The sequence below is a fragment of the Abrus precatorius genome, unplaced genomic scaffold (assembly GCF_003935025.1).
Source record: "Abrus precatorius isolate BTA unplaced genomic scaffold, Abrus_2018 Scaffold10, whole genome shotgun sequence".
NCBI lineage: Eukaryota > Viridiplantae > Streptophyta > Magnoliopsida > Fabales > Fabaceae > Abrus > Abrus precatorius.
This window is the reverse complement of record NW_020874292.1, coordinates 21,266,922-21,339,010: the sequence shown is the minus strand read 5'-3', so window position 1 is coordinate 21,339,010 and position 72,089 is coordinate 21,266,922. Positions and strand designations below refer to the sequence as shown.

Sequence of the window (72,089 nt, the reverse complement as noted above, 5' to 3'; positions counted from 1 at the left end):
GAGTTCTTAGTAAAATTTGAAAACGTAGAAGACTATAAGACTGCTTTGTTTGAAGGTCTTTGGCTGATTTTGGACCATTATCTCTTGGTGGAGGCCTCTTTTTAGACCTAAGGACTATAATCTTAGGAAGTTAGCAATATGGGTTCGCATCCCAAACCTTTCCTTAGAACTATACAATGAAAAATTTCTTTAGTAGGTGGGAGCTTGCTTCGGAACAATGTTAAAAGTAGATACCCATACTTCTCTGTTGTCCAGGGGTAGGTTTGCTAGGATTTGTATTGAAATAGATTTAAGGAAGAAATTAATACCCTGTTTTAAAGTTTTAGGCCAAGAATTCAAAATAGAATATGAGGGCTTGCACCTTATTTGTTTTAACTGTGGAAAATATGAGCATAGGCAAGAAGCTTGTAGTGAAACTGTCAGACTTAGTCAAGAGCAGCTAGATCAAAGATCTAAACCAATGGAAGGTAAGGAGAATAATCAAAGTGAGCATTCTGAAGGAGAGATTCTAGTAGATAAGGAGATAAAGGATAATCAGGACCAGGGTCATTTTGGTCCTTGGATGCTAGTCAAAAAGCCTTTTAGGAAAAAGCCTACCCAACCCCAATCCAATAGTATGACCAACCTAAATATGAAAAGTAGTGAACCTTCTTCAGGTTCTAGGTTTAATATTTTGGGTAATAATCTTCAAGATTTGAGTGAGGATACAAATCTTAACGTTGACCAAAACATAGATAAATACAATGAATCTGAAATAATTCATGAGGAATCTAAGTCTTTGAGGAAAACAGATAAGAATCTGAATAGGGTTAATCAAACAAATGGACCAAAGAAAACTTTTAAAGCTAAATTGATCCTAAATCTACATTGGATGTTTAATTTATACAATGTATGTAACACCCTATTTTTTGTTATTTATTAATTTTGTATTTTGTATGAATTGTTAATGCTTGTTACTTGAAATTAAGAGAGTTTTAAGTGTGTGAGTTGCAGGATTTCTAATTGTAGCGAGATGTATCTCGCTGTAGCGAGAAATGAGCATACAAAATTAGGCTCTCTAACGCTCTCTCATTGTAGCGAAGAGCTTTTGCTGTAGCTAGAATAATAGATAGGAAAGTAAAAATTTGTATGCTTTTTTCGCTGCAGCGAGAGAAGGTTTTGCTTGGGCAAGAATTGGCTCGCTGTAGCGAGAATGTCACGAGTTGAGGAGAACATAAGAGTTTCCAAGTTGAGAAGCTTAGATTATAATCCAAGTTACGACCCTTTTTCATTCTCTCTGACTTCTCTCCTCATTTCCTTGAAAAATCTCAACCTTTCTCCGATCAAAGCTTGGGAGTTTACTTTCCTTGCTCTTTGGTAAGTTTTTGAAGCTTGGTTCTCTATTTCTTTAGTTATTTTCTTATTTTTCCTCCTCTAAATAGGATCTTTTGTGATATTTAGAAAGAACCTAACTTTTTGAGCAAGATCCCTTACAAACCCTTCATTAAACTTCCATTTCAAGGTAAAGAGAGCTTTATCTTGTTACTAAGAAAGTTATATGTTTGTGTTCATGAAAACGCTGTGATGAAATGCAAGATTTTGTGTATATGTTAGATGAGAACAAGTTTTTGTTATGTTTGAAGTATGTTTAGTGATGTTTGATGATGTGTATGATCCTTAATTTGAATGTATATGCATATATGTTGTGGACTGAGTCCGAGGGTAACTAACCTTCGGCAATGATTGATTGATCTATGATGTAATAAGGAGTTAGAGCAAAATAGAGAGATAAAAGGATGAATAACATGTGAGCAAAAAATAATGAGTTTGGGGCATAATGAGTAGAGTAAATCCATAATGAGAAATATAGAAATGAGATGGAAAATATGGAAAGGAGAATGAAACGAGGAAAGAATATAATAAGGACAAGTATGGATAGTTCAACAATACACTAGAGTGTGAAAGATAGAGGTAATTGAGAAATCTTGAGGAAATGAGGGTGGTGGATGCTCTTCTTGAATTGCACATAACAAATGAAAGCAAGAGCACCACAGGTCTTACACTTGTTTTCTGACTTAAACTCCTGACTATGCTTTTGCTAAAAAAGGCTGGGTCGGCATACGTTATATCCGTGTAGCTGCAGTTATCCAGCAACTATCTATGCTAAGTAAGGCCTCGAGGGATGTCAGGGGCAGTGAAAGTGTGAAATGAGAACTCTGAGTATTCAGAGAAATGAAGAGTAATAAGCTGAATAGGAAAGGATTGTTACATGTATATGAACATGATTTCGTGACATGATTGATTGTTGTATTATGTGACTTAAATGTGAATGTGTGCTTGGTAATCGGATTAGAGACTATCCTTACATAACCTTTCATGAAACTAGGATGACAACACCCAGAGAGAGCATTAGGCTTATAGATAGTTTTGTACAGTGTAAGTTAAACTATGTATTTAACGATTACCATAGATTTTGCTATTTTAAGTTAGCCTTACATGTCGATAATATACCTCGTAATATTATTATGCTAGAAATGGAACTATCTTATAGTGTACCTTTTGATTTTTCCGTAAATAATAGATTCCACTATACCCTGTGTATGTACCTTTACCAAGGCACAGTTAGAACTCCAGCAACTGTGACCTACCTATTCGCATATCACGATCACGACCACCTCGAAAGACCAACCCAATGGACTTTTGAGTGAATTACTGGCAAGCAGGCCACTACAAATTCAGGAGATCTTTATTTTGGGTTAGATGAGGACCTTGATTCTAAGGATTTTGTAGAGATAGAGGTAGCATGAGGACGACTAGTATCTTTTTCAGTCTTTTGGTGGAAAAACTACTCATTAGGACTTGTTATATTTTGTAAATTTTGTAAATGAGTCCTAATGTATTTCTTTATGTATATTTTGCTAATGATAACCTTCTTGTAAACTCTTTAGAACAATATATATATATATATATATATATATATATATATATAATGTTATTTCATTGCTTCCTATTAAATTTGTTTAATTTCTATTACTTTGTTGTTTGATTAAAACAATGTTTTATAATTCTACGTGTTATATTGATTTAACTAAATTATTCCTTTTCAACTTTGAAATTATTTTCATATTGTTTTGAATAAAATGAGAATGTTACAATTTGGTATCAGAGCAGTTCTTCCAAACTAGACTTGTATAGGACTAGTTTGTCTATCCTAAGTACTCTTATATTCTTGCTTAACAAGAATATGGGTTGATTGATTGTTAGAATAGCCTGTTTGGTTCTCCAAATAGGAATGTGTGTGATTTGTTTGCCTTGATCGTTTATGAATGCTTTAGCGTGAATAATAGTTGCTGATAAGCTTGATTGGTCTCTTTCAATATAGAATTATGGCTGGTAGAGGTAGACCTGCGAGAGTTATGAATGAAATTCTGAACCGTATGACTCAGGTACTAAAAGCTCTAGTACAGAATTAGGAAGTTGAGTCAGTGGAGTACCGGAGACTATCTTCCTTTACAAAACACAACCCTCCAAGGTTTGAAAAAAAAGTTTAATCCTGAAAGAGTCCAAAGGTAGATCACCGATATAGAGAAGATTTTTAACACGATGGGCTGTCGTGAAGAGCACAAAGTGGGTTATGTCACTTACATGCTATGTTACAATGTACATAGTATATGACCCATAAATATATCCTTACTTTCTATATTGAATCTTCAAAACTCCATGTTGTTTTTCACTTTAACCTTACTTTATTAATCTGATGTAGATATGTTTACCACGAGATAATTGTAAAGGGTGACCGTTTCTTGACATTACTTTATCACACAATCTATGTAGATGTTTGTGACACATTTGTTACATCGTGGCCACAATTTAACATATGTTAAGTACTGAAATGTTGTAGAAACTATCCATATTTCAATATAGTGCATGCGCAATATGTAAAAGTTAGTCATTTTATGACAGCAGTTTAGCACACAATCGATGCAAATGTCTGCTACACATTTGTTACACCGCGGCCACAATTTTACATCTGTTAAGTAATAAACTGTTGTAAAAACTGTCCATTTTTCATTGTTTTTACATTGGTGACCTACATGACTGATTTAATTGTGTTACATATTATATTATTTTACACTGGTTTAATTGTATTTACCAAAATAATTCATTCAGCAAGACGATCAAAAGACAATGCCTTCCTTGACTATAAGGCCATTATGGTCAACTCTACTGCTAAAATATAGGGTATAAAATATGTGAGAATACAAAAAAATTCATTCAGTAGAAAACGAAACCTTGGTCAGAATAGGTGAAATACTTAGTTAGAGATGAAGGCTAACAGGAATTTGCAGTACAAAGATAAATAAGAATAAGACGATGGAGGGATCGAAAAATACCCATTACAAGAGAAAGTTGAACATGGATTTGCCTAAAAATGAGGATGGAAACAAAGAGGTTTGTGTAAGCTTTCTGTATTTCAGGGAATAACCATAGTTGTTATAATCCAAGTAACTTGTATATTATTCATATACTCTTCCCAATATTTTCCATCCATGGCTAAGCCACAATTTTGTTTCAGCTTTCATTATATCTATTCTTATAGTTGTACCAATTAGGTCATGCAAAGAAATGATTTGAGGAATTTCATCAAACCATGATTTGGAAAAAATGGCTGAAATTTCTGGCATATGCTGTAACCAAAATTTACATTGCAAACTAGTCAAATACCTTTATTTCCACATTGTATATTTAAAATCTACACCATTCATTACTTTTACCTAATTAACCAACTAACCTCTTGCAGATGAAATAGCAAATAAAACCATGGTAATTTCGGTCTTGAGGTACCCTCACCAGCAGCAACATCCAATCTGCCAGCTAGTGCTCTAATGCTCCATTGGGCAGATACCATTAAAATACAGTGTACAAAGGTAAGTAAATTTTATTTCAATACACCTAATCAATAAAATTAAACATTCGCAATTAACAACCGGGACCTACCTAAATCAATGTGCATATATGTTCCCTGTCACTGCATAAACCAACAACCCTTATCCTACTTTTACACTTGTAATAAAGCCCACAAACATATGCATTCATTTTATACTAGGTTTAATCTCACCATTACATGAACTTAACAATTTTGGTCATAATTAGTACTTTGCCTGTACAACATATCTTACATTTCGCAAAGACCCCATCAAATAAACCCAAAAATATGTTAACTTATGTAACAAATCAATCTCAATGCTTATATGTACAATGAGTTATGTACAATACAAACCAACTTTATACAACATTTTACAAAAACATAGACTTTGGTCGTCCACGAAAGGAAGAACAAATTTACCTTTAGTTGTACTTTTCTTCAAATTATTCGGCGTTGATCTTTTTCACAGTTAAACCTCAAATATAGGGTCCAAAGGTTGGCTGCAAATGACCACGTTCAGTATTCCTCCTTCTGCTTTTTCTACACGACATGCAATAATTGACAAGGAAGGTGGATGGTTGTGGGCAATTTTTATGAACTGTATATCAGCTGAAACACCATGCACATATTAAACATAAAACAAATAAATCGAAATCCACTATAGCAACTTTGTATAAAATTACATTGATGTCCTTTATTATCAAAATTGGTTTGATGGACATCTGCTTTGGTTGTTGAAGTTGAAACATTATATTTTTTCACATCGGTCTTTACTTTCACCAAATGTGCAATTCACTATTTTTGAAATACCTCGCCACTTTCTGCATTGGCTTTCTATGGGATTGATGTTGCAACTTATTTCTTTCAAAACATTACAGTCTACATCAAATTTTTATTCTAACCGATATACATAGTATATGACCTATAAATATAAATATATCCCTAAATACCTCACCATTATCTACATCGCCTTTCTACTTAACCGATGTTCAAAATTAATTCTTCCAAAACATTACAGTCTATATCGAATGTTTAATCTAACCGATGTATATAGTATACGACCTATAAATATATCCCTACATTCTACATTGAATCTTCAGAACTCTATGCTGTTTTTCTCTTCAACCTTATTTTATTCATTTCTAATCTGAGATAGACTTGCATAAAGTACCTTTTTCAATTTCAGATAATGCAACCTGTAAACTCTCCACACCCATTCATCAAAAATTGTATACCAAAACCTTAACCAAAATCATAACGTATTAGTAATGTTTTTAAAGACAACAATTCTGTACATTTCAAATGATTTATGATGCTTAACTGCGTGATTGATGGAGTCTACAGTACACACTGAACAAATGGATACAAAATAATAAAAGGTAGAACTCAACATAGCACGAATACGAACATCTATATTAAATTACCAATTTCTCCTTTTATAATGTAACTTGTATGACCGATTACTGATAAATGTATAAATTGGGTAATTTTATGTGATGACTTGAACACTTTTCATATTAAATGTTTGAATTTTTTGGTTAAATTTTTTCTAAACTTGAAATGTTTACAATTACTTGTATATTTGAGGAGAAGAATGCAATTGTAAATATTTTGATTCCTTTTTGATATATTTTGTAGTTAGAATCAGAAAAGAAACATTACCCACAGTTCAAGAAATTTGGAAAAGTAAGCAAGAGGCACACAAAAGCATGAAGTTAAAGAAAAGAAAGATTCTGAAGGTTTCTCCTGTACAATCCATCCTCGTTGCAGCGAGAGGTGATGAGTTTAGAAGAGTGAATATGTGCTCCTCTCGCTACAACAATGAGAGTGCCTATCCTCGTTGTAGTGAGACCTGTGTCGCTGCAGTGAGAGACAAATAAAATGACCTAATTTTGCCTCAATTCCTCACTACAGCGAGAAGGTGTCGCTGTAGCGAGAGAAGCTTTGTCCAGATCAGTATAAAACCCGACTTTTGTGTTTCTAAAAGATTACTGTTTCATTCTTGTTCCTAGAGAGAGAGAGCGGCAGAGAGCTGAGAGAAAGGGTAGGAATACTTATTTTCTCATGTTCTATACCGTTTGTATCTCAATTTTTATTACTATGGTTTCAATGAGTAGCTAAAACTTTTGTGGGATTGAATGTAAATCTTCAAACTTGATATATTCTCAGTAATTTATATAAATATAGCTATTTCTTCTTTATTTCTATTGATTTGGAGATTTCAATCCAAGTTTAATGCTTGAATTTTTCTAACTAATAGCTTCTTGAGCCCAAAGCTGAGTTATATCTGGAAAGATATTACTAAGATCTAAATTTGATTGAGATTACTCAATAACTGGTTACTTTAGGAAAAAATTTCAAGTTATTGATTGTTTTTAAATCCTAATTATAGTGCTGGATAATTTGTTAATTGCTTGAGGGATCAACATTTAAGAAATTATCTTAAAAATATATTTTTAAGGAATTGAGATATATGACTTTTTTTTTTTGCATCAATATCATTAGAAAATTATTGCTATATTTATCACTGAATTACTGAAATACAGAGAGAAAGATAGATGAAATTCAATCTCAGTTTCTTTAATTTGAATTTTACATTTAACATTATTATTTTACATTATAATTGTCACTCAAATCTTATGAAAATCACAAGTCAATTTTATTGTATATAAGCTCAATTGATTTTTATCTTAACAATTATTACATTTTGAATTGTTGTCAGAGGACGATATTTTGGTACTTCACTAGTTATTACATGCAATAGACCTGATATACTTGTTGTGTTTTTTAAAGAAAAATCTCAAAGGTTACCAGTCTTCCATTTTGGATCATTGGATTTTTGTCAACGATTCACAATATTTTAACGCTTTTCAAAAAGACATATATCCTTTATTTTTTTACAAAAGATAGGAGAATAGTAGAATTCACCTACATTTATGTCATCAATCTTCATGACAGGGGAATCTTCTTTCTCACCATTTTGCTAACTTGATCAAAACTCAGGGGAACACTACAAGGTCCTTATAATATAATAAAAAGAATAATAATTAATGTGTCAAATTTTATATGGTTGTTGAAGAAAAGTTTTATTTTTTTGGAGTGACATGAAGTAAAGAGTAATCAAACCCAAATTAAAATGAAGATCTACATTTATCTACATTTTGGGGTTGGTCCTGTTTTTGTAACAAAAAGTCCAAAGTTTTGCTTGAAAGTTAAAAAAATAAATAAATGAAAGAATTTGAAGAGTAAAGAAATATGAATAAATAAATAAATGAGAGTTATTAATAAAAAAAATTCCAATTTTGAAAACTTAAAATATGAGATTACGACATTTTATTTATAAAACTCTCTTCTCTTGTCTAAAGACCCTCACACAAAAAAAAAAAAGAAAAGAAAAAGACTAACTTAATTAGAACCTAACCCACCAAAAGAAAAGTGACTAATAAACGTATGTTTGCCACTATTGTATCGTTCCAACTGTAGAAAATAAAAAAAAAATCTAGCTGAAAAATGTGTTTTTTAAATAATACAATAAATAAGGGGGATATAATAATTTTTATTATTATTTTTTCGTGTGTAAAATTATAAACTTAAACAAAACTCAGAAAAAGGTATTAATTACTAATCACTACTTTAAAAGCACTTTGTAAAAAAAAATAATAAATAATTAATTATTGTTAAAAATTATATTTAAATGTATTAAAAATATAATGATTTAGCATTTTTAATAAAATATATAATTATATTAAAATGTTAAAAATATATAAAAATTAATTATTTTTTGATAAAATATTTTCATTTTCAATTTTTTAATAATTGTTTTAGCATTTTTCATCTATAAATTACAAAACATCCTACTCCTCTATTTTTATTTATTTATTTTATCAGCAACGCGTACTTTAATCTTGCCATAACTCTAAAAAGTCAGCATACAATCTAACACTTTAATACAAAACTTACTACCTTGAAAACAGGTTTGACCAGCCAGAAAAAGAAACATTTATTGGTAAAAATCCTGTTGTTATCAACCACATCCAAGTTACTCCTCTGTATGTGAAAAAAATTTCTTTAGTTAGTCTTATTTTCTCAAAATAATAGTTATTTTATAATTTTAAAGTAATATATTATTTTAATTTTACCCTTAAGATAATTATTATCTCAATATTTTTTTATTTTTATTTATTTATTGCATAAATAAAACTTTAACTCTTTTAATGGTGTAATAACTGAGATAATATATGCTCTTAAAACATAATGTGGAAACAACTCTAACCAGCTTTAATGAGGATCAATCTTATACTCTTTTGTTTAGGACACTCGAATTCAAAATAATTGTCTAATTTTATACAGCTATTGATTTAAGTTATAAAAAATTGAATTTTTTTGTGAAAAATTATAATTAAAAAAACATTTTAAAAAAATTTGTTCTATCTATCTAATCAATTTTATTTAGACTAATAAAAAGCAAAGTGTTGCACCAAATCCTCGGTACAGCGGAATAGATCTTATCCGGTTAGAATTTCGTACGATAAAGTGACAACTCTTTTTTCATATTTAAATTTGAAAATGTTAATATTAATCTTGACTTTAAGTATTTAAAAATCATATAAATTTACTAAAACTAACAATTTGTGATATAAAAATTTAAAAATATAATTTATATTTTTAAAATAAAAATTTATTATTTTTAAAACATTTAAAATTAATCTTTAAAGGCTTATGTTTATAAAATTGTATAAACAAAAATAATAAATTTTAATAAATGGCTTGTTCGTTTACATTTTTTTAAAAAGTTCTCACTTTTTTTATAAAAACTTATAATTTATATTTATTTATATATGTATACAAATCATATTTAATAATTTAAATTTAATTTCACTTAATTTTAATGTAAAGAAACATTTAATAATCAATTCAAATCTAATTGTCGGGGCATCTTATGTTGCCTTAACAGGTGCAGGACCGAGCATTTGTAAATTTAAATTCAAATAAATTAATTTTATATAATTAATTATCTATAGAAAAATTAAAATAATATAACTTTACAAAAATTTACAGTAAAATTTAATCTAATTTTTTTAACTTAATATAAAAATAATAATTTATGTTTATAAAAAATAAATTGCTTTAAAATGATATTTACAAAATTATATTTATGAATAACAATTCCTATCTATTTTAGTCATTACAACTGACATTATAACGACAACTCATGTTCTAATTAGGTTAACACATAAGTATCTTTGAATGAGTATTCATAAATTTGAGTCAGAATAATTTTTTTTATTTAAAATTGAGTTTTAAATTGATGTAATTTATATTTAAAAATTCTCTCTTAAAAATAAATTTATAATAAATAATATAAATTTTTTAACTAAACATAAATATTATAACTAATCATGTCTATTTAAACATGAGATGAAAGTCAATCAATTTTAATTCATACTTACCAAATATGTTGACAAAATAATTAAAACACATTTACATCATGCAATGTGTCTTAAAGATGTAAATGTGCTACTAAACATACACTAAGTTACTCACATTTTCCCAATAAAATTCAGCTGGTACAACTCACCAGCAAGTTGTTTTCAAATACGAAAAATAACACTGATCTTGGCTGAGAGACACAATGGTGATGTAAATCTGTTCACTTCTCACATAGTCCTCTGAACCAAGTCAACAATTTTTGTTTTATTGAAATGCAGGCAACCTGCATAACACAGAGAAATTAAGGTAAACACAAGTGAGAATCTTCTAACAAGTTTGAAGTAACACAGGAAAACATCATGGTAGTTTTCCTCAAATTTTGTAATCTCTCCAAGTTTACAAGATATGAGATTAAGCATGTTGAGAAGTAATTTACAATTTATTATGAAAGACCTAAGTGTAAACTAATTACCCCAACTTGAGAGATGTATCAGAACTACCATAGTCTGGCGGATGATCAGATGAACTGCAAGTAATTGACTCGTATGATTGCCTTTGCTCTTGTACAAAGCTCTGTACCAAAAATTTAATTGTATTACACTAATACTAATTGTTGCTAAGTAAGTCCTAAAGTTCCTTCTATATAAAAGCTTGTAGACCACATGTAAATGAGCAAGATTTGGGAAAGCACAGTACCTGTTTCAATTTCTTGTTCTCTTCCTTAAGTTCGGCTTCCTTCATGAGCATCATTGCCAAACATTATCATAGAAAAAGGTTGTGAGACTTCTAGGTGAAAGAACTGCTAACAGGATGGATCTTCTTAATGTTCATTTTTATTAAAAAAAATTACTAATTTTTTGAATACTTCTTCAAGATAACGAATAAATAAAACCTTTAGCTTATTTCCTATCAAGTCTCCCTGTTTCTGAATTAGATAGATGGCTTCTTCATTAAATTATTTTAACCAGGACAAATTTTAATAATTTTCTAACTTGAAATTACATCTTTAAGGTTTCATTTTGATTCCCTATAATTTTGAGATATAATGTTTTCTTAACAATCTCTTACAAGGTCCAATCTAGTTCCTCACTTAATTTGTTCATATTAAACTAATTTCGCAAGGTGAATTAACAATTATAGAATCGATTATAAATTAATTTTCTTTTGCACTGTCTAATTGTATTTGAGGACAATGTATGCCACGCTATCCTCAAAACTAAATTGATTCCTCATACATCACAAAGGATGAAATTTATTTGACCAAAAATGCCCATTATAACACAAAAATCAAATGAGATTTGAAATGTAGCATAATTGTTTTTACCTTTGTCTTAAGGTGGTTGATCTCTTGTAAAATTTTTTCATCCTGAAAACACGGGAATTAATAATATCCTTTGTCAAAAGCACGAATACCATTTTGATTCAGCCACGTATAACATACAAGCACAAGATTGAATTTACATGTATAATCTAGTTATAGATTTCATCCCATAAGGGAAATCAACTAATGGACTGAGAGCATAATTCATTTGGGACAAACCTTGATTTTTGAAATAGTGGTCCAACGTCTTTGAAGGAGTTCCTCCAGTTTCTGCAGTTCTGCTATTGTCAACCCTTGCAATTCTTCTCCATTCAACCTACTGAAATAAAGGTGGAGACCATGCCTTTCAACGATACATATTTGTATGGTGCATACATCAAATATGGGTCCAAATTAAAGTAGTAGCTGTGCAGTATATACCTCAGTTCATGAGCCTTATCTTCTACTTCCTTGCGCAGCATGTCATAGGAGTCACTTCCAAGCTACAAATAGATTATTAGATTTTCAAAAATGAAAAATGTCTTTCATGATTTCCCATTTGTGCATAAGCAAGTGATGTCAAAGACAACTTAATATAAACCAATTAGGTACAGATATAGAATGAATGCTATAGAACTCTTGTAATATCATTCACTCGTTGCTAAAGTAGTTCAAGACCATTCATTTTATATATTTGACTGCATCAATTAATGACTAAGATCAGATAGTTGAGATTCAATTTCAGAATTGCCAAGTTAATCTTTAAATTGTAAAATTACATTGAATCTTAAGATTAAGAAACAATGAAAATAACTTTAAATGAATCATATAAATGATAGTGTTCAATGTAGTAATTTTAAACTAGACAGACATTGACAAAACAACTCAACCGTAAGTCATGCAAAACAAAATCATCAATCATATTTGAGCCTGAAGCTTTTATTTTGGAAGAATAAAAATGGAGCAATGGAAGAATCAAATAGAGTGCATGCGTGAATGAATGACAAATAGAGCAGTGAAGTAATCTAATAAGGTATTTTCACTAGTGGTCCTTTTATTCCTTTTCATTTAAAGCTTATATAACTGTTCAATTTCTTTTATGAGAATTGGTGAAAGAAAAGTAAAAAAATAAAAATAACGATCATTGAATCGTGTATTTTGTACTGATGATACAAAATCCCATAAATTCATCTTTGTATTGTAAGACTCAAGTTATTTAAGATCTATCCAATGAAACGAATAACTGGCTTCAAACCTTATTATTTAAACCATGAATTGAAAAATTTTAATTACCATGCAATTCTCAATGAGAAAATTGATAAAGAAGTGAGATTTTGATGTTAAATCCGTAGAATCATGAGATAACTGTTTCAAATGACCATGGGTCCATGAGGAGATCGCTTAGCTCACAACAACAATAAATCAATTCAACGACATTAGACTCTTCAAAACAAATTTAAGTTGGAACAAACCAGCTAAAAACCAAAATGCCAAAAAGAAAAGAAAAGAAAATCTAAACAGCTAGCTGGGGTCTGCTGAACTTGTTTCCTCATTGTAGTACTAACATATTCTAGCTCAGGAACAGATCCCTTTTTCCCGGGTTCCATTATAAAAAGGTGCATTATTAATTCATCATTCAAGGAATATTGGAAAGTAGATGTAATTATACCTGCTGCTGCTCAATACACTGGTTTTCTAGTCCTTGAATCATTGCATGCCGATTACGCTTTTCAATTGTTTGTTGAATGCTGCGAATAACAAAAACAGTGATATTAAATTAAGAATTTCACTTTATATTTTCCTTTGAATGAACGAAAAAAGCTCATGAAATCAGAAACTTTATCTTAGCATTGTATGATTAATGAGAATAGTCTCCACGACAACAATCTAAATGTATTACATCAATTTAATCAAATTTGAGAAGCAGCCAAAGTATTTAAATTCATATATAACAGGTTTGCATTAAGCTCAAGACCTTAATAATTGAGTACATTGATTTATGAGCTAGTACCTCAGTGCACTCCCCAGTCCCCAATGATATGTTGAGAAAAATAATTCAATTCTAAAACTGACTTAAATTCTTGGTATCAAAAGACTTGTTTATGTAAGGAGAAATCAAATGCAGATTAAAGAAAATTGAATCAATAAAATAAAATATTACAATATAAAATAATGGAAGGCTAAAGATAACTTTTAAGAGATGAAAAATTCTCACTAGTAAAATTATAAGATTAACCATTGGAGTCAAGGAATTGAGTGACTACATACGTTCTTTAACGAGATTTTGATGTTTTATGAATATGCAAAATGAATGGAGGAAGAAAGCTCTAGTCCATACATTTGAAAAACAAGAGTAATATTCAAAATTATGTAAACTATAGAAAAATTAAATTTATAAGTCTTACTATAAAGTTGTGGAAAAAGGTAATGGAACGTAGATTATAAGGTGAATCAGAATCGCAAAAAATCAATTTGATTTTATATCAGAAAATTTTACAATAAAAGCTATATATCTTTCACAAAAGTTAATAGAAAAGCATCGCTACAAAGAAATTGACTTATATATAACTTTTATTAACTTGAGAAAACTATATGACTGTGTACAGTGAAATGTTATAGAAAACTTTAGAAAAGAAAGGAGTTTGTATAACATATATTCAAGTTATACAAAACATGTATGTAAATGGAATAACTATATGTGTGAGAATTTCTAGAAATATATACAAGGATTTTCCTGTAGGAATAAACTTACATCAATGCTATGTTTTGAGCCTTTATTTATTAAGCTTAGTCTTAGATGTGCTTATGAGTGACATACAAAATATTATCGCTAAGTGCATAATCTTTGCGAACCATATCATGTTAGTTAAAGATTCAAAAAAAGAGGTTAATGTTAAACTTGAGTGATGGAGGAAAGCTTTATAATCTAAAGATTTTCACTTGAAAAGAAGTAAGATGTAGTATATGCATTGTAATTAATAAAACGGAAATAATGTGTTGCAAACTAAAATTGGAGATAATATATCATAAGTCTCCAAATTTACGTACTTAGAATCAATTCTACAGAATGATATAAAAATTAATAAAGATATTAGTCATAGAATACAAGTTGAATAGTTAAAGTGAAGAATGATATCAAAAGATATTTGTGACTATAAAATACCTATCAAGGTAAAAAAAAAAAATTATCATATGACCAGCTATCTTATATGGTAATAAATGTTAAGTTTTAAAAGAACAATGAAAAAAAAGTATAGGTAACAAAAATAAGAACGTTAAGGTGAACAAATAGTAAAAAAAATAATAGGATAAGAAATAATCATATACATAGACATGTTAGAGTATAAACAATAATGAAAAGGATGTCTAAAAACCATTTTAGATGATTTGGTCAATTACAAAGAAGATCTTTAAAAACACCAATAAAGAGAATAGATGTCATGGCTTCTAATTTGGTAAAAAGAAGCAGAAAAGACTTAAAAGAACCTTAGAAGAAATTATTAAAAGAAGCATTTTGATTAATAATAATTTTAAAAATTTAATTTTTTTTATCAAGTTCAATGGTTTTGTGTAATTCATAACAATCCACCTCACTTAACAATATAAAGCTTAGTTGTTATAATTTTTAGATAAAAATAATTATACATTTAAATTTCTGACTTTGTAGGTAAAATTTACCTTGGTCCAATCCCGGTCTAGTATGATCATGAGTTAATTAACACCATACTTTAAGTAGATTTATTATAATTTTGTTTTTGGTATAGTATAATTATGTCATTTGATTTCTTAATGACTCCATATTTGTTGGAAAATATGACTTGATTGTTATTGTTGCATACAAAATTCCTTTATGGAATAAAAAATTGCAAAATCATTGAAGTTACAGGCCCAGCGTAGTTAGTCAATCAATTTCTAAGAGAATCATCTTCTTACTAATATATTTTCTAAATATTTAAATTTTATTTATCCTCAGTACGAGATAATTAATATAGCATTGCCACTAAATTAGTTCCAGTTACTTCTCCCAAACTTTATTAGTGATAATTTAGAATTAGCGATTTTTAACTTCTGTTTCTTGAAATGTCCTAATACAAAGAGATTGAGTGTCATTAACACTTAATTCCAAACTGTAGAAATATTGTCCATTCCTAAATTGGTAAGTTAGCATTAATCTGGTACACTTAAAAAAATTAGAGAATTTCATATTCTCACTTTGTTACTTTGGACTCAAGGACCTAAATTTCAAATGGACACCAAATGCATGATTTTGCCTCCAACGCAAATTGATATTTCAGTCTTTCCTTTGATGTAGCCATGAAAATGTTGATTTTGCTACCTAAGTGAAGCTAAGAAAAACACATGAAAACACCCTAAAATCCTATTCCACCGTGGATTGCACCTTAAACCGAGGCGAGATGGGATAAGCACCATGTCTTATTAATGGAGTTCGGCGAGAACATACAAAAATTGCACTTACCAAGGCCCGAGAAAAGCAAGCTCTAACAAAATTTGGATGTCATATATAAGGATTTAAAACCAATTTGCACCTTATTCTCTTCCTTCAAGTCAAGTCGAGACACAACTTCCTCTTTCTCTCTTAGATTTGAATCACTTTCCTTTACATATACATCCTTTTGAAACAAAGACCCCAAAACCTCTAAACACTTCTACCCCAAAAATCGAGACCAGTATTCACGTTGATCATCCAAGTGGAGAGGGATCTTCTAGGACAAGAGAGAGTGTCAAATTCGCAGCCTTTTTGAAGAGAGAAAGAAACCAGAAAAACTGGTTTGCATAGTCACATATCAGCCACAGTAAAATAGCGATCTCCACTTTGTTCACCGTTGGATCAGACTGAAAATTTGACATCAGGTTAGTAATACTGTGTTCTTTGTTATGACCGTTGGGATCATGGATTGGAAGTCTGTGGTTGGAGAAATCAATTGTGCACAGATGCTCTATTTTTAGGATTCTTCTTCTTGGTTCTTCAAATTAAAAGCTTTATTGCCTTGATGTATTGACTGATTATAAGCACTTGTTTGTGCATTTGATTAGACTCTCTTATACCTCTTATTTGATAATAGCGGAACTTGATTTAGTGGCTTGTGCCTGTGAGTTTTTACTTCTCATAGAGTTTTCCTACGTTAAAAATATTTGTGTCTCTCTATGATTTCTATTATCCTTTTCTATTGTTGTTGCTTTTCATTAATTCTTGTAAGTTGGAGAAATACTTTGGTACTTTTGGTTATTGTGTTGTTGTTTCCCCATCAAAGTGGTGTCAGAGCCCCTTGGTTTGGAACTATATTTACTTACTTGAATGATAGAGGCAAATACAAATATGTTTACTTTGAATGGTACAAATTATCATTTGTGGAAGGGCAAGATGAAAGACTTGTTGTTTGTGAAGAAGTTGCATCTTCCAGTCTCTGCAACTCAGAAGCCGGTTTCTATGTCTAATGAAATATGGAACTTTGGGCACCAACAGGTGTATAGCTTTATTTGGCAATATGTAGAAGACAATGTTTATAATCACATTGCTAATGAGAGACACATGCTATAACTTTGTGGGAGAAATTGAGGTCTTGTATGCTTCTAAATCAGACAACAATAAGTTGTATTTGTTGAATTGCTTGATGAATTTGAGATACAGATAGAGTTCTTCCATTTCAGATTACTTAAATGAGTTTTAAGGACTTTTAGATCAACTGTTAGGAATGGGTATCAATTTTGATGATGAAGTTATGGGATTATGGCTACTGAATACTCTACCTGCGTCTTGGGAGATATTTAGGGTTTCAATTACAAACTCAGTCTCCAATGGCGTTATTTCTTTGCAAATGGCAAAGAGTAGTGCTCTTAATGAGGAGATGAGAAGGAAGACACAAGGTTCTTCATCTCAGTCTAAGGTGCTTGTCACAGAAAATAGGGGGAGAAGTCAGAAAAAGGAGCTGAAGGGTAGTAGAGAAGCAAGTCCAAGTCAAGATACAAAAATGTGGAGTGCTATTATTGTAATAAAATTGGGAACATCCAAAGGAATTATTTTCTATGGAAAGAGGAGAACAAAGGCAAGAAGGGCAAGTAGAAAGAGAAAGATCATGATGATGATCGTGTCACTACTACTACAGGTAGTGATCTTGTTCTTCTTCATGACTATGATTCTGTTAATCTCGTATCAGATGAGAGCATGTGGATAATTAATAGTGGTGCTACACTGCACGTTACACAGAGGAAGGAGTTCTTACATTTCTGGTGATTTTGGAGTATTGAAGATGGATAATGATGGTGTATTAAAGGTTGTTGGTGTTGGTGATATTTGCTTGCAAACTAACATGGTAGTGCAGTTGTTACTTAACGGAGTCAAACATGTTCCAGATGTTCATTTTAATCTTATCTTTATGCATTTGCTTGATGATAGTGGTTATAACAATCACTTTGATTCTGGTAAATGGAAGCTTACCAAAAGTAACTTGATTATGGCTAGTGAGGAGAAAAATTCTAAACTGTATTGGACTAAAACTTTGGTTGTTAAGGATAGTTGTGAATATTGTGTACATGAAGGCATCTTTGTGGCACCGAAGGCTTGGTCATATCAGTAAAAAGGGGCTTAATTGTTTAGCTAAAAAAGATATATTTTTGGGATTGAAGAGTGCAGAGTTGGAGAAATATTCTCATTGTATTGTTGGTAAACAAACTAGAGTATCCTTTAAGAAGCATCCTCCCTTAAGGAAGTCAGAGTTGCTTAAATTGGTGCATTCTAATGTTTGAGGCTCATTGAAGGTAAAGTCGTTTAATGGTGCACTTTACTTTGTTACTTTTATTGATGATTATTCCATGAAGCTATGGGTTTATGCACTACATAGAAAGGACCAAGTGCTTGAAAAGTTCAAAGAATTTCATACTTTGGTTGAGAGGCAGTCAGGCAAGAAGCTAAAATGCATTCATACTGATAATGGTGGCGAGTACCATGGACTCTTTGATGTTTATTGCAAGGAGTAGGGTATCAGACATGAAAAGACTCTTCCTAAAACTCCTTAGTTGAATAGTCTAGTAGAGAGGATGAACAAGACTTTGGTTGAAAGAGTTGGTGTATGCTTTTTGAAGCAAAGTTGCCTAAGCATTTTTGGGGAAAGACATTGCTTACAGTAGTGCATGACATTTCCTCTTCGGTTGTAAAGCATTTGTTCATGTAATAAAGGATGAAAAATCCAAGTTGGATGCGAAAACAAGGTAGTGTATCTTTATTGGTTATGGTCGGGATAAAGTTGGCTACAAGTTGTATAATCTTGTTGAGAAGAAACTTGTTAGAAATCGTGATGTGCAGTTCATGGAAGACCAAATCATTAAAGATATTAACAAGATGGAAAAAGCTACACCCGAGAAAGAAATTAATTTGACTGATAGTAATCTGATGCGGTTGCTTGTATGATGAGCAACATGGTGATGTTGATGATCAACAGGTTGGAGATGGATTAGATGTTTTGATTGATGATGTCTAAGAGGAACATGTTATGGTACATAATGATGATCTTGATGATGCACTTGAATTACCACAAGTCCTTCCCAGGAGGTCCAACAGGCTGAGACAACCGTCTTCCAAGTATTCTTATAATGAGTATGTGACCTTGACTGATGGTGGAGAACCTGAATGCTTTGAAAAGGCTTTGGAAAGTGAAGAAAAGTTATAGTGGCTGGATGCAATGCAAGATGAGATAAAATCTTTGCTTGATAATTACACTTATGACTTAGTAAAATTACCTAAGGACAAAAGGGCCTTAGAGAACAGGTAAATTTTCAGGGTGAAACAAGAAAGTAATTCTACATCTCCAAGGTACAAAGCCAAATTAGTGGTGAAAAGCTTCAGACAGAGAAAGGGTGTTGATATTTTCTCACCTGTAGTGAAGATGTCATCTATTAGAACTGTTCTCAATTTAGCTGCTACTCTTAATTTAGAGGTTGAATAGATGGATGAGAAGACAACTTTCCTTCATGGTAATTTGGAGAAAGAGATTTACATGAAGCAACCCGATGATTTTCTTGTTGAAGGCAAAGAAGACTATGTGTGTAGGTTGAGAAAAAGGCTATATGGTTTGAAGTAGGCTCTAAGATAATGATACAAGAAGTTTGAGTCTTTTATGTGTGACCAAGGCTATAAAAAGACTATTTCTGATCATTGTGTCTTTGTTAGAAAGTTTCTTGATGATGACTTTATTATCCTGTTGTTGTATGTTGATGACATGCTTATTGTTGGAAAAAATATTTTCAGGATTGACAGGTTAAAGAAGCAACTAGGTGAGTCATTTGCCATGAAAGACATGAAAATTACTAAAAAAATTCTTGGTATAAGTATCATGCGTGATAGAAAAGAGAAGAAGCTTTGGCTATCACAAGAGCACTACATTAAAAAGATGTTACAAAGATTCCAAATGGAAAATGTTAAAGCAGTGAGCACTCCTCTTGCGACTCATTTTAAACTGAGTGTTAAACAGAGTCCTTCAAATGAAGCTAAGAAGACAAATATGAGCAAAGTTCCTTATGCATCTGTAGTAGGCAGTTTGATGTATGCAATGGTATGTACAAGACAAGATATTGCATATGTTGTTGGTACAGTCAGTCGTTTTTTGTCGAACCCAGATAGAGAGCATTGGAATGTTGTGAAATGAATTTTGAGGTATCTTTGCAGTACTAGTGATTTGAGACTTTGTTTTGGAGGTGATAAGCCTACTTTGATGGGTTATTCAAACTTAGATATGGCTGGAGATATTGATTGCAGAAAGTCCACTTCAGGTTATTTGATTAAGTTTGTAGGGGGAGTTGTGGCTTGGCAATCAAGGCTACATCTTGGTAAGAATTCAACTTTTCATTCTAGATTCAAACATATTGAAGTGAGATATCATTGGATACGTGATGTCTTGAATGCAAAGTTGTTGGAATTGGATAAAATTCATACTAATGATAATGGAGCTGATATGATGACTAAGGTACTATCAAGGTGGAAGCTTGAAGCTTGTTGTGAGATGGCCGAATTGGCAGTCACCTCCACATAGTTGTGAGGGAGAAGATGTGTTGAGTTGGGCTCCCAACTATGTATCCAAAAAGTTCAAATTTTTCAAACCCATTTTATCTCACTTAACCAAAGTGAGAGGGATCTTCTAGGGCAAGAGAGAGTGTTAATTTTGCAGCCTTTTAGGAGAGAAAGAAGGCAGAAAAACTGATTTGCATATTCACATATCAGCTTCAGTCATTGGATCGGGCTGAAAATTTGACAGTAGGTTAGTAACACTGTGTTCTTTGTTCTTACCGTTGGGATCGTGGATTGGAAGTCTGTGGTTGGAGAAATCAATTTTGCACAGTTACTCTATTTTTAGGATTCTTCTTCTTGGTTCTTCAAATTAGAAGCTTTAGTGCTTTGATGTATTGACTGATTGTATGCACTTGTTTGTGCATTTGATTAGACTATCTTGTACCTCTTATTTAATCATAGTAGAAGTTTATTTTTGGGTTGTCCCACGTTAAAAATATTTGTGTCTTTTTGTGATTTCTATCATTTTCTATTGTTGTTGCTCCTCATTGATTTTTGCAAGTTAGAGAAATTATTTCCGCCGTGTACTTTAGTACTTTTAGTTATTGTGTTGTTGTTTCCTCATCATGCATTCTGTCCCAACCTTCTCAACCCCTAAACGTTGTTATTTTTTACATGCATTTACTTTTTATGGTATATGATCTAAGCTACGTATAGCATTTTTCAGAATCATGATCAGAGTTTGGATCATCAAAATACACAAAAAAATTGTAAGTACATTTTTAAGTTTGAATTTTTCTAGTACCTAGGAGAAAAAAATATGAATTTTCTAGACTTTATGACTGATCTGATGTAACATGCAACATTTTCTTCATATTTCTTATAGAATAACCTTTCTAACCTACTATCGTATGCCTAATTTGGAGTTCGTTTATTGCTCAATGACCTAATCCTGAGAGTATGACGCAAGCTAAATTATGCTAGCACAACAAACACTATTGTTTTGGGAATAATCCATCTTGTTTCACTTGATTATGATCATTTTTTATAAGTCACGATAACTTGTGCAAATATTCTGTTGGACAGAATTCTTTATTTTGTAATTCTCAATTTTTGAGCTTCTTAATTAATATTGCTACTTAAAAAAAAAACTAAACTCTCATTTTGATTTTTGAAATAGTAAGTGTCAGACATTTTAGTTCTTAAAGTTTAAAAAGTGTCATGTTAATCCTTTATTTTTATCTCTGTCAGGCATTTAAGTCCCTAAATCCTGACACTGTTAATAGACAATAACAAAATGTTGATATGTTATATTAAATGACACGTGTGATTGATTACGTGGCAAAAACAACATTTGGTATATATTTTTATTTTATTTTCGTCTTTGAGATTATCAGCAATGGACATTTTAGTCCCTGAAATTTTCAACGATAGGCATTTTAGTTCTTGTTCTTAAAACTTTTCAACTACTCATCCCTTTTCTTTATTCTCCTGGAAACTACCTTTTTCCGCAACAATTTGCATTCTTTGTTAGGGTTTAGAGGCATTGCTTTAGACACACTTTGGACAAGTTGCATTTTTGTTTGCCTCAAATGGTGGTAATATAAAGTTATGATTTTACTTTACAGTTGTTGATTAATCCTCATACAAATGTTGCTTTCATAAGTGTTCTAATTCAAACCACTGTATTGATACATTTTTCCATCTTCCTTAAACTTTGACGTTGATGGTGCTGCCCATCATTTGCTTTTGTGAGCTTGAAAATTATCCTCAAATACAATGAGTCAAGGTTGAAGAAACGATAATGAGTCGCTGAAAAGGTGATTTTACCCATTAGCCCCTAAACTAGCGTAGTGACACTAATGATATTCACAAGAACGTAAAGAACACATGAGTTGATGTAAAGAGCAAGGTGGAAGAGGGGGTCGAACTTTCGATTGATCCAGGTACTTGGAATCCTATGGATGAAGACATGGTCTCTCTGGATCCCATTGAATTATAAATTGTTGGAAAGCAAGCTTGTAAAAGATTGATATGAGTTTTTGTCAATCTATATGAGAATTATTTGAATAGTTAAAATTAAGTTGTAACTCTAAGATGAATGACACGTGTGTGCATAGATGTGAATAAGATGAACTATTCAGAGGGCTAATTGGTATGGATGTCTCTTCCCTATGAAAAATTGGCATGGATGTCTCTTCCATATATGAAAGGAAGTCACTATGTCATTGTTGTGATGCGAGTTGAATAGTATGGAGAGATGCCACAACGACTTAAGAGATTCCTAAAGTTTGATGCTCCACAATAGTCCTATAAGTGACCATGGCCAAGGCTTATGATTAGGAGTACTTTGCGTGGAGCTTTACTATCCCTACACACTCTTGAGACATACATATCCTGTTAGTGCAGAGACAAGTAGTTGGAGGTTCGAGTCTCCACCACTTATATGAATATTGTCAAGCTAGTGAAACTTTTAACAATGTTTGAATGCTAGGTGATTGGATCCAAGAGTTACATAAACATCAAGTTTTATGCCAAACCAATTTCTGCATTTACATTTATTATGCATCATAATTTTTGAAAAATTGCATTATTGGATGTGATATTATATATATGCGTAGATGATTACTATATTTTATTTATTTCTTTCCTAAATTTATGCTGATTGAAAATATATCTCACTCTTTCACATTTATGTGTTTGTTATGTTTGTGTCTCTATGTGTTCGGATGCTGATGCCCCATCCATTTCGGAACATCGAGATTGATTTTGAGATGATGGATACTGGAGGGACCACCCTTTGGGTTACTACAATACCTACGAGGGTTGTGTTATTATTTATTTCTATGAGGTGAACAATGATTTAATTCTCCAGCTTGTTACCCGTAAGATTCCTTTAGTCTTTACTATGCCTATACCCATGGAGTTTTATTGTCGTTGTACCGCTCTCATTGAAAATTTTCTTTTTCTATAGTTAGTTCCTATACATCTACCCCTTGTGAATTGGTTTCATAAAACTCTTGATACAATTTTTTAAAAATGCTATGATTCGAAGTACAAGCTAATTTTATTAATTATATAACGGCTTCTGACCATATAATCATTTTTATTAAAGATTCAATTAAGTTCAAAGTACATGTCATTTCAAAAGAGACCCATCAATCGAACAGTTAAATTAAACTGTTCTCTCGTATATATATATATATATATATATATATATATATATATATATATATATAGGAGCCCTTTCAGGCGTAAGCCAGATAACTACTGCAACAATTGCATACAAGTCAATGCTGCTGTATAGGTAATATATATGGCAAGGGAAGGTGGAGTGTTGGTTTAAAAGAGGGGGTTCAAGGGTGTGTTGCAGATGGTACCGAGGGAAAATTTTGGAAAAATAAATGGTGGGAGAGGAAAAGTTGTGTATTATGTTTAGCAGATTGTATATCTCTCTCCTAATAAAAATTGAGTATTTTTTAGGTGGTTGAATGGAGGATAACCAGTGGGTATGGAAGCTTAGTTGGAGAAGGAATTTTGTGATTGGGAAAAAGATATCACAGAGGGGCTGTTGTAGCAGTGAATACTGTGAGAATCAATTTCATCCAGATTCTGGAATTTGGAAACATAATTTTGCAGGTCCTTATGTAGTGAAAAGTGTAAATGGATTACTGCAACAAGGGTGACAGATTGATTACGGCTTCTTTGCAAAGTTTTGGACAAGGTTTGTTCCTAATGAAGTGACCGTTTGTACCATGAGAGCTCTTCTAGAGAGGGGATTTTGTTGGATGTCAAGATTTGGGTTTCTTTTGCAAAGAAAGTGTGGAATTTTTAGTTGTCATATTTTCTGTACTTGCTCAATTTCACTCTTTGTGGTGAAAATTTTATGTATGGTTTGGAATAAGCTCGGTGATGTCGTGAGACTGCAAAACGAACTTTTTCGTTTTTACGACGTATAGGGATTTGCATTAACAAAAATGCAAGAAAGGCACGATTTTTAGTATAATTTGCTACACTATGGACTGAAAAGGAATGGAATTATTTTTAGACAGAGAATTTGATGAATGCAAACTTGTGGACGTAATCGAGGTTAAATAAGAGCTAAATTTGATAGGGTTTACTTTCCATAGTATAAATGGTTTAGCAATCCTATCATTTGCCTATCAGTGATGTAACAAGTGGTTTATGTCCTGTTCGAATTTTTGTTCCTTTTTCGTATTGTTGGACTTGATTTTGCATATGGGTTGGGCACTCCGAGTGCTCCCCTGTACGTATTTTTGTTTTGCTGATCAGAAAACCAAAAAAATACAAGTCAACGTTGTCAAGTTTAAGCCTTTTACCCAAAACAAATAGAACATAGTAGTAGATTCTTCTACCGATGCTCTATATCTTTTTTTTTTCCTTAAAGTTAATCAATAGAGGTTGATTATACATCAAGTTTTAAATTTCAAGAATTAATGTTATTACAAGATGATGATCGGGCAAATGGAAAGTCATTGATAAGGTGTAACTTAAATGTTTAGTTGAAGAAAAATTGGAGGGGATCGGAGAAAACTTATTTTATAGTTTTTCATGTTTAATTTAATACTTTTTTTAGTCTATTCTATAAGAAATAATTATGAGTATTATTTTTGCCTTAATTATAAAAAATAAAGATCCATTATCAGATGCATTAATTGTTAGATTCATTTTGTATTATTATTAATTCTTTTTGGAAGGATGTGAGTTAAGATAAAGAAGACGTACAGTTTTTAACAGAGTTCACAATATCTCGCAAGATAGTTAATTAAGGATGATAAGATTGCAGACTAGGGAACTTGGATTAATAATGGTGGTGTGTGAATGGAGTTTTTCTTGGAATAATCTCTCTCTGCAGAAATTTCTCACTTGTTGTATTCAATTCTCTTGAAACATGATTAGGAAGATGTTTGGAAATTGTCAACGAAAAATTTGGGCTTGTATTCTTCAAAGACAGCATTAAAAATGGGATTGTAGGGGACGAAGCATTTTTCATGAAATTTTGGAATAATTAGGCTCTATTTTAGCAGGTGATACTAGATAGACTTTCAACAAGGTTCAATTTGCTGAGAAGGGTATGAAGTAATATAAACAATTTACTGCGTGAGTTTCACATCAAAGTGTAGAAACCTTTGATCATTTAAGTTTTCATCATTCACTTTATTAAAATATCTATGCAAATTATGATTGATTGCATTGTCATTGTGTTCTACTTCTAGACAGCAATAGCATTGCACATTTCTATCGACTTCGTGGGCTAGTGCGTGGGAGAAGATCAATAAAGGTTTGGTGTTTTTATGATTTACTGTTTTTTGGTCATCTAGAATCACTACATGCCACTATCTTTAGGAATGAAAGTTTCGAAATCCCATGCATTTTACACTTTGTTAAAATAAGATATCGGGGTGAAGGATGAAAATTAGACTCAAATCTAGTATGTACTTACAAAAAAAAAAATCTATGATGGGGAGAGAAATTTTATATTAAGAGTGAGTTTGGATAAATTAATTAAGTACTTATTTAATAATTTTTTCAATGCAAGATGACTGGTATGTTAAAAGAGTTTAATGAAAAATATAAATTATTTTTATAAACTATTTCAAATACTTGCTAAATGAGTCTAGATGTGAATGTCAACATTTATTCTTGAAAGTTTATGAGGATGAGAGTGAGTATGGATACTGTACTACACAACCTGCTCTATACTCACAGTTATTTAATGTATTATTAATTTTAAATTGAAAAACTAATAAAACTCTACTTACATCCTTACAACTTCAAAATATTATAACTCACAAATCTGCTAACATCCTTCGCCATTCCTTTAACCCGAATTCCTTAATTAATAACCTTATCTTTTGATGTTAAAATTGCAAATTCTAACACTTTATACTGTTATTATCTAACATATTTCTCTTTGTAATTAACTGTGCTCGAGTGTTGTTGCAAGGTCATTTAACAAGTTCTTTTTTTTTTTTTTTGCTATTATTTAACAAGTTCTTTGATCAACAAACATTGTTGATCGGCCATCTAACAATTTCATCTGCATCATTAGAGATGAAATAGCATTTTTTTTTTGTTCATTAAGCTAAGTATCAGTATTTAGATATCTACAAAGTATATATAGAAATGAATACTAATTTTACTACTCACACAAGTCCATGGAAATAAATATATCTTTAAAACGTGGATATAGAAATATTATATATAATAACCTCATCGTGGTCATAGTTTCGCTCCATGTATTTTTTTCAAACATGGTTGTTCTTTTCATATTAGCAGAATGCTCATACTATTGTTTGACACAAGCTTTGATTCTGTCATGTTAGTTTTTGTAAATGAATCTAAGTACTGTTTTTACTTTTTCTTAAGTATATTTCCTCTTCTGGTTATTATTGATTCTAAAAAATTAAAGTGGTATTTACATGTTTTGCTTTTTGTCATTTTCACAGTGTGCGTTGTACGTTGTTGTTGTCCATGATTTTATGAGAAATATTTTATAGTCCAATTTTAACCTTTTTTTAAAAAAAATACTGCTATCATTTTTAAAATTTTAACCTATCTTTTGTTAACAAACACAAATAATAAGAATTTAATTAAAATATATTGATGATATAATAATATTTACATTATTATTTAACTATAGACTCTCATATTATTAAAAATTATTAATATCTACCTTTATTAGTCATACTTAAGTAATTTTTAACTAATTCATCATATAAATTTTTAACATCGGTAATGTTTAAAATTAAACTCCAAATGTTAATACTATCCAAATCGTAACATTCTTGAGAATGTCATAGTTAAAAACATACATCGAAACAAACGCATCTTCAAATAAGCGTACATAATACATACACATGCTTTATATAAAAAAGACATACACATGCTTCATTAAAAAAAGTACATACACATGCACCTATCTAGATGAGGAAAAAAAAGTTGCCGTACAGAAAAAGTTCAACGGAGAAGGTTGCAAGGAACGTGAAGATTATGCTTAGGATAAATAATATTAACTAGTTAAAATACGTGTCACTAAATTTGGAAGGTAAAAAGAACAGTAATGAAATACACATGTAAAACGATGAACTCATAGTGCAGTGTTGGATGTCAAAACAAACATAGTTAATCCAACTTCGTAGGAGAGAGACCCAATAAAATCTCTTTCCTATTCATATTATTTATAATCAAGATAAAGAGAATAGAAAAGAAGAGCATACGATAAAGGAAAAAAAGCGTGATGATAAAGAAAGATATATAAAATAATAAAATATGAAAAAAAGAATAAAATAATTAAAAGGAATAGTAACGCCTAGTACGCTTTTGACACGGGAAACAAATAGAAAATGATAAAGAAAAAGGAAGGGTACGGAGATGGAAATATATACCTTGAACTTGCATACTCAAAGAGCTTGCTGGTGGCAGAAAAGACTATGAGAGCTATCTCAGCATCACAAAGGGTTGACAGTTCCTGAGCCTTCTTGAAAAGACCTTTTCTCCTCTTAGAGAAAGTCACTTGCCTCGCATTTATGTTGTCGATCTTCTTGATCGGTATCTTCTTTCTCGTCATTTCCCTATACATAACCAATAACATCTTTCTTAACCATTTATAGAAACGTAAATTTATCTATATGTGAACGCTTAATTAAAGAAGAAGACAGATCAAGATGAAAATAATATACATATGCATGTAGGGTGGGGTGGGGGGGGGGGGTTCGAGAGAAAACCATTGTGTTACGATATCTAGCAAAAATTAGGAGTATTGGAAGCATAAAGAGAAAGAAAGGGGGAAAACAAAGCTTGTTGAAATGGGAGAAACCCTTACTCGGAGGAAATTTTGAGTATGAACAGTAAAGTGAAACTGGGAAGAAAAACGAACCCTTACCTTTCCCTATGTAAAAGCTGAAGTGGGTGATTAGAATGATTCCTGATTACGTTAATGGCAATTAGAAGAGAAGAGAGTGTTGGGTTACCCCTAATGGATGAGTCTCATGTGCATATTTCTCTGAAATTATCTATCAATATATCCCCTTCCATTCTCTGGCTGCTATTGCTCAGTTTCGAATTTATATATTTATATTTCTTACCAAAATAAGTATTTGATATTTGTATTCGTTTTTCTATTTAGAAGCTTTTCCTTTTCTTTTGTTTGGTTCTTTATAAGCCTTCCGTACAGATAGCTACTGGTATCAATCGCCCGTCGCCAGCTATAATGACAATTGATGTGATCGCATGTCCAGTAGTTATTACAACAGAGAGTTGCTGTTTATTCATTTTTAATTCATTAATTATGCTATTTTATTAGTAATTTTGACAAATTTTAAATTCTAATTTCTTTAATTTGTTAAGGGTTTTGTAATATCATTTTTCAGCTTAAATTTTAAGCAATTAAAAATAACAATATATAAGTTTTTATGGTTTGGTCGCGCAGTCATCTTCTTCTGCGTAGTGCCGCGTTTACGAAATGGATGAATTTTATCTCATGTGACCGTATATTTTAATTAAAAAATTCTAAATATTTTTATTTTTATATATTTTTAAGTATTAAAAATATTTTAAATTTTGAAGAGAATAATAGCTTATAAAACTCTCATAAATCTATAATTGGTCGCTACAGGAGTTGTACCGAAACGATAACGTGTATCTATCACGACTTTATATTTAATGGGAGACGACATTTCCAAGTCAAGCATGGTAAATATTTACCTTTCTTGCTTTCTTCCACCGGCCAAAAATAGGAACAAATTCAGGCCTTTCTTATGAAAAAATAAAATATCAAAATATGGAATTTCGTGACTTTTAGCTTGAAAATTATGAGAAATTGTCAATAAGTTTTTTATATTTTTTATTTTTTATTTAAACTGTCGATAACAATTCGAAAACAAAAGTAAGGCAAGCATTGAGGTCCTAAACTCGTCCCTGTTCCTTACTACCTTTGGAAATTGGGAAAAGTTTAAATTTGGTCAAAATGAGCTATTTCATGTAAAGTTGGTTCACGAATTTAGATCTAATTATCTTGTCTAAATAGTTCTTAATTGTTTTTATTTATTTATTTTATATTTCTTTTGTGTTTTATCTTTATGAAATTATATTTTATTTATTTATTAAGATATGAGATGTGACATTTTTAACCATAAAAAACAAATGTGATATGTGATATTACCTTTAGATACACACCAATGCATTATGAATTCAGTTTTATAATAAAAGAAATGGAGTTATCGATATTTATAAATTGTAAATCTGACCTTTTTTTAATCTTAAATTCTGAGCTTAATTTATTTATTAGATATAAGTGTTTTTTTAAGGCTTAGTTTAACTTATTTAAGAATTTAATTAAAAATATATTTCAGAGCTTAGGTCTCGTTTGGTAAGAATTTCAATTTCAGATTTTAAAAATAAAAACTAGTTTTTAATAATCAAATATTCAAGTTATCATTAGCCAAAATAATAATAATAATAAGTTTGTCATGTGCACACTCTGCATCGGTCGTTGTTTGTTATTTTTTCATATTTGGTTTGAGGTAAGAAATTATTTGGTGTATTTTTTTTTATATATATTTTGTTATATTAATAATTAAAATTGAAATTAACTGTATTTCTGTCAGGTGATTCAAATCTTGATTTTGCTGGTGAAAAAGTTAATTTTCTTCAACATTAGTTAGTAGAAATTAAATTTAAATAAATAGTTTAATCATTTGTATAGTTTGTAATAGTTTAAGGTAATAGATATAGATAATTTTAGAAACTAATATGTTGTTATGGTAATTTTTTATAATAAATAAAATTATTAGATATTTGATTATTATTTATAAAATATTAGTAATTGGCATTTAAAAATATCAATTATAAGAAATATAATTATTATGAGTATTAATATAACTTAAATATTATTAAATTAATAATTAATATATTTATTGTTGAAATATTGTAAGTAAATTTAGAAAAATATTACTTAGATATTATTTATTGCTTTGTTTGTATTTAGAAAATATGTAATTATTAGATAGTTGATTCTTATTTAATTAGAAAGTAGTAGTTTACAGTAATTGTAATTATTATTAGTGCTGTTTTTTAAAATTAACTAATATAATACAAATTTATCAATGAATTTAACTAACAAAAATAAATAATATATTAAAATTATTAAATATATTAATTAATTTCAAATGATTTGACTAAAAAATATTCTCATATAATGCATATTTATTAAAATTCAATAATTTTTTATTATTTATTTGACAAACAAAGCAAACTAATCCAAATTTATATTAACTAATCCAAACACGCATGCATCACATACACCCCGTGCTTCTCAAATGGGTGGTTATTCGCCTGCTACCTCACTTCTCAAGTGAGTGGTCCTGTATTCTTTCTTCCCATGTAACGTGAGCTGTATGCATTTTAAGTTATGTGTTTTATTTAAATATATTATTAATATAATTTTTTACATTATTAATTAATCAAATATGAAATAAAATTATTTTAGAATTAATTATTATAAAAAATACTGTTATATAAATGTGTATTTTAATTAAAATTTTAAATTATATATAAAAAAAGTAAAGTAACAAATCTGTAACACGGAGGAGAGAATAAAGATGAATGATAAAGGTAAAATGTGACAGAGAAAAAGAATAACGTTCGATTAAAAATAAAAAAGAATAACGTAAATGGAAAAAGGGAGGAAAAACAATAATAATACAGAAGAAAAAATTAGTGAAACCAGAGAATTAATATTGGGTAACACACAAAGTTTCTTTTTTTGATAGAAATTATTTAAAACCCGATTCGTAGAATATAAAAAAAATGCAACAAAATAAAGAATATTTGTATAAAGATAAAGTCGAGTGACACAAAATATCTTCATAGCTATCTGTACGGAAAGCAGTCATCACGGTGTACCATGTTGAAGCTTCTTTATTATGTATGATACATAATAATTGAAAGAGTGAGAACAACACACACAACTGAGTAAATAATTTAAATTAGAAAACTGAAAAACACCTAAAATACAAATTTATTTTGGTACGGACATAAAAAGGTGCATGTACATGGAGCCTATGTTTTCTTGCAATTACTAGATTGTAGAATGTGGGTTTACGAATGGATACGGATCCAGTGCAGTTGACGCGAGAACTGCACGTGCAGTTCTTTATTCGCTTAAGCCGTGTGCGAACGAAGGCTTAAGCCAATACTACAAGCATGGAGCGACACATTGAACTAAAGCGAATGGGTGATGCACTTGAGCTAAAATATACTCGCTTAAGAGAAAAATAACAGAGAGGATTACAAAATAGCTTAAGCGTGCTTAATTTAGCTTAAGCTGATGAGTTGTGGGCTTAAGCGCATATTTATAAGGCTTAAGCGCGTATATGATGGGCTTAAGCGAAACCTTAATGGCTTAAGCCTAAAAAAACAGAGAGCACACCTCCCAGGATTACACATTCGCTTAAACCTTCATGGCTTGGCTTAAGCGGAGAAACTAATAGCTTAAGCGGATATGTTTTAGCTTAAGCGAAAATTGCATAAAAAGAATGCAGAGAGAATGATCTTTTAGACTAATAAACTGGCTTAAGCTATAACATATTGGCTTAAGCAAACCAATACCAGCTTAAGCGAGCACTATGTAACTTAAGTGAAATTTGTGGGCTTAAGCGAAGATGCAGGAAAATTGAAAAACAAAAGCTTAAATTGACAAACATGGATATACTATTTCTGAAAACAAAATACATTTGTCCTTTACATAATTGTTTTTGACAAAAGAAAATAAAATGATTAAGATACAACAACTTTTAATTATTAATCAAGGATTTAACAAGTTGTGTCATCCAAAGGGTCCTGAAAAAAAAAACATAAATCCATCAAACAAAATTATACAACGATGAACTAAAGCACTAAATTTTCATTTTGAAATTTAATGAACTTACGGTCAATAATGTAGTGAAATTGAATTGATTGTTCAAAGTTTGAGGAGGATGATAAGATGGAGGTGTTGAACAATGTATATCACAAGGTTCAGAAGGAGGACTGGGTTGATATTCCTAAAATATTTATCAAATAAACACCATATGGTTAATAAGGAATCAAAATTGAAAGTAATGCATTAGCAAATTGATTGATATATGTACCTTAGCATGTTGGTTTTGTAATTGACCTCTCGTTATCCTATTTCTTTTCCTTTTTCCTTGTAGTTCAACCCAGCTTTTGAATCGTTTATATGTATTCCTCTTTAAGCTTGGTCGGTGCTTGAAACCTTTTGGGATTGTACCATCATTAATCATCAACTTAGATGCATGATTGTCAGTGTCACTGTCAACATGTTGTGTTTGTAATCGAAAGTGTGAGATTTGACGACACACAACATTTAAACATTCATCCACTAATGTCGAGTATTCCTCTGAACTAGATACCTCTGATGCAAGTCTAATCATTTTAAAAGCAAGTTGTCTGTATCGTTGTGTGGTAGCAACTTTTGGATCCCCCTCAATCTCTCTTCGTATGAAATTGTTTATAATGCCGGAACGACCTTCCTTTGTCCATCTCTTAAGGATATATTTTTCAAGAATAGCCTTGACATCATTTGCTTCAAATACCTTCAATGCATGAGAACAAAGCATACCAAATGTTTCAAAATTTTTACAGGTGCAAGAAATTGATTTTGAGACATTATCAAATGATACTCTGCATGATTTCTCTTGATTGACTGTAGTGATGACATATTCAAATATAAGAGGAGATTCAATCCTCTCTGAAATGCAACATGCTAAGAATGAAGTAAATTTTTATTGGAAAAGGGTGAATATAGGATAAGTGTAAATTTTTTCCATTTGTATCAAGATAGGAGACATCTCATATCTCAACATTGGTAGCTTATGTCGGGACTCATACTCACAAATTAGTTCATTGTAACGCTTCGCTTCAACTATACGTTCAAAACTTTAGAAAAATTGTTTAATGCTAACACTAGGTTTCATAGAAGCTTTGAAATCAGAATTTAAACTTTCAGAGAGTTGAGTACTTTGCATCCCTAGGGTGACAACTTCTTTCATATAACATGATGCCCATTTTTCTTTTATGGCATAAAGTGAGTTTATCCAATTGTTGTCATGGACATTGTACTCTTGAACAATCTTGGTCCAAGCTTTCTCAAAGTCAGTGAAGGTATCAAAGTCATACATGCATTTTTTGAAGTCTCTTAAAAAATGACTCCCACCCTTCATCAAATTACCAAGGTGTTTGATCTCATTTTGCATTAAATGCCACGTGCACAAAGAATGATGTGTCTCTGGCATGACTTCTACAAGGGCCTTAGCCATGGCTTGATCTTGGTCAGTAAACATCGTTATAGGTTTTTTGTGATTATGTACTTCTAAAAATGTTTCAAATAACCATTTAAACGAATCAGCCGTTTCATCATATAACAAAGTTGCACCATAAATGATGGTGGTTCTATCATGGTCAAAACCTGTGAACAAGGCAAGAGGTCTATTTGCACGATTAGTGCAATATGTAGTGTCCAAAGAAACTACATCACCAAAATATGCATAATCTAAAATCATCTTCGCGTCAGCCCAAAATACATTTGTAATTTGTTCATCACAATCCATCTGATATGCATGAAAAAATGAAGGACAATCTAACAACTGTTGCTGAAAATATTCCATCACACAACCAACTTCTCCATAAACCATACTTCTTTGTCTTCTTTCCTTTAAGTAATTCTTTGCATCCAACCGAGTATATCTGATATTGCATCTATTGCCTGCAAGTGTGCTTTGGAGTTGAAATGAGGATTTTTGTTGCAAACCAGATTCTTGAGCCATTTCAATCTCATAAGCTTAAACTTCACTTATCTTACGATGAGAAGCAAGTATGTGAGTTGTCTCCTCAAGTTGTAAGGGATGATTATGATCTTCTACAAACTCATGAATTATAAACTTCTCATTATTCCCCAAAGATACTGCAATTCTGGCAGAACATAGTGAAGGAGTTTTATGCCAATGCATGGCTCTTGCATCCACAAAAATCTGAGAAGAAGTCTTGCGTTAGAAGGACATCCATCTCCTATGATAGAGATGCTATCAATGCATTACTGGGGAACCCCCTCATCTTACAAGAAGGACAATTGTGCGGATACCAACAGCGGAGGCGCCTGACCACAGGATTTAATGATGATGATGTAGCAAGGTCCTTATGCATTCCCAACAAATCATATGAAACTAACTATCAAGGCAAGCCAATGAGGTTCAAGAGAGGGAATTTGAAGACACTGACTCAAATATGGATGTCATTTCTCTTTGCAAACATTGCTCCAACCGCTCACACATCAGATCTCCGCATGCCTCGGGCCTACCTTGTCTTCAGCATTATGGAAAACCTCACAATCGACATTGCAACTGTGATCTCTGAGGAGATTCACCAGCTTGTTTTGTCCACCAACTCCCCTAATGCATCTGCAACAAAGCCCTTGGGCTTTCCAGCATTAATCACTGCTTTATGTGCTGCCCAAGGTGTTCAGATACCAAACAATCCAACACAAAGCATCAAGTTGAAAAAAACCTATAAATGCCCAGTTCATAAACAACTATTGCATTAACTCATTGGACCAGCCACAACCACAACCACACCCAGCTTCTGATCCTTCTTCATCAGCACCACCATCAGCACAACCATCCATCCCCAAAATGACACCCATGGAATGGCGTATCACCCAACATCTGAATCAAATATAGCAACAAATAGAGGACAACAATCGGGCATATACACATATACACTACTAGATGGCGGCTAACCATCGAGCCTACACCAGCCTTAATGACTCTTTCTACCGCTTTACCCTACATCAGCATGCAGGAGAGACTTCAACATTTCCATAGCCAACCCTAGAGGATTTTGCAGGTGTAGTATCATGGCCTGGAGACACACCTTCCTTCTCAAATGAACCTAATGCAAATCATGAAGATGGTGGACCACAAGGAGAGGAACCAGAAGAAAGGTGAGAAGGAGAATGGGAAGAAGAAGAAACGGAAGCACAACTTGATCATGAAGGTGGTGATGGGGAAGGAGACCATGTGGAGGACGACCAGCCTATTCATAATGATGTTGATCTATAAGATGCATGAACACTTTGTTTTTTCTTTATTTGGTTTTAAAGTTTAGATTTTAGTTTATGTTTGAAGTTAGTTCATATTGTAAAGTTTCAAGGACCTATTTAGTTTGTTGCAGCTAAATTATGAAATTTCACTTTATTAACCACCTATCTAAATTCCTTTTATTTTGATTCTCTTTTATAATTTGTATGACTTGTTTACTAAATAAACCCAACAAATTATCTTATAAATTAAAACTTGTCACATACATATAGTAATCATTTTATTTTTTTTTGCCAAAAACAATTATGTAAAGGACAAATGTATTTTGTTTTCAGAAATAGTATATCCATGTCTGTCAATTTAAGCTTCCGTTTTTCAATTTTCCTGCATCTTCGCTTAAGCCCCCCAATAATCGCTTAAGCCCACAAATTTCGCTTAAGCTACATAGTGCTCGCTTAAGTTGGTATTGGTTCGCTTAAGCCAATATGTTATAGCTTAAGCCAGTTTATCAATCCAAAAGAGCATTCTCTCTGCATTCTTTTTATGCAATTTTCGCTTAAGCTAAAGCATATCCGTTTAAGCTATTGGTTTCTCCGCTTAAGCCAATGAAGGCTTAAGCGAATGTGTAATCCTGGGAGGTGTGCTCTCTATTTTTTTAGACTTAAGCCATTAAGGTTTCGCTTAAGCCCATCATATACACGCTTAAGCCTTATAAATATGTTCTTAAGCCCACAACTCATCAGCTTAAGCTAAATCAAGCACGCTTAAGCCATTTTGTAATCTCTCTCTGTTATTTTTCGCTTAAGCGCATCACCCATTCGCTTTAGTTCAATGTGTCGCTTCATGCTTGTGGTATTGGCTTAAGCCTTCGTTCGCTTAAGCTAGCCTATACGGGCTTAAGCGAAAATTGTCAAATTCGCTTAAGCCGTATCAAAATGGCTTAAGCGTATGAAGAACTGCACGTGCAGTTCCCGCGTCAACTGCACTGGATCTGTATCTTTGAAGAATCAATAAACTAAACTTTTTAAAGCTAATTAGTAGATAAATTTGTTAATTCTGAAAAATAAAATTACCATTTCGACAGAAGCACTCGGAACACAACAGTTTCGTTTAGCAAATTGCTAACACCTTTGAATAATAAAGATTAACTAGAATTATAGAAAGGTACAAAACATGTTTAATACCCATTACGTAAGCAACCCTTACCGCGCACAGAAAACAAACAACATAAATTAATCCATAATAGTTCTGGGCTTTGGTGATAAACTGAGAGCCTACGTCAGATATCAATTATGGATTAATTTGTGACAATCACTCGTGTGTCATTTTTGTTTATATTTGGATGGTAAAATCGTTAAACATTTATTATGTAATAAGTTGACAAATGATAAAACCCATATACCAACACGATTAAGTTATAAATTGCTGAACAAGGAGAAACACAGTAGTTAATATTATATATAAATAAAATGCTGTGAACCCTGTTCAAATTCCAAGCTACCTTATAGAACCCAAATAGCTTTGTTCTCTCCTTTTTGTTTATAAACACATTATAAGATTGATATGATTTAAGAAGAAAAATAAGCATACGATATATTGAAAATCAATCCAATTTAAACTTTATTTATTAATTCACCTATTTTTTGTGTGCTAATTTAATAGTTTCCAATCATGCATAAAATAAAATTTGCTAAATTATTATTTTGAATATTAAATTGATCAGTATATTTATGCACACATAAAAACATACCTTTGGTTAGACTTTCTCAACTTTGCTGGCTAGGCCACGCTTTTTATATTCTTTTATTGGAGAAATTGATGCTTAGTAACTGACAGTTCCAATTATAGATATAACAGGATATCTAATTAGCTTTGTAACATTTCATACACATCTCATTATTAAAGGCTCGCGTCTTGGTAGATAATGGAAGAGAACATGTGACTCTTCCAAACATTTACTTTTCATTCAAACAAAGACAACCTGCAAGACAAACAATGACAACTTAGTTTCTTAATAATTTGCAAACAGATGAATATTATATATGCCTGAACAACATTGACAGTGTAATACTTTAAAGATTCACGGATAAATAAATCTCATGGTGTACAAAGGTTTGCTAAGATCATTTATTAAAGCACATTTTTGAGGAAAACTTTGCAACAGAATGGAAGCCTAAATTTGATAACATCTTATGTTCATTGTGGTATCTGTCAACTACTTAATTGCTCCATATATCTCTTTTAGTAATACGGAATAATTCCCACAGCTTCAAGTTGGGTTTAAGAACCTTACGGTTTACAGTGTTAATTAGATTCTTGTACTTGCATGCTTATATGAAACCTCTAGAATCATGACTATAATAAAGAGAAACAAACCCCAAGTGGAGAGAAGCGTCATCATTATCAGATTCTTTAGCATGATTTGATGGGCTGCCAACAATGATTGACTTAGATGACTGCCCTTGATGATTTCCAAGACTTTGTATCTAAAACATATTTATATGATAATCTGATACAATAATTTAAAACAAAAACAATGGGTAATACAAATTTTCTAAATCATTTACCTGTTTCAGTCTTTGGTTGTCTTGCGTTAGTTCAATTCCCTACATGAAGAATAATTTTGGACATTAAAAGAGTGCTGAAGAGAGTGATTGATATAAATGAATCAACATGTTTTCTCTAGCGATCCGGTTGAATTATTTTCATAGAAGATGAAATATGAATATTTCTTCCTTTGGAAGCAAATAGTGACCTTTTAATTTGACCATCTTACCTTTTTCTTGAGCGTTGTGAGATCCTTCACAATTCTTTCATCCTGAAATACATATATTAAGAGCATTTATAGTAATTTCTGGAAAGTGAGATGACGATTCCAATAAACAATGACCAGGGGGATTTCTGTCAACAAACTAATAAAATACACAAGTGCATCACATTCAATCCAAAACCTTAAGCTGTTAGCTGCAACTCTTAGATATTTTAAGTATTATTTTTGAATTATTTAAAATTAAAGTTTTACCTTAATAACCTTTATAAAATTTGATTGAGGAGCAACACTTAAAGCATTCAAGGTGCTGCACCTATATTTTGATTTTAAAAAAATGGTGAAGGACACCAGGAGACTTAGATATCTCATCCAACGCAAAACTTTATAGTTTGGTGGAGGAAAAAAAAGATGCAATACCTTATAAAAACTTGGCGTTTTAGTGTAATACCTTATAAAAATGGTTGAGGACACCAGGAGACTAGATATCACAGATATGTTATTCAATTTGTCAATTTTCATCTAATGTATATACAACTTCTTCCTCAGTCCTCACACATGACACTTCAGCAGTATTAAATTTCCAAATACATAATGAGCATAGAAGGTTACAAAACAAACCTTTGCTTTTGACACAAGGGTCAAACCCTTCCTTAGTAGTTTCTCTAGTTTCTGTAATTCTCGAATTTTTAGTCCTTGCAGCTCTTCTCCCTTCAACTTCCTGTTAAGGTAAAACCATGTTTCAGACAATATGGTAGGTTAATTATGCATCATAGGGACAAAGTACGAGCAGTGCAGCACGCATCGTTTATGTACCTTAGCTCACGAGTCTTATCTGCCACTTCATTGCGCATCACAAAGTAGTTGTTGGTGTCATTGTCAGTCTACAGATAAATTTCCATGAAATCTCCAGTACCGTTTATTAATTTATTGGTGAAGCAAAGTGAAAGATAGTTCTATTTATCTAATTAACATATTTTTCATTTATTATATTAGCACTTCAAGCAGATTTTGATTTTCTTCTGTATTCCTGGATGCTGAATACAGGATTTCGTTGTACTTGCATATTGCCAAGACACATTGAGTGGTGAACACTGGCTAACATCTATTTTGCTTCAGCAATTGCTAATGAGATGTTATCAGCATCTTATTATGGATCAATTAATAGTATCATGTAATACTAATTTTTTTCAAATTACATTAAAAAATGCTTCTGTTGGCTGATTCCTCTATGAAGTAGAGCCTATTTGGATGTTATTAAATCTTTATTTGAGAAAGTTGGAAAAAGCATGTTACCTGCAGCTCTACAGATGGATGTTGTAATTTGTCAATCCTTGCATGAAGATTATACCTTTCAACTACCTGCTGAACACTAAAAATAGCCAAAAAAGAAAAAGACTCATTTTCTTTTCTTACATCCCATCTATTTAAATTCAAACTCATCCAGGATGATTATATAAGAAAGTTTAGAATATAATTAACACTCACATGTATATCTACAATAGAAAGGTAACAATTACACTTTCTCACCTTTTGAACAACAATTGTTTTTTAACAACAATTGTTTTTTAACATTTTTTGATTCATTGGAATTTGGAGCTTCTAGTCTCTAAGAAAGAATATATTCAAATATTTAGACAAACAAGTCATAAATACTTGAAAGAAAAAAATAGAAAATTTCTAAATACAATCATATCAGGCTTTACAATATATACATGGCTACAATTTTTTTTCCCTAAAATATATGCGTACTAATATGTTAATTGTAAATCTGTATAAGTTTACAACAATTATAAGATTACACCATAAATTATGTGAGACTATTTTAACATTCTCCCTTAAGTTGGTAAATAGATTCCTAGTTTACACCATAAATTACAAGAATACACCATAAATTATGTGAGACTATTTTAACATTTTCCCTTGAGTTGGCATATAGATACCTCTCGTTCAGTACTTAGATCATGAAACTCTTTGTAGGAAATCCTTTAGTCGACAGATTTGCAAGTTGAGTTTATTGAAGCAATGTATCAGAAATCAGACCATTATCTAGCTTTTACTTAACGAAGTGTTAATCTATCTCAATTTTGTCAAGTTAAATCAGGTTTTAGGCAATAGTAATAGCTCCATTGTTGTCACAAAATAACTTCACGAGAGTCTCACATTTGATCCCTTGGTCATCGGGAATAATGTTAATTTAAAGTAGTTCTCAAATTCCTTGTGTCAGTTCTAAACTCAGTTTTTGCACGACAAAGCTACCACATTTTGTTTTTCCAGTTTTTACTTCTCCATGATTTCCACCGAAACATGAAGTATCTTGAGGTTGACCTATGATCAATGACTAACCCTACATAATCAGCATCTATGCACATTTTCATAGTCAGGGTTTTGCTCCTCCTAAATAATAGCCCTTTTACCGGCCGATGTAGATTTAAGGTATTGGATGATCTTGTGCACTAAGTTGTAGGAAGGTATCTTGCCATTGGGCATACGTAAGTTAACTTACAACACTAACACTAACAACTTATGCTAGGTTTGATCTAGTGTTAGCTAGATATATCAAATTACCAACCCGCCTTTGGTATTAGGCTTTATCTAATGCTCCCTTCATAATTTCCATTCTATGATTTTGTTCAAAACCATAAAGCCAATTGCTTTCAAAAATCAAGGAACATTTCCTTTGAGAAATGAAAATGACCTCTTTAGAAAATACATATATAATCCCAACGAAGTATTTTAGTCTTCTAAGATCCATTATCTTAGATTTAGTTGTCAAATTTTCTTTCTATGTGAAAGGAGGTATGGGAGGTCAAGAAAACTTAGAAGGAATCATTAAAATTGATCTCATAATAATAATATTACTAATCATTTTTAATTAAGCTCATTCATATAACTGACCTTACCTAATGTGATAAAATTTTTGTTATTATTGTTGTTTTCATCAGCCTAACCCTGTGTGTAGCTCAAAAACACCATATCAACTAACATACTTATTTTTCTCATTAAGAGAATCTAAGTCATAACTACATGATCACATCATATAGACTTCTTCCGCTAAATTCATTCTGTGACATTTAATTATTGTTTTTCTCATCTATGAACTATATGGGAGATTAACATAGTCATGAAAAATGCAAGCCAGCACACTTTTTAAATATAATAAATACATTTATATGATTGGTTTTTAAAGAAGCCAAAGTACTTGTATATAAATTGATCACATTTCAAAAATTGCTTTGACTATTTTAAAAATCAACTAATTATAATTACAAGAGATGGATTAAAGAGTGTGTTCAAAAGTTATTGTTAGTATTCATCATATTCTCATAAGTGTTCACTTTTTGTAGTTATTCTCTTTTATTATAGTTGTCAGGTAGTTAGATATTTTACCTTTTATTTTCAATTGTTTATATATTAATGCTTTGGTTTCTTTCATAAAGGTATTGTACATTCGATTACATTAAATACAAACAGACATTCTCTTTTTTCCAAACACTTTTTTGTTTAAACCTTTTACAGTATCAGAGCTATCTTAAGAGGGCTCTACTGCACATTTTGATACATAACTAAAGAAAATAATCAAAATAACATCCCACAGTAAACACCTGAGAATCAATCACAAAATTCCAGCAATCCTTGTTTGTTATCTTCATCTGGGGAAAAACCCAAGAACCATCCTTGTTTCACCACAGCTTGATAGCACAAATTATTACTCATGGAGCAAGTTGATGAAACTCACTCTTCTTTTGAAGAAGTTTAAGTCTGTGGATAGGTCTATAACAGCCCATGATACTCAAAACACCATGATTCTTGAGAATTCATAGCTTGAACCTAGTTCTTCCTTCAAACTTCCTTTTATTGTTGTATGAATTTTGATGGAATTTAGAGATGGGACAAAGTTCGTGTTTTAGACGAAACAAACTGAGAAATAAGGTATTGTGTATGTGATTGTTTTACTTTTCTTAAGGCATTAGTTTGGTCATTTGTTTCACCATTACTATTAGTTACAACATTATTTGATCTATCAAAAGTATGAATGGTATAACCTTCAATTCTTACCAACAATTTAGACCTATAGGTTGTTATTAGACAAGTTTAGGTTCTTTTCTCCTATGATACACAAATTTGAATGCGCCTACCTTGGTCTTGGCTAGTTTGGTGATTCAAGCAGTGAGGTACCATAAAAGGTGTCAATTCTCACACTCTAGGAAAAAGAAAAAAACAAATACGAGTGTTTAAAAGCAAGGAGGACTCGACTTGCAACGAGGATTTCAAAGACAACTGCAACGAGGATTACAAAGACAACTTACGAACATTGCCCTTGAAGTTCAGGATAAGTGAAATAGGACTTTTTTTCATGAAAAGTGACATCTATAGAAGTTATGAATGGACAAATCAAAAGGTTTAACATTTATAGCTCTATTTTTTTATGCATAATCTAAAAAGACACATTTGACAACTCAAGGATCAAGTTTAGTACAATACTGTTAATGAATACAAATAAATGCTATACAACAAAAAATTTTAGACTGAAGACTCTCTATAACAGGAAAAAATGAGAATAAGATCTAAATGGTTATAAGATGCACAAGACTTAATTCCCATGTCCCATGAAGGTAAAGAAGCAATAGTTAAGATAGTTTCTTCCAAAAATGACTTTGAAATAGATATTTAGAAATTGGAACATTACGGCCTTGGTGATTTTAAGTGTCAAATTTTCTTTTTAATCATTATCCCATTTTATTGAGGGTTATCAATGCATGTGAATTTATGAACAATACCATGGTCTTTCTTTAAGAGGGATGAGAGAGATTGGTTGAGATACTCCAAGATGCTTGATTGGCTTCCTAATTTCTTTTATACCATGCGGTACGTTGATCAAATAATCAATATACTTCTAATTTATCTTTCTTAAAAAAAGCTACGCAAAACGGATACCATCATTAATTAATAAAATAAACCCTTTATTACTAGCAATGCTAGAAGTAGAGGCAGGTTCCAGAAAATAGATAAGATTAAAAAAAATTATAGCATTTATTGGAACTACAAGGAAAAGGCACGTGATGCTTAGCAATAGGGATGAAATGGTGGCTTTTTTTTTTTTTTTGTTAGATTACAGGTATCCTCCATCAAAGCAATCTTGTTTGAGTCAGATAGAATGACTACTAATCACAAAACTTTCTTTCTTTGTCTGAGTATTTAATACAGCTATATTCACTATGATTCAAACTTGAAATCACAAATTAAGCTATAATAACTCCTATCAGTTTATCCTCATGCTCGGTGGTATAAAATGGTGGCTATTTGAAAGATGGTGATAGAAATATGATATTTTATTTAAAAGATATAAAGATAAACTCCAGTTACAAAACTAGAATGCCACAGAACTTCAAGAATCTGCACTTTTCAATGCTCAAAGGTCCTTTTTTTCTCTCAAATGATACAATAAAAATTTCCTCTCAACCCTTTTTTCTTACTTATAGACAACATGCTATATTTATCTAATGATTCCAGCCCCCAACTAACTAACTAACTAACTCTATAACTAATTAATTATACCTTTAACTAACTATTTATTCTAACAAACTAATGGCTACCTATTAGAATAGACCTACAAGTGCCAGTTTGACCAGTAAGGTCAAATATAGAGAATCACATATAGAGAGAAAGTGCATGTGAAAGGGTATTTGATGGTGGCGCTTTGGTGGTGGGCTGGAAACTAGCAGGTACACAATGAGGTGAGATTGCTAGAGTGGTGGTGGCTAGGGTCCGGGAGTAAAAATCAAAAGCTGTGAATTTATTGATAGACGTTTCTACCATTCACAATGAAGGTCGCTAGGGCTTGCAGAAGCAAAAATTATAGATCAGGAACTCCAATACAATTTCAAAGGAAATGTTAGAAATTTCTGAATATTATTAGTGATTTTGAATAGTACAAGGTTTTATAATATATACAAGGCCACATAATTGTTTTCCTAAAAATATGCCTAATAACACACAGGAACCGTAAATTTGTCCTAGTTTACAATAATTACAACAAAAATTGTAAGGAATGGGAATCTAGGAACATAAGTCCATGGCAAGCAAGTTTATGTCTCGAGGATGTTTACAATTATAGCGATACAATAATGTATTCTAAAGTATCCAGCAATATAAAAACCAATAATTATTATGTTGAGCATTCAACAATTCTCCATAACACAGAATGTTCTGATAGAATATTTCAAGGGCCAAAACCCCATTTGAAATCTGAACAATGCATTGATGATATGTCATTATTATTAAGTTAATTTCATTCTCAAAAGAATTGTAATGAAGCCAAGTTGAATGAAGTGAAAAGTTGTTGCTCCTAATAGACAAAAATCTATCATTTTGTCATAAACCAACTCGGCTATAAGTTTAAGTTGTGCAGTAAAAATACATAACTAGTTTTGTTCCGAGAATAAACTTCTAGAAAAGTGCTCACACCAGCAAAAAAAAAATATAATAAATAAATAATTTTTTTTATAAATTAGAAACTACTTATTTCATCAAATTTTAGAGAAGTTAAATTAGAAAGTTTCTTAAAAATAGAAAAACATAAATTGTTTATAATATAATTTACGAGAGAAATTTTATTTATTTTTTATACTATTTTTTTTAATTTTTTTTTTTTTTTTTTTTTTTTTGCAATTTAACTAAACTCGACCTATATCTCTTATGAATTTTTTTCCTTCTTCTTTATTTTTTTTTTAATTGGAACTTTAAGACGGTTCTACAGAGAAAATAAATGACGATGAGAAGAGTCAAACCCCCCCGCCACATAAACATAGTTATCGAGAAATACAAGATCAATTTCACCAACTACCAAGTGTGATAGTTTAGCAAAACTATCCCAAAAGAATTATACCTACTAGAACTCAAATATTTACATGTTTTATCTAATATTTAATTTGACATTTTAGAATGATCTTATCGTTCAACACACACATCACAAGGACTGTAATTGTTGACAGAATGGTAGAATCAAACGATAAGAGATATAATGTGGAGATCATCTGAACAAAGTTCAGAGATAGCAGAGAAAGACAGGAAGCAACAACATTTTTTTCACAAGAGCAGGTTTTCGTTCTTTAACAATGAAACCTGAAAAAAAAAAAACGGTATTTTCAATATGGTAATTACAACTTAGTGTCCATGAAAAACGTAGTTCAACTATATCTGGACAAGTTATAAAATAATGCTTTAAATCAGATTCAGCTAATTCTAGGCTGTCTTCAAGTCTATTATAAATTGAAGTATGAATCGATGAGAAAATAAATAGGAGATCACTCTATGTAATCTATGTAGACAATGTAGGACAAAGCAAGAGAACTAGAGAATAAGGTAGGGTTAGATCTTAACTTGCAGCACATTGCGATATAAAAAGAAAGAAAATTTCAAGATTGCCCTCCTTAAAAAGCATAAAGGGACAAACTTGCTCTTTCACCCTTGTTTGACATAGGGGCTGTGATAATTGCGATTTTCCTCTTTTACGGTTGTGCATCATAATGCAATAGTCACTGCATTGAACCGCAACGCGATGGCTCTAGAATCACAACAGAGTGCTCCTTTGTGATCACACTAATGTTATCAATGGCGAATGACGAGTCATGGGAGTTTCTGCCATAAAAATTATGGCGGCTGCCATGGCAGATTATGGCGACTATAATAAATATATAAAAAAATATTATATATATAATAAGAAATTATAAAAAAAAATTAACTCAAAACATAAGTAATTTTACTTATAATTCAATACAAAATAAACATTTTTAAATTTTTTGTTATGTTATCTTTTTTTTTATTTATTTTTTCTTCTGCTATTTTGTTTAGGGTTCTAATAAAAATATTTACTTTTCTTTACTGTCCAAGAGTTTTTAGGGTTTTATAAGAAAGAAAAAAATTTCCTTTTAAAAAAATTTAGCTTTCCCTTTTTGCTCTATATTTTAAGCTTTTTTAAGGGTAAAATAGTCTTGTCACAGTACTTCCCTAACCCTTTTTTCTTTCTCCACTTATGTTCTAGATATCTTCTCCAATATTCAATTTTTCTCTCTTTTAGTAGGCCGTCTATCTTTGGTTTGGAGTGGCTCCCTTCCCTCATTTGGAGGACTAATTGCTAGAAATAGAAGTTGAAGTTGCTGGAAATGGAGGACCAGTCACCCGAAATGAAGGTTGAGGTTGCCAGAGATGGAGGTGCAGTCACTGGAAATGGAGACAGAACTACACCAAAACAAAAACCCAAGGAGCACAGGACAAAGAGATCTCAGATAGAGCAGAGAGAGATGTCGCAGAGAGAGAGAGTGAAATATCTATAGAGAGCATAGAGGAGAGTGAGATCGCAAAGAGAGGGAGAGTGAGATAGTAAGGAGAAGAGAGGAAAAACCTAGATTTAGGGTTGGGTATCTGAACTGGGTTAGGTTGGGTCGGGTTTGGCCCAAAATTGTAGAAAAACCCTATTTTCAACAGAAAAAATGTCATATCCACTGTTTCTGCCATAGCAGGCCGTTACCACCACGCCACGCCATAGTCATAACGGCTTCCATCAAAAGCGCCACACCATTCCGCTATGGCGCCGCCAAAACCGATTTTTAACAACACTGAATCACACACGCTATTACTACTATGTATTACTATACTAGATACAATTTAGATACTTGAGCTTACACTTCAATATAGATAGATAAACACAAGTATTATTAAGTAAAATTATTTTTTAACTTTTAAAGAACTAAACTTAAATTTTAATGTAAAATATTAAAAAATAATGCTTCTATGCAGGATCTTCTCCCACAAGTGTAAGTTTTTCATAGGTTCAAAATCAATTGAAAGTTCCTTGAAGCTACTAGAATTCCTTTATCCAAACTTTGACCTTATGTACAATGCAAATCTCTTTGGGAAATATTAATATTAATAGGCATCCCCTAGCAAAAAAAAATATGTATTGCATAAAGAAATGTAATAATTGGGACTTGAACACTTGTGCAATAAAGAGTACGAGAGCAAAAGAGTGGATTTCTAACAACTTACCAATTGATAGAAAAGAGTATTAAGAATCTTTTGCTGTGGAAGAACCACTGCCTTAAAAGCAACATTTTGGCACTCAAAGTTAACACAACACACTGAAAAGATCATGTACTAGTTGTAGTATTAATAATGCCTTTATGTTTCCGATTGTTGATTAAAAAAAATCTATAATCAATTATTTAAAGAAATATAATGCCTTTATGTTTGTCCAAAATTTGATTATCAAGGTAGACAATTAATTGTTTATCAAGGCTAAAGAGTTTTAAACTTTTTTGAAAAGTCAAACAGTCTATTGTTATTATTATTATTTGAAATGGCTCATTTTGTGAAAACAAAAGAAAGCAGCTCTAGAGAAATGAGAGGAGGTAGAAAATCCAGAAGTCAAGGACTAAGCGACTTGGAAGACTTAGAATGAAGGAAACAAGTTGTATGTTTAGGAATTTCATTTGAATATTCTAGATAAGAAGTCATGCTTAAGATATGCGTATGTGGTATGGAAGTTCTACAAAAATAATTGAAAGTGACTGTGAAATCCCTTATTGAGTTTTATTCACTCTATCTAAATTATTGCATTTTAATTTATTTTTTCGTTGAGTTTTTTAACACACCCATTCAATGCTTCAAAAGTCCTAGGTAGTAGAAGTTTCCTCAAGCTCCACTAGCTAACTAAATTGAGATAGCCTAAATTTTAACAAGTAATTCAAATCAGATAAATTACAAGAGCACGAGTTATTATTCAATATACTTGTGTAAGCGCTTAGAGAAGATATTTTCATTTATAAATATGAATTATATTTTTAATAAAATTTCTATTTATGAAATTTCATTAAGATTAGAATTTATTCATGTTTGATCAAAAGTTACTATTTATAAATTTAATTAAAACTTGATTTAGATTTTGGTTATATTTTATTAACATTGTATTTAGGATTTTATTCATATTACAGTAGTAGAATTAAATCAAATTTTCACTAAGATTTAATTTAAGGCTTTAGTCGTATTTTTCTAATATTAGCTATTAGACATATACAAATAATGATTTAAGTAAAAGCAATAATTTACAGAGAAGTATATTATTATTTTTTAATAAAAATTTCTGCAGGTTCTTCACTTTCTTTCCTCTATGGACTCAGAATTGTTTTTTTAAAATGGTATTGAGTTGTGAATTAATTCTTGTGAAAAGTTCACCTACTTTGAGTTTTTGATGGTAATACTTTATTAGATCAAAAAGTGTTAATAACTTTTGGTTAGTGACTGTAATACGTCATTGAATCAGAGTATTTAACTTGTGATATGAAAGTATAATTGAAGGGTTCAAGAATTTTGATATTACATATTAGGTTTCAACTTTGAATATTGTACTAAAATTTGTGGTCGTAAGATGTCAATGGAATTCAAGACTTTTTATATTTAATTTAGACATTTCAATCTTTGTTTTTTTTGGCTTTACTCTATTCTTGAATGTTTCACCTTAGGGACCGCATCATTAATGACAAATGTTTAGCTACTACTTACTATATATGAACCTCTTGGATATGAGCAGTACAAGATGTTGAAAATTCAAGTATAAAGTCCCAGACTTATTAAAAATCTGATCTTGAAAAAATCTGACCTAGAAATTGGATTTTTGTCAAGATAGTGGGTTTAATTTTACTTTTCTCTCAGCGGTGTATCAACTCAAACACTGTCCTACGTACTCTTCTATCGTCTATTATAGATGTGAGTACCGCTTATACACTTTAATATATATTTCTTTGCTAAATAAAAAATTTCATACACCTATTGTCTTCAACTTTTGGATGAAGATGGGTGTTAATTCACTATTGTGGTTTGTTCCCCTTGCTTTCAAGCTCGTTTTCATTGAATGATCAAGAACTTTCATTGATTTGTTTACATTCGAAGAGGCTTTTGCTTGAGAGGGTATTCCTTGCCTTTGTTGTCTCTCATTTTAGACAATATAAGAGGGATTGATGCTTGGGAAACTTTCAAATAAGTGGGTCGGATGATGATTTGACATTTTACAATTTAGGATATTTGGCAAGAAAACAACAAAATGGTCTTTAATAAAGGAAAGAACTTTGATTAGAATTCAATATCACAATTAGAGGCTTTGTTTATCTCCTATCGTGTTGGGAAGCTCACCCATAATAATGTTAGTTGTCTATCTAAGGTGCAGATTGTTTAGATGGGTGCTTCAATGATAAAAATAGTTTAGTTTTTTTTTTACTCTGGATGGAATATTTAAACGACTTTTATTTGCACCAGACTATAGGAGTTTAAGTCTTGGGTTAATGTCTGTATTGTTCTGATTTATTTTGGATAGTAATGTAAGATGTGTACTAGGTTGCAGTGTTTTACTAGTTGTGGCTGGCCCACTTCATCTTAACCGAATATATCTTGTATTCGTGGTACTGTTATATATACCAACTTTCCATGTTAATGATTTTTGTTCTTTTGACTTTTCAAAAGAAAGAAAGAAAGAACGATTCTAATAAAAATAATAGAAGAGAACATTCAAAGAGGTTTCTAACTAGGGGGAATATATCAATGTAATGAGTCATACTTCGGAAAAAAAAATGTTACAAATTTACATGTGAACTTGAAGTCCACGTCGATTAAGAATGGACTAGATAATGTTAATATAATAGAACATTAAGAAAAGGATTTTGACGAAGGAAGCAAAATATGACGATATTGAGACATACTTCGCAAAAAATAGTATAAGATAAAGATAGTATAAGATATCATACTCATACTTAATAGGAAAAATGTAAAAAGTTCATATGTGAGTTTGAAGTTCACATTAAATAAGAACAAGCTTTATAAAAATAGTACAAGAGAACGTTAAAATAGGCTTCTGACTACAAGAGAATGCTAAAAATTCACATGTAAGTTTGCATCCACACTTATTAAGAATGAGCTATATCCATATATTTAATGTCTTAAGATTTCTAGTAAAGATACAATGTCATATTCTCTTTTGTGCAGAGTTGTGAAACCTTGTGCAATTAAGGCAATTGTATAAGGCCTCAATGTTATCTAAGGCACCAAAAATATTTTATAACTTTAAATAAATTTTACTTATTATTGATTATTATTATTTTGTTGATTTTTAAAATAATTTTTCATTGAGTTTTTTATTACATAAAAATTATAAATCTATTATTAACATAATATTACCTTCAATTCCTAATTTTATGCTAAAGTCGTTGCTATAAATTTTTAATAATCTATACATCAATAAGTGTATTAATTATTTTTACAATTATGTATTTTAAAACTTTATAAAGTATCGAGTATTATAGTTTTCTCTTCTCTCTTGCCTCTTTGTTTCTGTCTTAGACACCCCCTCTCTTTTTAACTTATTATTTTTGTTACTAATTTTGTATTGTCTTCCTTAACTGAATATGGATAGCTTTGATTTATTTCTAGAACTAAAGATATAGAAAAAAATGATAATAATAAAAGAAAATAAACCTGATTATCAAAGGATAACATATTCCAAATAGATGCATTACTTAGGAAATTATCCACCATACTCTAAATATTGCTTTTAAAATAAAAATTATTTAAATTTATTTGAGATTATAATTCTATACTAAAATACATTAGACAAATGAGGCATTTTATCGACTAAAAATGTAATAATTACCTAACAATGAAACTTCAATAAATAATTTTACAAGGTGAAAAGTTAAGAGTGAAATGAAAAGTGATGGGCTCTATTACCCCTCAACCTCAAACATATTTAGCTTTAAGGTTCCACAATTTCTAAACAATTTTGTAATATGTTATTTGGGGGCATTGGTGCAGGTTTTCTTACCTAATTTTCGGGTCCCCCTCACCCCAACACAAGATTATAAAAATTTTGAATTAACTTCAACATTGGGATTCGCAAATATTTTGTAATGCAAACTAAGTTTAGTTCATATGATGTGTACTATTCTTTTGCAAATGTAAACTACGCTTTTGAAAAGTGTTTGATTAGTTAATAATGAAGCATATGAAATGCTTCAAAATATTGAGACTTTCGTAATTATGATTTGTCATGCAAGTCAAATTTTAGTCATTAAAAATGAAAAATAGAAGCCTTAAATTGAATGTCAAATAATATTTAGCTTGCATCTTAAAATGATTTAAACCAAGTAAGAACTATGTGTATGTTTGTGAATCTTTTTTTTTTTTTAAGAAAATCTTTTTTTTAAAATGTTCTTACAGTAAGTTTTTAAAAATTAATAATTATTTATTTAAAATAAGATCAATCAAACACTCACTATCTGGTAGAATTAATTTTCATTCTTTTTATCTTTCACGATTTGTCTCCATACCTAATTAGGATTATGTGTATTCATATAAATAAGGATTAATATTTCTATATTTTGGATCACATCATAACCCATTGAATACATCATATCATATTAAGGCAATATCAATTTTCTCCCTCAATGACTAACATTGTATCAAAGTGGTACTATCTTTGGTGACTTATCCTATCACTATTCCATTGTTGAGTTCATTGAAACTTGTGTCTCCATTTCATTTCTATGACTATGTTTTTTCCTATTGATTAACCGTCTCTCTTGTCATGTTTCATCTTCAGGTTCCTATCACCCTCTTTGCTGTCATTGTTAGATAGTTTCTAGGTACCATCATCTCTGATGCTGTTTCTCCATCAACTACAATTGTTCTGCTATTGGCCTCCCTATATAGCGATGTTTTTAAGTGTCAACCATCTTGTCAAGGCCATCTAGCCTGCTCTTCAGGATGATAATCATTCCAATAGTTTTGCTAAGTTGTCATTCTGTCAATGTTCATCTCTCTAATATCTTCAGTATCCCTGAGTTCCCTTTCTAGCCATGTTTGGTGGGACCAATATTATATTTTTCTTTTGTTAAAGGTTTAAGTATTACAAGTTTAAGGTCTACTGAACTTTAACATGAGTGCTAGAATGTGTGCAGAATATGTAATACTATCTAGATTGTATATAGCTTAGAATAATTTATCATATATTATATTACAGGATTATTTTCTATATTTCTAATATTTTAACATTGATTTTCTTATTTTCAGTTAGGATTATGATCTATCATTAGGATAAATAAGGATTAATGCTTTATGTTTGAATCTTTTCACAGCATATTAATTTTAGAATATTCAATTTCTATTCTCTCGTCACCTCCCTCAATACCTAAATATACACAGTTTCAACAATAACTTTCATTAAAATATGGGCTGTTACTTTTCTTAGTGATATTAGAATAACTAAGATGTACTTCACATATTTTTGACTTTGACATTATCAAGCCTATATTAAGAGCAGAAATATGCTCTTTAGAAGAAAAAAAAAAACATCCTAGATATGCATGCAAATGTAGAATGGGAATCACTAATTAAATCACCCATATCAAAATTTAAAATAATATTTTGGCTTAACCAATACATGTAAATGGGATTACTTTTAAGCATTTAGCACTCTATATTTAGTTCTTTGGGAAATGAAGACAATGGGAACAAGAGGGTAAAAGATTGAATGATAAAACTTCTTATACTAATATCAAAATCAAATTTTTAAAATTTAAGCCAGCGACAATTAAGCCATATATAAGCATATAGGCAGCTCTCTTATTTTATTGTCCTATTCTGTTTCTGTCAAGAAGGCAATCTTTCCTCTCTAAATTTTTTTGATGGGGCATATCATAGCTGTATTAGCATTTGAATTTGTTCAACCCATTTTACTTCACATATTTACATATTTAATAGATTTAGACACAGAATCTAACAGACATAAACTCAATGACACAATTTCAATGATACTACTAGGGGTCTGACAAAATTTGAACTTTCATGTCTTTTTCTTTTTTTCTTTTTCGTAATGTATTAGTTTTTCGTAGTGATATAAGCAGTATATTATATAAACATATATTAATGTGATAGAATGTTAACATTTTATACAATACGAGAATCTTCTAAGGTCGGAGGAGAACATGAAATAAGAAGGTGGTGGAGAGAAGTAAATATTAGGGGTTTTCTTCTCAAGGTCTCGTATGCATGGAGTGTTTTCCAACATGAATGTACTTTTATGCATATCATCTTTGAGGTTAAATATATAGGATTTTTAAGCATTAGTCTGTTTTATCTCTTACTCTTTGCTTATACATAAATGCCACTCTTTAGAGTTTTGACCCAAAAATAATCTATTTATTGTAATTATTTTGCTATTTTTTCACTTCTTTTAACTCGTTCTTTTTGAAACTAACTTCGAGAATAGTTCAGTTTTTATTTAAATTTAAGCACATTTTCCCTTCAGCTTATGCTATATAAAGTTGCTAACTTCAACGAATTCATCAACCGCCAAAAGTATTATTAACCTATTACTAAGGATTAACATCGGTTAAACTTCGACGTAACTGAGAAGGAACAAAACTAGACTCAGCATGAAGTCCGTACGTATAGAGACAGGAAAGAACCTAGGAAACTTGGGGTATCAAAATAAATGGGACATCTTTTGGAGTTTTTCATAACATAATTAAAAGAAAGTTGAACTTTAAACAACAAAGGATTTTGTTTTAGGCTTAATAAACCTAGGAGGAGTTTAAGTTGTACGTTAATCAATTCTCTAGTTATGTTTTTATCATTTAACTAGAGGCATAATGTTTTTGTCTTCTTTAATATCAACATTATTATTTTCTTATTTTTATCCAGGAGGAAAGATTTTCGACGTTAGTACTACAGTTTCTTTCTACTAATAGTCATAATCATGCAGAAGGGCAGCATCAATAGTGAAAAATGAAAAAACTTGAAGAAGGCATTAACAACACTAACTCTAAAGAAGTATCATTGCATATAATATAGAAATAAAAACGATATATATAAGATAGAGAAGGAGAAAAACCTCGAGCTAGCGTATTCGAAGAGCTTGCCAGCAGCAGAAAAGACTGTGACAGCTACCTCAGCATCACAAAGAGTTGAAAGCTCCTGTGCCTTCTTGAAAAGCCCTCTCTTCCTCTTCGAGAAAGTCACTTGCCTAGCTGCGATGTTGTCTATCTTCTTCATTTCTATCTTTGGTTTTGTCATTTTTCTGAAAAAAAAGGCAAAAATTGAATGTGTTTCTTCACGTGATAGCAAGGAGAAAATCATATGGAGGCATACATCTGAAAAGAACCATAGATTTCCTATGAAATAAACAATAATGCTAAAGTATTCTCCATGAAATAACAAAAAATAACCCTCAGACCAAACCATTATTACAAAAACTTTATATTTTTTTTTTCTGTGTGTGAAAAAAATAGTGGGACCAAACCCTTGAAGATGAAAGATGGTATCAGGAGTCAGATCACCAAGTGCTGCACTACACTAAGTAGAAGAAGGTGGTGGTTGTAACTTATATGCATGACCAAGAAGGAAAAGATAGAAATTTTTCAGAGGCACAAATACTAAACTGTAATTAGAAAGAGGAAAAAATAGAATATTCTTGGGAAAGAATAAGAGATAAGATTGTTGGTATCTAGAATATACTAAAAAAATAAAGGAGGTTCTCTTAATTAGAATCTTCAATCCATAACCTTACTTGGAAAGAAACCGGCATTAAAAAAGAGGTTGAAACCTTTCCAAAACACAGCAATCATCCATACAAATGTGAGAGAGCAAATGCAGGTGATTGCGAGAGATAAAGACTGAGCAGCTTGCATTTTGTAAATTACAGATTCCTCTTTCAGGCAAGTGGGAGAGAGCACCATTTTGTGAAAATTTCAGGTTGATGTATGTTACAGCTAAGAGGGTGTCAGTGGGAGAGAAAGATTGCTAGATTTTGCTTAACTCTCTCAGCTTCCTCTTTCAAAACTTGTTCAGCTTTACCTATTTTTTGTTTTTTTAACCTTTTCTAGCCTCATGCGTGGGATCAATGTTGTACCGTACCAGCCCCCCCCCCTCCTTTCTTTTTCTTTTTTGTTTTCTAGCTTTATCCTTTGATTTTATGACTTCTTTACCCTTAAATTATTGCCATCAAAATAAATATCTTTCTGTAATTTTATTGGTTAAAATATCTTAGTGTAATTTTATGTAAAGCTAATAGTCATAAACTTTTGTTCATGATATAAAAAAGACAATTACATTATTTTCCTTCTTTGTTTTGATTAATTTTTTTTAACACCAAGTGAAACAATTAAATAATTCATACATAAATAATTGCATAATATAAATTATTTTCATATAACATATTTTGTATATATAATAAATTGTAAAAAGAAATAATATAAAATGAAAATGAAAATTAGAAAAATCTATAAAGAATTTGTTTGAACAAAAAAGTTACAATAGAATTTCCCTTTTTTTAATATCACATGCCAGCAAAAATAAGCTCTAATCATTACGAATCAATATTTTCCTAAATTTTCAATAAAATTGTTTATAAGAGGAAACTTTAATTTTAAAAAAGGAAATTTTAATTTTTTTTAAAAAGAGGAAATTTAAATTTCATTTTTCTGCAGAAACATTTTAATTTTCATTTTCAAGTGTTTATTAATAAAAAAATGTTATTTAAACAAATTATTAGATGTGAAAAAAAAATTAATAACCCACAAAACTACATACAGCGTAAATAAAATAATATTACATTATGGTTATACGAAAAGAGAGTTTTAATTGTAAAATATAACTAAAATAAAAAAAAATTTAACCTACGCCTTAAAATATGTTGCTTTCAATTATTCCATGCAAATCTCTCCCTAATATTATTTAGAGAGTTACGTGAGTGTGTGCTCTAGGGTTTTCTAAGAAAGCTAGCTTGTGTGCATGATGTCTCATGTCATGTGCGAGAGTTTTGATGGTAGCTTTGTAGATCGTGCTTCACGGACTGTGGTTTGGTTTGTTTCCGAAGGGAAAATTCTTGGAATCAGATCAAGAGCACCAAACGGGATGCTGATCCACACGATACTATGTCGATCGTACCAGATTCCAACGTTCAAAAAGGTTCTGCTTGGTTTCCTACAATCTCGTGTGAATTCTATTAAGAATTTCATCTTTACGATTTATTTTCCTAGGAAAAAAGTTTGCATGTCTTCTTCTGTGATGACTTGAATTTAGGAACCCCGGTTCCTTAGGACCCAAAGCTATGGAATACTTTCTAACAAAAATGAAAAATCTTTTTGAAGAAGTGACAAATAATTTAAGTGCAATTTAGTTCTAGATTTTGAACTACACCTAAAGTGATACTATGTTTTCATTTTTGGACGACGAAGATGCGAAGAGAATGAGACTTGAAACATGTACCTTCTTTTTCTAAATTCTACTAAATGAGAGTTTAGTGCTTAATTGAATCCATGTTCTAAGTCTAACTCAACTCTAAAAACTAGTATGTGAAGGTAAGGATTGTTTTAGTCTTTATAAGCTCTTATTTATTTATATTTACAGTCGATATGAGATTTCAACATAAGTAAGTAACACTAGAACAATCGTAAGAAGAAAAATTTGTAGAACCAATTTTTTTTTAATTAAAAGTGGTTTAATATTAAATTTACGTCAAACCCTAATACTACGTTGAATTTGAGCTTTAAGTCTAAGTCAACTTCAAAAACTAACTTATAAGATAAAGATTATTTTAGCTTTTATAAATTCATATTTAGTTATATTTATAGTTGATTTGAGACTTAATCATGCACTAATCTATCTTTTTACATAAAAGATAATTTGATATTAGTGAAAGATTAAACTTTAAATTAGATGTTATATAATGACTTATCCGGTTTATTCAAACCAGATCATTTATAGATAATAGATTTTAATAAGTCAAATAAAAAAAGTCTGGATTCATTTTGAACTTTTAAATAATATCTAACCTAGTAAAAAGAATGAATTTTTGTGAGTTTTTTTTATATACTTTTGCAAACTAAGTAGCATCAAGCTTAATTAGATTAGATTATTTAATTTAAATTTAAAGTTTTAACCTTACATTTTATCTCACAAATTTGAGATACTTAATTAGACCAACTCATTTTATAACTCTACTTTAAATATTAGCATCTCATTTAAGTCTAAGAGTTAGACTATCAAAAACCTTGCATTCATACAATCTCTAACTCATATGAAAGCTCCAAATTACTTAAAGGGTTATGGTAGGAAGAATGGCCTAAGCACTCACCATAGCTTCAACCCTAGCAATTAAGAAACCAAAAATTGTCTAACCAATGCACCCTTTTATTAATCACATAAACGTCAAAATATTGAGTTAATGTTGCACTCACTGACCAAATTTTTATTATGTCTAACTTATTGCCAACCTAAACAATATAAATGCATAATTGCTAAACAAATTGCCTTCTAAACAATTAAAGTATTAATAATGCTAGCAATATATTCTTTGTAACACATCTCTTTCTGTCAGTTAAATTTTATTAAAAACTACAAAAATAATGTAAATTTTATTTATTTTTATTTATAAATTAATGTTTCTTTCTCGTAATTTTTATTTTTTTAATAAATTTTAATTAATAGCTAAGAGTGCGTGTTAGAAAGTATATTACTAGCCTTCCTGTTAAAGTATTTGAAAACTCGAGTATACTTTATTCTTTCTTATCCTTATTTTGCTAGAATTGATACTAAGTGTTGGAATGATTTCTACAGGCACCTCCTCCACCATAAACTGCCCAATGACTATGGAGCTTTGATCGACAACCAGCTATTAACAAGACAGCTACTCAGGTAAATTCCATAACAATATTATAATTGGAAAAAAAATGATAGTTAAATGCGAAAATAGGTCTTATTTAAAAAATTTAATGACTAGTGCTACTTTCATGAAACCTAATACAGATTAATGTACAGGAGGAAGAAAAATTTAGAGATGCAAATAGATTAAAAATAATAGCTTATGGTCGAAAATTAAGTCATACAGCCTGTGGTCAAGGAGAGCTGAAGGAATTAATTAATGCGTGTAAAAAAGTAACCCCTTTATATATATACTCATGGGAGGCCATTCAATCTTTTGACAAATTGTGTTATATATAGTCATGTGTATTTAAATTTTAAGTTTTCAACTTATTTTTTGATAAGTCTTGCTCCAAGCTCAAATGTCCAACCCAAATCAATAAGGGTAATAAAATAAGTAGGCAAGTTACAACGATAATACAAAGTCTTGTTAAATTAAAATATTTAATTTAATTTTAATTTCTATAAATATAAATTATTTCAATTTTAGTCCTGATAAATTTTTTTGTCAATACCTTTAATCCTCATCTTATAAGATTTTTTAATATGATTTTTATCGTTTATAAAAATTCTGTTAAGTGAAGACGTAGCTGTTATCTGAGAGCAGCAGCATCACTACTGTCACATGGCTGGTGTGCTGTCTTTTTTTGGGCTTTTTTTTTATATTTATGAGAAAAAATATTTAAACTTTACAATATTATGCAAAAAATTTTAAAAAAATCACCTATTCTATTAGTCAATTGTTAAATCTTATGTGTGATTCAATACTCAACAAGTCTCCTATTTATCAAATCATACATATTAATTTCTTATAAAATTGAATAATTTTTAAAATCTTGAGTGGTTAAGTTTTAAATTTTCTGAAGGAAAGGGTGCATCGTGGAGAAGGAATTAACGGAAGGCCTACAGCAACTGATCCAGGCCCAGGAAAAAGCCTTTGGTCCTACTTCCTCTGTAAGATTATCATTGCTTTTTGACCAAAAGTCAATTATCATTGCGTAACCAAAACCAAAGAAAAGATTAATATCGCTGTTTCTTTTTGAAAAGTGAAGGAATAATATATATATATATATATATATATATATATATATCATATGTTAAATTTAATAAAATTATATTAATATTTTTTAATCTTTTGTTGTTAAAAAAATCTTCATAAAATATAACACTTTAATAACCTTTTACTAAAAGTAAATTTTATTAATATAATTTTTTATTCTTATAATACTATTATAAAAACTATGTATATTACATAATTTAAATATTTGTAAATATTTAATCAAATAATAGCTATTTACTTATATATTAAATGATGTGTCATAGAAATATAACGAGGCAATAAAGTATTGATAGATATTTAAATTATATGAAATTAATCTATTTTATAAGAATTTTAAATTAAATATTTAACTTAATAAAATCTAGTATTAATAAGAATTATAAAAATATAATTTTAATAAATTTGACATCTTATATCATTAATCCTAATTGTGTTCACAAGAAATTTAAACATTTGGGGTAAGAAAGTTTTGTATTTTTATATAATTCAAAACTTTTTTCTTCACAGTTTTCTTATGTACTAATTAAACGATTCTAGTTTAGGGATATTCTTTTTGTCGTTAATAACCGTGGCTGGCGTCGTCGTGGGCAATTTCTCTATCCCTTTTAATTTTTTTTACATTTAAATCCAACTATCGAATTTCAGGCTTCGTAATGGTTTTCGCTGTATGAATTCGATTGGGATCTGCTCTAAGGGATTTGGTCGCGCTGTGAAAATTTGTTTGTTGAAGGTGATATTTCGTTGGCAGGACCGAGCCTCTAAAAATAAAAGATGCGTGGTGGAATTTGGCAGGGTTTATAGGAACATGAGATGCACCAGTGCAGAGAGACGAGCACGTTTTTAGTGATAGGATTCAGAGTAGTGAGCTTAAAGTTAATACCAGGTCACGGGGCTCTCTCTAAGTCTAACACACTTACAAATGTAAAAGAAGCATCTGTAACAAGACAATATAAATAACTGACACAAAAATAATAAATAACAAAACTAAGAAAAGAGAGAGAGAGAGTGACCTTGAGGAAGCACATTATCATAGAGAGGTTGTGGCTTGGTGGTGCCAGCAGTATGAATGAGGGTTGAACTTGAAGGCTCCTGAGTCCCCTTCTTTCTTCCTCGTAGAGAAAGCTTCATTGTCATATTTTTCCCTAAACAAAAATAAAGCAAAATTAGGAATTTTACCCCAAGGGAAAAGAGAGAGAGGGAAAATATGAACAATTTTGAGATGATGCAAGGAACACGAACTGGTGGTCTAAGGTGCAGATCGAATTGCAGAATATTGAATGGGGGAAGAGAAGAGAGATGGGGAGAGGGAATTGAGTGGTTTGGCAGAGAGAAAAGGGTTTCGGTTTTGGGAGTGTGAAAGAGGGAATACAGCAAGGGTTTTAAACGGTGAATGAGTGTAAACGATGGAGCAAAGGCAGGGTGATTGATCGATCAAGGCAAGTGCATAGAAAGAGTATCGGTAGCGAGAGGGGCAAAGTAGGTGGTGTGTGTGTGAGAAAGGCGCATGGGGCACATGTCCGTACAACATTTATTTATTTATTTATTTAGTAGTTTCTAGTTTCTCACCTTTGTGTCCTAAAACAAAAACACACTGCTGTCCTCTCTCTCCTTCCCTTTTTGGTTTATTATTGCCACTGTTGGGTTTTCTGGAAACTATCTTCTGTCAAGATTAAAAAAATATTTTATTTTATTTTTTATTAAAAAAAAAGTAAAAAGCAATGTTTCTCCCATTTATGTTTCAAAGATTACCTTCTTTACTCCGCTTCTAAGTTTTTCCATAAAAGATAAGAGTAATGACGTGCAGTTTGACCGTACATATTACAAACCCTCAAGTGTTATTGCATGTTTTAATGTTTATTAAGATTTGTCGTATCTGTATTTGTTTAATGTGCGTTTGTTGAAACAAATGAATGTTTGAATTTTGTGTTTCATATTGGATTTGTATTTATTAAAAATAATTTAAATATGTATGTCGTTGTTGCATAATGCATTGTCGGCTTGTATGTTTGTATTTGTATGATCTGTGCTTGGCCTAATCGACTGAGTTTGAGTTCAAATTTGTCTTTATGTGTCTTCAAATGGATAAAAATGCTGTTAAAATATTTCAAGATGAATTTTTTCTATGAAGAAAAAAACTCGTAACAAAAGTGAGTGTCACTGATTTTTTTTTAAGATTAAAAAAGTAATTGATCTCTATATATTTGCTATAAAATAATGTCAATCTTAATATATTTCACTTTTTTTCTCAAAATGATAAGAAGAAATTAAAACTTGAAGTTAAAATATTTCTCGTTAACTTGTGAAAAAAATTATTTGTTTAGAGATAGAATTATTTCCCCTCTAATTTTTTTCACTCTAACAATACACATTTGTATTCTGTCGCAAATAAAAATTAAATTTATAACATCATACTATTTGAATTGTATCTTATTACATGTCAGAAATATACAAAAAGTTTATAAATTAATTACTTCAATCATATTGCATTATATATACAAGAAATGAAGAAAAATGTTTATATTTAATTATTAAAAATATAACAAATTTTTACATAATTTAAAAACTATCTTAATATGCATTTGAATTGTCTTATTTTATAATATTCTTTATAAAAATTAATTAAAATTAAGAATTTTTCAAAAATATATTTAAATTTACAAATCTGATAATAATTAATTTAAAAATCAAAAATTTAAAGTAAATTATTGTATGAATTTACTAATTTATCTGTACTGGGTTAATATATATTCAAATTTGTTATTATAAAACATGATTTCCAAACCATTATTTTCCAAATAAAAATGAAAAATAATAACGATTTTAACATATATTTTTTTATAGTAAAGTTTGTAAAAATTATTTTTTAGCAATAATTTTTCTAATAAGTTCTATTGATATGAAAAGTCATACATTTAATAAATATATACCATGTAAATATATAAATTATAACATATTAAATGAATATAACCTTTAATATGAGAAAAATCTTAGAGTATATTTGGGAGGAGGATTTTGAAGGGAAAGGGAAGGAAAGACATATTTTAATTTTAAATTAAAAAAATTATATATTATTTATGATGACAAATACATTATTAATATATTAAATTTTTGTCAATATATTAATTTATATCTTTCATTTTTTGAAAATATTAATTTTAAATATATTTATTTAAAATATAAATTTATACCCTTCTTTCTTTACCAAAACCTTTCTTTCCAAATAACCCCTTAAATTGAATTTTTAGAACTAAGTTTAAACAATTAACAGTAGTAAGATTTTATATATAAAAAATATTTGTAACACTATCATAATTTTAATATAATAAAGATGTTTTTATAATAAAAATTTATTGTTTTTAAATACTTAAATTTAGTATTAAAGGCTCACGTTAAAAAAATTAAAATATATACATTCATTATATATTATATTTAACAAAATTATCATTCATCAATTTTACACAGGGATAATGCTTATGGCTTGCACAAGTTTATTTGTATTTTATTTTTGTAACAATTTGTAATATTGTTTTTGAAAAAGATGTGAAAGCTATTATAATTTAATTATTTAAAATATTTCAAGAAATGAAAAAAATATTAGGAATTAATATACTAAACAATGTAATTGTCAAAAAAAAATTAAAAAAGTCACTCTTGATAATAGGCAAGTTGTTAATCTATTTGCTAAATTTTAATCATATTATGCGACAACAAGGCAAGTCTCAATTCAATGTTCAACCACACTTCAAATTTTTGCAAACTTTTGTTACCATATCCATGTACTCCTTATAGTCTCTTCATACTATATATTTTCTGCATTTTCTGTTATTGGACTATCACGATCATGAGCAGGAGCTTGTCATTGCAACTTGCCTTCATGCGCTGCAATCTGCTCTAGTCTCATATCACAATTAATTTAGTTATGGACTGTATAAAATTTGATTCTATATTACTCACATGTACTGTCGCATAAATTTGGCATAAGGTGTATATGAAATTGCCTTCACCGTTGAATGAATGAATTATATTATCTCTTCTTGCTGTTTAAAATGCAAAACAAAATAAGAAGGATAATAATTATAAATAACTTTGAAGAACAGTAAATAAGAACTTGATAGAATTGAACTAAACTGTGTACATTAAACTTTAAACGATTGCTTATTTAGCTTTTACAAAATAAAATGGAGAAAAAATTTCATCCAAACTACCTAGTGGTAAATTTAAATATAATTGAATTCAAAAACTATATCACTATTTTTAGAAATAGGTAACTTAATATAATCTAAACAATAATTGCTAAATAAAAAAAATTTAATTATTAGACCTTTCCTAAACTAAGCAATGGTACTTAGTTTACTTATGGTGATTCGCACACTTTAAGTAAGCGTTTGAGTTTTTGAAATTGCTCTAGTTGGGAGGTTTAGTTAAATATCTTTTTGCAAACTACAATGAATTAGACGAATTGCTCCTTCATTAGACAGCTCCCTTAAAAGTGAAATTGAACTCCAATATACTTACTAATTCTGTGCAAAATTAATTTTTTGGACAATTTAATTATTAGGCTATTGTTACAAAAATATGAGTGTATATTTATCATCAATTCACCATCACAACCAAGCCTAGTAAGAATCACCTTCATCCGCATTGGTTGACAAGCACATGTCGTAGCTATTATATACTCGACTTTTATTGTTGATAAAGTCATAATTAGTTACTTTTAGATGCCAACCTACTACCACTAAACTTAATATAAATGCATAACTTAAAGTATTTTTTGTCCTCCAAGCATTAAAATGCCAAGTTCAGTAGTTCATTTTACATACTTTACCACCCTTTTTACAGCTATAAGATGAAGCTCTATAAGTTGAGTTATGTGCCTACTAATTAAGCTGACTGCATACATTAAATTTGGATAAGTTGACGTTAGATACATTAGACTTCTGACTAGTTGCTTATAAACAATGCTATCAACTACAACACCATCCTTATCCTTTTAAATTTTGAAACCAGGGATTATAGGAGTCAATGCAGCATTGCATTCCTTCATTTGAAATATTTTAAGCACATCCCATGCATATTTTTTTTTATTGATAAAAACCTCATTCTTTAGTTGCTCTACCTTTATACCAAGAAAGTACCTTATCTACCCTAAGTCTGACAAATCAAACTATTTTATTATTAACTCTTTAAACTCCCTTGTCATTGCATTATTATTTCCAATGTATATTAAATCATCAACATATAAAATTACAATCAAAGTATACCTATAGTGTTGGTATTCACAAAGAGCATTTGTTCATAGGAATACTTCTCAAACCCTCTTTCTTAAGAAATAAGCTTCAATGCTACTGAACTAAGCTCGACAAGCTTGTTTTAGTCATACAAAGTTTTTCTTCATTTATACACCTTGTTGAGCTTTTCTTTCTTCTCAAAGCCTCTAGGCTGTTCAAAATACACATCTTCCATCAACTTGCCATGTAAAAATGTTAATTTAATGTCTAGTTGATATACCTTCGAACCCTTGTGAGCAGCTAGGGCAAGAATGATTCTAATTGTATCCATTATTCTAACTATAAGTGCAAAAGCTTCACCATAGTTGATCATTTATTCTTACACATACCATTTTATAATTAATCGAGCCCCATGCTCATTTAGCTTTGTTTTATAGATCCATTTGACTCCAATTCATTTTGAACCTGCAGGTAAGTCAATAAGAAACTGCGTACCATTTTTCGCTATGTTTTCAATCTCGACCTCTATTATTTTTCTCCAATTGACATTCTTCCTAGATTTCTCATAACTCATAGGTTTACACTTATGAGAAATGCAAAATTTGCATATGCAACTTCTTTACCTTCACTCCCTGACAAACCTTTCTTGCTCAGTAATCACTCATCCATGGTGGTAGATTTTTTATAGGTGCTTCTAAATTCTAATTGGAACACAGGAGAGAGTTAGAACTTCAAAGAGTTGTTACTGCATTACTTATCACATTTCCTTCTTCAACTGCAGTATTATTTTCAAAGTCATTGCAATCATCTCTAATTACCTCATCTTTGCTCTCTTCTCATTCAAACTCTACAAGTATTTGTTGCTTGTAACTTGTGTTCTAATCTTACTTTTTTTTTCCTTCAAACACTATATCTCGATTGGTTACTAATTTTTTTGTCACATGATCATATATCGTTTACCCTTTCAACTCATTGCTTACTCCCAAAAAAAACACCACTAAAACTTTTGTCCTCCAATTTAGTTCTTTTTGTATATGGCACATGTTTATGACACATAAACTTAAAAACTTTGAGATGCTCAATTGATAGCTTTACTCTACTCCACTCTTCTTCTGTTGTTGTATTCTATAGGGTTATAGTAAGACATTAATTGAGCAAATAGACTACCCACTTTATTGCTTTAGACCCAAAAAGTTTAAGAACTTTTTTCTCCAATAGCATGTTTCTCACTTAATTTATCACCATACAATTCTTCCTTTCAATAACTCCATTTTGTTGTGGTGTATATGTCATTGTTAGTTGCCTTTTTATTTTCACTTTCTCTACAAAAGTTGTTGAACTTTGTAGATGTGAACTCCCTTACTCGTTTTTTCGTAAACACTTGACTACATAACTAGTTTCTTTTTTGACAAATATCTTGAAAGACTTGAAAACAATAGGTGTTTCCAACTTTGTATTTAGAAAATTTTAACATCCTCATTTCAAAATAGTATTAAGGATGGATTATTAATTGATGGTGGGTGATGTTGGAAAGTATTAAGGAAGATTTTAAAGTGTTTAGTACAGTTTTGGTACAGGAGAATCTCGCTCAAGCGAGATATGCCTCGCTCAGGCGAGATTGCACGCCCAGGATTATTTCTTTCTGGAGCATTCTCACTCTAGGAAGATCAATCTCACTCAAGCGAGCCTAGATTGAGTCGCCCCAACTGCAACCTTGCCCAGGCAAGATAGAGCTCGTCCAAGCGAGGAATCGCAGAAAAATTTGGAACTCTCTAGACACCCAGCTCACTCAAGCGAGAATATTAAAGAATGAGTAAGGAACCATTATCTGCATATCTCGCCTAAGTGAGGTACTCCTCGCTCAAGCAAGAATTTCTCACTCAAGCAAGAGCGCGTGATTTAAGGGTATTCAAGGGATTTCCAGAATAAGATATTTCATTTCACTTAATCTCTCTTTTGAATCCTCTCATTTTCTCTAGAGTCCCACTCTCTTTTCTTCTAAAAATATCTTCCAAATTGCGATTATTAACTGAATCCAAGTTTAAATCCTCAATCTAAGCAACTCAAAGTAAGTTTCCTTGAGTTTATATCTAGATTTACTGATCGTTTTTTTACAAGTTCTATTTTTAAAAGGTTATCTCGTGTTGTATAGGAAGAATCTTCATCTAAGCAATCCTTTTCATCAAATTTCTCCTAGATATTCATATTAAGATAAGGAGAGTTCAATTCTATCATTAGAACATAACAATATTTATAACCATGAAACCCCAGTAATATTTATTTATGTTGTGAAAATATATATATATATATATATATATATATATTAAGATGAAAATTTTAATTATTATAATAGGTTGATGATGTATATTTCTCTGACCTTAGGAGGTTTAGTTGATGATAACTGATTATTTTGAGATATTATGAAATATAATTGATTATGTTATTCGATTTGGGCTGAGTCCAGATATATCCGATGTCTGACAAAATTGTTTGATTGATAGTCAAATTTTATGTGTAAATCGTATGATGATGTGGTTGTTGGATTTAATTGAAAATTGAGTATATGTTAAAAAATGAGTCAAATGATGAATAATCTGCATGAGAAGTATATGTACTGTTGTGAAAATATTTGAATGGAACTGAATCTGCAAAATATGGAATTAAGATGAGATTGTGGAATCATGATATGTATGTTTACAATGCAAGAATTGTAGCCAATAAATTGATGTGATTGTTATACAGGTATTGTGACACATCGACGAGTGTGTTCACAATATATGTATCATAATACATTGAATTAGATGGTTATAATACATGCATTATGTAACATACTGATCAATGAATGATATATGAAGTGATGATAAAGGAATTAGTGTGAATAGCCACTGCGATATACTGGAAGTATAGAATAAGGAGCCGACTATAAAAGTCTTGAATAAACGCAGGTGATGATGACATTCACTTGAGTACGCAAATTATAAGTTGCGAAGGCATCATATGGCCACACACGCATTTCCTGACTAACACTCCTAACTGTACTTTTGCTAAGGGGCCCTATAAGTGTATACGTTGTATCCATATGTATGGGTTAACCGGCAATTATTCACCTATTATGTAAGACCTCATGAAATGGTGAAGGCAACTATGGAATGTGATCACATTATATAAGAAATTGTTAGGTTGAAATAAAGTGGATTGAATATGTTATTGGTATATGTAAGAGTGATGAGGTAACTGGAGTACAATTAATTGATGTGATGTTTTATTTGAATTCAATATAAGCCTTATCATAGAAATTGGTGTATTTTGAATAGGATTAATAACCGGATATTTTATAAATGTTATGTGAATATGATAGGGAGATCATTTTTCAAGTAAATTAATATATTCATTTCGCATATGGATGGTAAAATATATTTTTATATATAAAAACTATACTTGTTGTTATGTTTTAATGATAAGAAAGAAACTTATCTTTACAAAATATTTCAAGTAACAAGAACGATGGTTAGGAACAAACTCTCAGCGTTGGGGCATGGATCGGAATTGCTCTTAGAAAATGTTGTTTATGATGATTTTGTAATTAAGTATTTTATATTGTATATATATATTTTGGTTAATAGTTTGTAAAAGATGATGTTTTCATACATATAAATATATAATTTAAATTCAGTGTTTATAACTTTATGTTATTTTAATTTGGTAATATTATTCAATTACAGTTAGATTCTAATCCATTTACTGCTTAAATTAATAGTAAATATGTTTGAAAGAGAAATTTTAGGTTTCTCACATTTGAGAATACCTGATTTGGGACAAAAACTAATTTATTCTTGGATTTGAAGTTAGAAAAGATTTAAATTATTAGTTTTAACTAAGAAATCAGCAAAATGAGTTGATTTGTTATAAATTATTATTTATTTTCTAGAATTTAAAAAGTAGGATGTCACAAAAATCAGACTAAACTTTCCAATTATAACCATTAATCAAGCATAACACATACCTTTTTTTTCACTATTTGAAATATGAGAAACTAGACCACACAAATTGGCAAGAATAAGTTCTAACTTTTGAGTTTCTTTCCATGTGCTGTTCCTTAGAATAGGCTCCTAGTGTGGTTTTCCTTTTAAATAGTCAACACACTTCACTCTAGCTTACTAGTTGAGGTAGTTCATGGACCATCTTCTTGTACTACAAGGTTTGAAGGGTCGTATTACTAACATATCCAAGCCTATAGGTGAGTGAGTTCCTCTGTTACTATGTTGAAACAATTTTTTTGCTTTGGTTGGGAAGAGAATGACATCATCCAACTTACTAAAATGAACATTCGATTAGCTACCATTTCAGTTTGAATGATCAAAGTCTTCTATGGATGATAGATTCTACACTTGCTAGACCCTATAAGAATGTTGAGACCTCTTTCTTAGAGTTGCCCTGTGCTTAGAAGATTGTTTCTAAGCACAGGTATGCAATAAACATCACCAATGATACAATTGACATTATCTACCTCCATTTTAACACTCTTTCTCGGAAACTTGCATCCTTATGTTGTTTCCAAGCTTCACCATTGCCTGAAAAACTTCATCTAACTCAATGAACAAGACTTTGTAATTACGACATATGTTGCTATATTATGAATCCAAGAACCAAATGTCTTCTCTTTTCCTGCCAATTTCATCGACATAGGCCATAAATAGCATCTACTCATTCTCATCTAACTTGGCATAGTTAGCTTATTTTCTCCATGTGGGACATTCATACTAGAAATGACCAAGTTCATGACAACATGACAACGATAACATTCCATAATAGTCTTATTAAAAAAATGTCATCATCTTTCTCAATCTCGACCTCTAAAGTTTCATCTTGTACAACTACCTCTACCAACCTCAAATGTTACCTTCAAAGCTTGTTATTTGTTAATACCCCTCTTCTGAAACTTTTGTTCATTAACTAAGAGAGAACTTCAAAGTTGATTCATTGAAAGACTTTTGATTCCTGAATGGCACACACAGCAAAGTTTCAACTTTTAGGAAAAGTACATAGGTTTTTTTTTCTTACAATTTTTGCATCCTCCATACCTTCTCCAAGATTGCTCACATCATTAGACACTAACATCACCTTTGAGAAATAATTAGTAATTGACTCACCAATCTTTATTTCAAAACCAATCTTTATTTCAAGTACCTCAAATTCTCTTTGAAGAGCCTACAATTGTGCATTGTGCACCTTCTTATTACCTTGGAACCTTATCTTAATTGCGTCCTAAGTTGTTTAGTGGTGTTCTTTTGGGTAATGGTCTTCAAGGTTGTCTTGTCTATAGCCTAAAAAAGGTAATTTTTTTTTACTTTTAAATCTTTCAATTTTAGCTCTACTAGTTGTGCTCTCTGAGGATCATTTAGAATTTCACCTCTCTTTTATTTAGTGTAGCCCATATCCACCAAATGTCATCACTCCTTAAAACAAAGCAGGCTTTCCATAAGCATGCACCAGTGCTCATAATCCCTGTCAAACTTGGGATTGTCAACATATTCTATCCTTTAGCTGCCACTATCCTCTCTTGTGTTTCTCTTATTAACACTATAAGAGACTCTCTTCTAAGAGGACTCTAATACAAAAAATGTAAAGAACTTTGAACAATAAACAAGAATCAAGTATAAATAGATTGAATTGTGTGTATTAAACTTAAAAAATAGCTTCTTTATAAGCTTTTACAAAACATAAAGAAAAAAATCCGCATCAATGACTAATTACGTGATAAATATAAACAAAATTGAATTAAAAAACTATGTGCATTACCTTTAAGAATAGGTAACTTCTTAACATAGTCTAAATAATTCCTAAATTAAAGGATTTCAATCTTATCAACAATTATACTTATTAAATGTAAATGATGAAAAATCTAATAATTGTACTAATTTATGATTAATATAATAAATATAAAATTTAATATTATTGTATACATATTTTCATAATACATTAACAGATTAACTCTTATTTTGTTTTTGTTTGATTTTGTTTTTGTTTTTCTTATTTTAGTTTCTTAACTTATTAAAATATTTTAAATAAGTCTTTTTTCATAAAAAATATTAACTTTGTTTAAAAAATTATTATTCATTGTCTTTTGTCTTTTGAATTCCAACAAAAACAAAATATTTTTGGTAAATTTTTAGATTTTTTTCTCATTTTTCTTTCTTTTTTTCCTCCTTATCCACACCTCTATGACCTGTTTCTCTCTCCTCTAAACTCCAACAAAACATTTCTCATTTCTCTTCTTTCTCTTCCTTTTTCCCCCTCCTTTTACACATCTCTTTCAAACTTTAATAATTTTTTTTAACAACAATGATCATCTTGATTGATAAATTTTGCACCATAAATGTATATGTGAGTGAAGAAGAAAAAAGAGAAAAAAAAAAAAAGAGAAATTTTGTGTTAAAGTTCAAAATAAGAGAAAAATAGGTCAAGAAACGTGAATGAACAGTAAAATAGGAAGAAAAAGACAAAGAAAATGAGAAAAAAAACTAGAATATATTATGTTTTTGTTGAAAATCATACAAGGACAAAGATAAATAATAATATTTTAATAGAGTTAAGATTTTAAATAAAAATTATTTAAAATATTTTAGTAAGTTAATAGACCAAAATCAAAACAAAAAATAGAGAACCAAACTCAGACAAAACTAAAAATTTAGAGACCAATCTCTAATTTAACCTACATATTAATTATCTTAAAATTTAATATTTTTACTTTACAACATTACACATGATAAATAATTAATAAATAATAATTTTTATTAAAAAGTATAACATTTAATAATATTAATGTGTTAAATTATATCAAATTTTATAATTTTTAATATAAAATTATATAAATATTTTATCATGTATTTCACATGTTAAAAAAATTGATAAAAATTAAGTTATAAATTTATTTATTATATTATAAATCACCTCTATTTTTAAATGTAAGATCCTTTTAATTCTTTTATAAGAATTAAGTATATATAATTAATTTTATTAATAATATCAAATTTATTGATAATTTAAAGTTTTTTAAAGAGTTTTATTTAATCATAATGTTTAGGTCAAGTTTAAACATTTATAAACAGAAATTTCTGATGAAAAAATATATTTATTATATTAAAATTATAAAAGTATAATAAATGCTTATTTTTTAATAAAATTTTATTATTATTAATAGTTTATCTTTAATTTTTTAGACTGATCTTAATTTTTATTTTTTAAAAAGACACACTTAAAATAATTGAGATCCACGATCTTATACTATTTTTATTTAATTTGTTATTTTATATTAATTAAAAATATTGTTATTAACATAATTAAAGTAAAAATAAACTTATAACAAATCTTATAAAAAGAATCATGATAAAAAAAATTTAACATGAAATTTATATTTAAAATTAGAGATATAAATCATACTTTTATTTCGTGGTTTATTTGACATATTTTTAATTTTAAATAATAATATTTAATGAATACTTATACTACATAAATAC

The 72,089-nt window shown here is 30.3% G+C and overlaps 3 protein-coding genes across 4 annotated transcripts; all 3 read right to left on the bottom strand.

Moving 5' to 3' along the window:
- Window positions 1-10,279: 10,279 nt before the first annotated feature.
- On the bottom strand, window positions 10,280-28,716 carry LOC113849702 (MADS-box protein JOINTLESS-like). 2 transcript variants are annotated; one of them, XM_027479798.1, is made up of 9 exons: window positions 28,562-28,716; window positions 28,065-28,250; window positions 13,306-13,384; window positions 12,078-12,139; window positions 11,877-11,976; window positions 11,661-11,702; window positions 11,033-11,071; window positions 10,809-10,909; window positions 10,280-10,619 (listed from the first exon to the last, which is right to left on the bottom strand). In XM_027479798.1, the coding sequence occupies exons 2-9, from the start codon at window positions 28,244-28,246 to the stop codon at window positions 10,601-10,603; spliced, it is 624 nt and encodes a 207-aa protein (XP_027335599.1). In that variant the 5' UTR covers window positions 28,247-28,250; window positions 28,562-28,716; the 3' UTR covers window positions 10,280-10,600. The 2 variants fall into 2 exon arrangements, with proteins under 2 accessions (XP_027335599.1, XP_027335606.1); XM_027479805.1 differs by having other exon boundaries at window positions 10,374-10,619; window positions 12,078-12,141; window positions 13,311-13,384; window positions 28,562-28,672.
- Window positions 28,717-32,490: 3,774 nt separating this feature from the next.
- Window positions 32,491-34,502, bottom strand: LOC113852038 (protein FAR1-RELATED SEQUENCE 5-like). The gene is made up of 4 exons (XM_027482297.1): window positions 33,642-34,502; window positions 32,808-33,272; window positions 32,607-32,720; window positions 32,491-32,517 (listed from the first exon to the last, which is right to left on the bottom strand). The coding sequence occupies exons 1-4, from the start codon at window positions 34,500-34,502 to the stop codon at window positions 32,491-32,493; spliced, it is 1,467 nt and encodes a 488-aa protein (XP_027338098.1).
- Window positions 34,503-37,561: 3,059 nt separating this feature from the next.
- On the bottom strand, window positions 37,562-54,657 carry LOC113852849 (MADS-box protein SVP-like). The gene is made up of 8 exons (XM_027483235.1): window positions 54,476-54,657; window positions 39,835-39,910; window positions 39,355-39,422; window positions 39,160-39,259; window positions 38,548-38,589; window positions 38,339-38,377; window positions 38,148-38,257; window positions 37,562-37,752 (listed from the first exon to the last, which is right to left on the bottom strand). The coding sequence occupies exons 1-8, from the start codon at window positions 54,655-54,657 to the stop codon at window positions 37,734-37,736; spliced, it is 636 nt and encodes a 211-aa protein (XP_027339036.1). The 3' UTR covers window positions 37,562-37,733.
- Between the last annotated feature and the right edge of the window lie 17,432 nt (window positions 54,658-72,089).

Excerpts from the sequence above, each read along its gene's own strand:
- LOC113849702 (XM_027479798.1), bottom strand. The coding sequence starts at position 28,246 with ATGACGAGAAAGAAGATACCGATCAAGAAGATCGACAACATAAATGCG. Across the intron at positions 11,703-11,876 it reads CCACTATTTCAAAAATCAAG|GATGAAAAAATTTTACAAGA; the intron begins GTTTGTCCCAAA and ends CCGTGTTTTCAG. Across the intron at positions 10,910-11,032 it reads AGAACAAGAAATTGAAACAG|AGCTTTGTACAAGAGCAAAG; the intron begins GTACTGTGCTTT and ends TTTTTGGTACAG.
- LOC113852038 (XM_027482297.1), bottom strand. The coding sequence starts at position 34,502 with ATGGCTCAAGAATCTGGTTTGCAACAAAAATCCTCATTTCAACTCCAA. Across the intron at positions 32,721-32,807 it reads TACAAAACCAACATGCTAAG|GAATATCAACCCAGTCCTCC; the intron begins GTACATATATCA and ends TAAATATTTTAG. Across the intron at positions 32,518-32,606 it reads ATTTCACTACATTATTGACC|GACCCTTTGGATGACACAAC; the intron begins GTAAGTTCATTA and ends TTTTTTTTTCAG.
- LOC113852849 (XM_027483235.1), bottom strand. The coding sequence starts at position 54,657 with ATGACAAAACCAAAGATAGAAATGAAGAAGATAGACAACATCGCAGCT. Across the intron at positions 38,590-39,159 it reads CCCTTGTGTCAAAAGCAAAG|GATGAAAGAATTGTGAAGGA; the intron begins GTTTGTTTTGTA and ends TATGTATTTCAG. Across the intron at positions 38,258-38,338 it reads ACAACCAAAGACTGAAACAG|ATACAAAGTCTTGGAAATCA; the intron begins GTAAATGATTTA and ends AATATGTTTTAG.